This window comes from Eleutherodactylus coqui, chromosome 10 (genome assembly GCF_035609145.1).
Source record: "Eleutherodactylus coqui strain aEleCoq1 chromosome 10, aEleCoq1.hap1, whole genome shotgun sequence".
Taxonomy (NCBI): domain Eukaryota; kingdom Metazoa; phylum Chordata; class Amphibia; order Anura; family Eleutherodactylidae; genus Eleutherodactylus; species Eleutherodactylus coqui.
In genome coordinates, this window is record NC_089846.1 from 134,269,625 (window position 1) to 134,341,713 (window position 72,089).

General features: G+C 42.6%; 1 protein-coding gene across 1 annotated transcript; it reads left to right on the forward strand.

Moving 5' to 3' along the window:
- Window positions 1–29,603: 29,603 nt before the first annotated feature.
- IL13RA2 (interleukin 13 receptor subunit alpha 2) lies at window positions 29,604–55,679 on the forward strand. The gene is made up of 10 exons (XM_066581882.1): window positions 29,604–29,659; window positions 37,255–37,407; window positions 38,539–38,690; window positions 41,464–41,617; window positions 43,643–43,760; window positions 45,980–46,164; window positions 47,760–47,905; window positions 48,760–48,895; window positions 53,756–53,852; window positions 54,321–55,679. Exons 2-10 carry the CDS (start codon window positions 37,284–37,286, stop codon window positions 54,397–54,399), a joined length of 1,191 nt encoding a protein of 396 aa, XP_066437979.1. The 5' UTR covers window positions 29,604–29,659; window positions 37,255–37,283; the 3' UTR covers window positions 54,400–55,679.
- Window positions 55,680–72,089: the final 16,410 nt, after the last annotated feature.

Sequence of the window (72,089 nt, forward strand, 5' to 3'; positions counted from 1 at the left end):
ACTTGAATATATCAAAATAGAGTTCAAAGGGTATCTCTAACCTTGTACATTTATTGCTTTTTCTCCCCTTCGAAGAATGAAGATCTCAATAGTCTTTGACTGCAGGAGATTACTACAAGTACAATATTCTCTACATGCACATAAACTTCTATTATTGAGGGGTAACCCAACTATATAAAAAATATTCTCTAAAGGAATTAATGGGTTAAAGCCTTTATCATAAGAGTAGAGAGATTATGGATCTCAATGCCTGAGGACGCGGTGATAAAAGAGTTCAAGAAGTGCCTGGACGCTTTTCTTGAGCGATACGATAGTACATGTTATAATCATTAATAACTTCAGAAGGGTCGGTGATCCGGGGATTATTCTGAATGCCAGATTGGAGTCAGGAAGGAATTTTCCCCTTAAATTGGGAAAATTGGCTTCTACCTCATTGGGATTTCTGGCCTTCCTCTGGATCAACATTGGGAGGTAATAGGCTGAACTGGATGAACATATGGCTTTTTTTGGCCTTACACTCTGTTACTATATGCTTTATGATATGATTGTACTAGCTTTAAAAAACGTTTCTGTTAAGAGAGGAGGAAAGAGAGTTGGACTAAAAAAAGAGTGGAGCAAGCTGAGTCATTGACCTACAAAGCGCTTAAATGTAGCGCGCATGTCGAGATATTAATGAAGGTATCACTCCGATGGTGTTATACATTGGTATGTTTAGCTGTAATGCACTATAATTGCTCAGCTGACTGCTGGAGCAATCGTGGCTACAGGGGAAGTCTACTACATATATTGTGGAGATGCCCTTTTCTTCAGCAGTACTGGCACTCTGTTTAGGTTATTGTCGTCTCTGGTTGATTATACAATCCAGCTCTGACATTAACGAACATTGGTTGTCAGAAACGCTACCTTTTCTCCTTAGGGAGAGCAACTGTACTATAAACTAAGTGAGGAGACTCAAATGACCATGCACGCTCCTCTGAGTAATATGCAAATAAGGGAGATGGAATAAATCCTTGAAAGGCAGCATTCCTTCAAGCCAAAGTCAGACTTTTTATACAAGCCTCATTACAATGCCTGGGAATTAATTTTAATTTCCAGTCATTGTAAGAAGGCTTGTATAAAAAGTCTGACTTTGGCTTGAAGGAATGCTGCCTGCCAATAGGTGGCACTGTGGAGGATTTATTCCACTCCCTTATTCGAACATTGGTTCACATCTAATTCTACCACAATGCTGAATATGGGTAGTAAAGCACTTACTTTGGAAAAGTGTTGATATCCCGAGGATAGCAGAAACTACCACATTGATCAATCAACCAGAATGCTTGTGGGTAATATCTGTATACTCTTCACATTTCACAATATCTGGACATCGTGGTCATCCTGTATCCGCTGTATAGCAGGCTGTTAACAAAGCTTTCCTTTGTAGGTTCTTGCGATATCACTATTTGGTCAGTAAGTATTAGGAGCCATAAATGTAATATCTTTGCCTGGTAATTATTTACTTACCTATCTACTCTTGTATCTTTATTATTAGTTCATATGTAAAAGCTTTCTCTTTATAACATAATCCAGATAATGTACGATATCTGTTATACAATGTTTGGATTTCCCTAATCGGCACCTATTTCATACTTGGTAAACCGCTACTTAGATGCTGTATATTGTTCTGAAAATGAAAAATGTAAATAAAGATTAGTGCAACAAAAAGAAAGTGAATGGAGCGCTAGTGCACTTCAATGACCAGCGCTCTATTCAGTGTCCTCCTCACTACGGGGGGGGGGGGGGGGGGGGGGGGAGGCAGTAACCACACAGTGGAGGCACGGGACCCCTGTTCATGAGATCAGCAGGGTTCTCAGTGGTGACATCCCCACTGATCAGCAAGTTATCCTGTTTATAGGGGATAAGTCTAAATTCTGCTACAACCCCTTTAATCAATAAGTCCTATGTACCCTACAATGACACTAATGAAAACCACAGCTCTTTCCATAAAAAAAAAACCCTCATGAAGCTCCCTCCATTGACCAAAAAATATTAAAATTATGGCACTCAGAATATGAGGATACAAAAACTTTTAAAAGTGTCTTCATTGTGCAAAAGTAGTGAATAATTGTAAGCTTGGCATTGTCATAGTCATACTGACCCACAGAATAAAGTTGTGTCATTTATATTGCAAAATTAATCCATAAAAATGAAACCCAAAAATAAATGGTGTTTTTTTCACTCCCCCTCCCCCACCTTATATAACTGATACAAGTTCTCATTACATTATATGTTACCCAGTATAGTGCCATTAAAAATATGACTCCTCCCGCAAGAACCATTTTTCATATAGCTACACCAATGTGTGTAATTAAAAGGTTATGGTTCTCAGAATAGCTGTGTCCTTAGGGGTTAATTCTAGGTTTCACGAAGCAGTGTACTGTAACGCACAGCCGGTTACTAGATGTTCCGAATATCTAAGGCTGGATAAGACTAAAAGCTAGTAAATGTGCAACAGACCTGCTGATGTTAAACAGATTTAGGGAGAAATCTTAAATTAAATTACTTGACAAAGGAAAAAAACAAAAATTCCGTTTTAGTAAGAAATGTAGGAAATTAAATAAATACTATTATGTAGAAGCCGAAAAAATAAACTGAGATCAAGGATATAGCTAAGCAGTTTAACAAGAAATGATAAGACGTCTGACAGCGGAAATACATTTCTGCACTCGAGGCTACATGATTGCTGACACAAATGTTTCAATATGGAATAACAATCTTAAAGGACACTTCTTATTTCGAGGGGTCAGTTCTAGGTGCCCCACCGCTCACTAAAAGTATGGGGCAGAAGTACTCAGCTGAGTGCCATACCTCCTCAGTTGTAACCAACCTCCTGGCGGAGAGGAACAAGTAGTGTCAGCTCTCCAGGTAGATTTGATTGGTCTAATGCCCCTTCATTATAAAATCACAGTTACGTTAATGTACAGTTCTCATTCACCTATCTAAGGCAATCTATTGCAGGAGGGAAAGGGAAGGAATATACACACACAATCAGACACCGTTGACACCACACATAAACCGAACCTGCAAGAAACAAAGGGAAAAGAGGGACATAAACCCTACACCAACACCAGATGGCCAAATACTTACCAAATGTTCCAACACACCAAGACAGATGGGAATATAAATCAGTACGAGGTATTAGTTAGTATTTTGGCCAAAATATGTAAGCTCAAGGCCGCGTAAACGGTCTTCATTGTCTTGTGAGTCCCTACACCCTTAACAAGACAACTAAGCCACAAAAAGGGAACCCTGCCTACTAGCGGGGTTTTTAAAAACTCTTCGAGTACATTGTATGGTGCTTTAAATGGCACAGTTGAAACATACAACTTGTCCCACAAAAGCAATCCCTCATACATATAGGTCACCTGAGAAATTTGAAAAAGTTATTTTATTTATTTTTTTTAAGCGGGAATACCGGACCTGCAAAATGTGACCTGGAAGCAAGATCACAAATGACCCTTGGTCATAAAAGGGTTAACATAAGATTTCAAAACTGTAGTTTTTAAAGCCTTATGGGAATTTTAAAGATATTGCATCATCACAGACAGGCATTTTAAAAGAGGGCTACCGGGATATCACGGCCAGCCAGATATTTTCCCTTTAGCTACTGTTACTGGGGAAATGTACTACTACACGCCAAGCATTCCGATAAAGGACCCTTCAGTATAACAGATTATTGGTCCAAGTCCTCCAGTAACAGCCATATTTGTTAGTGCTTTGTACTGTATCTCATAGAGGTAGAGAACAGGGACTTCCCTCGATAGCATCCATATGCCCTAATAGATCATGTGGACAGGATTTGCCCTGAATTGACAATCCCTTTAAGAAAGGAGCGAATGCCAAGTTTCTTCAATGCCAAAATACCAAGTTCTATCTTTGAAATTTGTAACCTAAACTTTTTATACATTGACTAAAAAATTACAGTTTCTTCTTTATTATTTACCGTATTTTTCACATTATTGGACGCACCGGATGATAAGACGCACCCCTGTTATAGAGCGGGAAAATAGGGAAAAAATATTTTGAACTCACCCAGGGACAGTGCAAGGGATAGTGGTGGGTGACAGGGCAGAAGGAGCAGCAGAGGTCCGAATCAGCGGAGCTCCGTGTCACAGCGGCGCTTCGGCAGGAAGAATGGAAAAATCTGATTGGTAGAGGCGATAAGAAGCAGCAGTTCCCGCTGGCGCTCACCACCAATTAGCAGCACATGTGGGCGGAGAGAAAACCGGTAAGTGATCGCACATTTGTTTGCGTGATCGTGAGTTTCGTTGTGCAACCGCAATTTAGTAAGCGCAATTGTGTGTTTAAACTGGCGATCACGCAAACAAATGCTGATTCAATGAATTTGGGCAAAGTTGCTTTATAAGACGCAGCGACCTTTCCCCCCTGCTTTGGGAGGAAGAGACGTGCCTCTCATAAAGCAAAAAATATGTTAGTTTCCATTATTTTTGTTCGCTGATTGTATTTATTTTATGGACATTGTATTCATTACCTATTTGGTAAACATTTTCCAGTTTTAATGGATAAGTAAAACAAATTCACATGTGCAACAATTAGCCTGTCATTAGACCAGTGAAGATAATGTCACGGCTCCATCCTTTTCTGGCAATGATGACTATTGTCTTCTTTTAAAATTTCTCTTCAAAGATTTGAAAAGTCAATATATTATTTTTCCAAAACATTTCAGAACACAAATCTGCATCAAATTACTCCACTGACAGAGCCCTAGTGACAGTCTCTGGTCCATGCTTCACAACCATAAGCAGGGTGGATACAAAGTAAACAAATAATAAAAAAAAAAAGTTTGGACAGTACCCAGTGTTTAATTATGGAAATATAGTTTTCAAAGTAATACGGATGGGGGCTCACCTGGTGTTCGTGTGGTACCCACTTGGGGTTTGCTGTCACACCTGAGGGTCCTATGGAGCTTTAAATGAATACCATAGGTGGCTACCACTAGGAAAGCGTCAGTAATCCCAAAGACCTATGCTGATTTTGATATGTAACATCATAAATCCAAACAAAATAAGAAAAAGAACCAGCGCTCAGTGGCTTGTAGCGCAATATCAAAAATATGTGGTGTAGATGCCAATGTGACCCAGTCAACTACCGCCTTCCAGGTTCTCTGCTTAACACCAATTATTGTACATCAGTACTTCAGGACCATCTAGTATCCAACCACCATAGATAGGTAAATATGAAGTCAATGTCAGCCACACAAGTGCAATGCAATGCTTTCCGGAGGTGTTACATTCCTTCAATGCATGACCAGCGCCATTTTTAAGTAATATGTTTATTATATAAACATGTAATATATCATGATCTGATGTATGTGTCAGAGCAGAGAATGTAATACCTGTGAAACATGTTGCATTACACTTCTGTGGCTAGAATAAATATCATATTCACCCATCTATGCCATCTGGATTAGTGATCATTGATGAGCGATTAGTGTAACAATCAGTTATCGTTGGGATTAGGCCAAAAGTCATCATTATTCGGGCCTCCCGATTCTGTCTTCCATTAAAGTCAATGAAGTAAAAATCGGTTTCACTAATTGGCCTACCAGAAGGTCCCCAATGTAGCCAACCACCTCTCACATCCATGGGAATACAGCCACACATCTGGGGAACACTGCGCTCCTCCTACAAATTGGTCAAAAGATTGTATATTGGTGTAGGGGTCAATTCAAGAACAGGATTATCACTGAAAATAAAAGAAGGCCCACATAAGTGCTTATTTTAAATGCAATGTCATAAATTTTACAAGGACAAATTCTGCCAGGTGAGCAGAACACTCGAGCATGGACCTGCTCCAAGGAACAGCTGGAGAGATACCATAAATTGCACCAATGGAGACAGCAGGGGTGTTACTTGATTTAAATGCAATGTCATAAAGTTTACAAGAGACAAATTCTACTAGGTGAACAGAACAGCCAAGCATGGGCCTCCTCCAAGGAAAAGGTGTAGAGCTATTTCTTGCGCTTTTTTAGAAAATTTTTATTTTGGGAGATAGAGGAAACACATTAGAAGCAGGAGAAGGAGAGCAGCAGTTGTTCCACCACCACCAACACCTTGAGGGCAGAGTGTGCTCCTTGTGTATCAAGGAGGGTGGCTATCCAGTAATGAGCTGATGTTTTGATATGGGCTATATTGAGGGCGCGACTAACAGAATGATATTTAACAAGGATGAATGCAAAGTCCTACATCTGGGCAAGAAAAATGAAAAAAGCACATACAGAATGGGAGGAATTGGGCTAAGCAGCAGCACATGTGAAAAAGACTTGGGTATACTAATAGACTATAGACTGAACATGAGTCAACAATGTGATGCAGCAGCCAAAAAGGCAAACACAGTTCTGGGATGTATTAAGAGAAGCATAGAGTCTAGATCATGTGAGGTCATTATCCCCCTCTACTCTTCCTTAGTCAGACCCCATCTGGAATACTGGGTCCAGTTCTGGGTCCCCCACTTTAAAAAAGACATTGACAAACTGCAGCAAGTTCAGAAAAGAGTTTCCAAGATGGTAAGTGGTCTGCAAATCATGTCCTATGAGCAACGGTTAAAGGATCTGGGAATGTTTAGCTTGCAAAAAAGAAGGCTGAGAAGAGACTTAATAGCTGTCTACAAATATCTGAAGGGCTGTCACAGTGCAGAGGGATCAGCCCTACTCTCATCTGCACAAGGAAAGACTAGAAGCAATGGGATGAAACTGAAAGGGAGGAGACACAAATTAGATATTAGACAGTGAGGGGGATCAATGAGTGGAACAGGTTACCACATGAGGTGGGGAGTTCTCCTTCAATGGAAGTGTTCAAACAAAGGCTGGACAGACATCTGTCTGGGATGATTTAGTGATCCTGCACTGAGCAGGGGGTCGGACCCGATGACCCTGGAGGTCCCTTTCAACTCTACCATTCTATAAGCTTCTTTATGTTCTTGCTGCTTTTTAAATGCTTGCCACAGATCTTACAGCGGAATTGGCGCTTCAACATTTGGTTTTCAGTTCATCCACTGCAAAATAACGAATACAATCACACATATATATCTTGTTATGTTGCTTATTATGGTATGTAGGCTCTGTGCACCATAGCAGTGCGGCTTACAATGTCTCTTTTGTTTTGGTTGCATGTTGAAAAAGTTTGCCTTTTCCCAAATAAGTCTATAGGTTGTAACAACACAGAAAGGTTTCCGTTTCTTTGAACACGGCAAATAGCGCAGCATAGCGCAATATTGTTCTGGTAAAGAAAAGATAACAGAAGCAAAGCAGAGGTAAACTTTTCTGATATTTCCAAAGCTATTGAAATTTAAATAGTATCATGATACAATAATATCAAAATGTTTTCCACTTTTCTTTCCTTATCTCTGCTCCAACAAAACCCACAGACAAAAAGATACCTGTAGCAATAGTGTGAAGACAGCCGGCGCACAAAATAAAGAATTATCACACAAAAAATAGGAAATCAATACTCCCATAAATCCTTTCTCTGGAGGTGGAAGTAGACATCCACTGCTCATGGTACATCTGGGATCAGGGGCGTAACTAAAGGCTCAGGGGCCCTGATGCAAAACGTGATCCAGGGCCCCCCCTCTATCTGTATCTGTACCCGTACCCGTACCTAAACCATGCTGCACAGGGACATAACTTGAAGCTTCTGGGCCCCAACGCAAAACCTGTAACAGGGCCCCCAACTATAATGCTTTATTCATAGTACTAGGCTCCCTATATGAAGAAGAGAGGCCTTATGGGCCCCTAAGGCTCCAGGGCCCAGGTGCAATCGCATCCCCTGCACCCTCTATAGCTACGCCCCTGTCTGGGATGCCAGCTCATCCCAAGCCCTATTCTTCGCATTTCTCTTCTGGTATCGGGACGATTTGTACCCCAAACCACAGGAAAGTCCTGCAACAGGGCAGTCGGTTTTCCCATATCGAATGTAGACATGTTGGGCTTCCGAATATCTGCACAGAAGAGCTTGGATGGGTGTGGCGGTCCCTACTCACCATCCTGTAACATGCATACAAAGCCCCGGACGTACACCTAGTTATTGCGTATGCACTGTGTTCGGTACACGCCCATAGACAACAATACGGAACTTACGTGGTGGAATAGAACATGCTGCGATCTTTTTTATGGGTGTTACATACACATTAACTATACAGATGTGAGCGGAACAATGAAAAACGATGCACTTCATTGCTGCCCATTACTACGTAATTACCCGCACGTACATTGGCGCATAATACACCATAAAATTATGCTTGTATGAGCCAGAACTAACTCTTATAGAAGTGAATGGGTCACTGAAAAGGGGAACAGAAAAAGGCCTTTCTTTCTTTATAGAGCAATGCTGTATTTCATAGGAAAAAAAAAAGAGATACGATGTACCCACTGAGGCCGTATTTACAGCTCAAGCTACCCTAGGCACGGAGCCTGAATATACTCCCTATTAAAGGCTCATTTACACTCAGCAATAGTTGTCAATATTTGTTTCTGAGCAACAGTATTGACATTTGGCGAGTGTTAGCGAAGGAGATCAGAGGAGAATGATCTTTGTAGTATATGTTCTCAATGGGGTCGGCGCTGCTGCCGCCGGCCCCATTGAGCGCATATATAGAGCACAAGGAATCACAGAACGCAGATAGGCGCGTTCTGCGAATCGTTGTGTCCTATAATTTATCACATGAAGGCCGCCTGCACACGAGCGGGTCAGATCCGGCAGCGAGAATTCTCGCCGCGCGATCCGACCCGAGCGCCTGCAGGGACGAGCGCGTACTCACCCGCGCCTGGCGGCCCCGGCACTTTCATGTGCCGGCTGCCGCGCAGCCGGCGCATGCGCAGACCGGAGCTGGCGGCCGGGTGAGTGCGTGCCCCGCAGAAAATTAGGACATGCCGCGGTTTGTTTGCCGCGCGAGATTTCGCGCGGCCAAACCGCGGCCGTCTGCATAGGAGTGCGTATTGTAATGCACTCCTATGCAAACTTTCAGCGGTGGAAATTTCCGCTCGTGTGCAGGCGGCCATACGCATAAAAAGGACATGCGACCGATCCCATTGGGTTGCATTGGGTCTATATATGCGCGGATCACATGCACAAATCGCGCGGAAAAACACCCGTCTGACCGAGGCCTAACTCACAAACCCCTCCTCCCTGAGGATTGTGCTGTGTGATCTGTAGTCTCCTCTTTTCCCCAAGACTGTGCCACACAGCCTGTGGGCATAAGAAAAGAAATCCAGTTAAAAACCATTTTTTATACCTTTCAGTTTCGTACTATGACGAGTCTCGCTGCCTTGGATTTACAAAAAAAGAAAAGAAACATTTTCCACCACAGGCATTAAAAGTTCATTAAATTCCAATAATATTAGAATTATAGTCCAGGAATTCAATGTGTTTTGACCGCTATATGCTTTCTAAGTGCCAATTCAATAAGCTGTATTTTTGGGCAGTGTGCCTTCTGTGCATTCCAAACACAACCACACCGTCCCATTATATGCTATGAGAGAGTATGCATGATCTATCATACTCTACCACAAGAACTCAAAACTTCAGCTCTCTTTCCTGAGAAATGCCCTGCCTTACTCATTTTCTCTCCCGATTCATGCTGACTTCATTTTTATCTGTCCCCTACCCACTGCTACAGCCTCATGCCACACAATGGCACAAGGCTCACTATTGCTAACTACATGGGTTCATAAAGTACATTCTCTCTTTCCCAATTGTGGCTGACGTTACAGTATACAAGGGAGTCTAACAACTCCTATGAGCCTGATAAGGTAACCTCCTGAGCTCATAGGAGATGACATACTGAGTCTGGCAATGCAAGTCTTATACTTACATTCCCCACCACTTCCCATTGTGCTCTGTCAAAGTCATTGCTGAATGCACTTGGCGAACTACTTGGCACATGCATAGAACAAGAGGGCTAGTTCACCCATTCTATGCACATGCCCATTTAGACTGCCAGGTGTATTCAGCAGTGACTTTCAAGGACCATAGCTGGGGATCGGCGGGGAAGGTAAGTGTAAGACTCATATGGCCGAATTCAATGTATCATAGTAAAATAGTAAACTAGGATGTAAGGCCGAAAACAAGACATACGTCCATCCACTTCAGCCTATTACCCACACACCCCCACACCCTCAATAGTGATCCAGAAGAAGGAAAATAAAACACAATGAGGTAGAAGCCAATTTTTTTTGGGTAGAAGCCAAAAAAATTCCTTCCCGACTCCAATCTGGCATTTGGAATAATCCCCGGATCAACAACCCTACTGAAATTATTAGTGATTATGTAACGTAATATTGTATCACTTCATAAAGGTGTCCGGGCCCCTCTTGAACTCTTCTATTGAATTTGCCATCACCACGTCCTCAGGCATAGAGTTCCATAGTCTCAGTGCTCTAACAGTAAAGAACCCCCTTCTATATCGGTGTATAAACCTTCTTTCCTCTGGATGTAGAGGGCATCCCCTTGTTACAGCCACAGTCCTGGGTATAATAGATGATGGGAGAGATCTCTGTATTGTCCCCTGATATATTTATACATAGTTATTACGTCTCTCAGCCATCTTTTTTCTAAACAGAATAATCCCAATTTTAAAACCTCCCTGGGTATTGTAGTCCGCCCATTCTATTTATTACTTTAGTTGCTCGCCTTTGAACCTGCTCAAGCTCTGATATGTCCTTCTTGGGTAACGGTGCCCAAAACTGTACACAAAAGGTGGTATGACCAGTGACTTGTAAAGAGAGAGAACAATGTTCTCGTTATGCGCCCTTAGTCCTCTTTTGATGCACCCCATGATCTTATTTGCCTTGGCAGCAGCTGCCTGACACTGGTTGCTCCAGTTAAGCTTACAGTTAACCAAAATCCCCCAGTCCTTTTCCATGTTAGTGTAACCCAGTGGATTCCCATTTAGTGTGTAATGGTGACATGTATTTCCTCTGCCCATGTGCATAGCCTTACATTTATCAGTGTTACACCTCATTTGCCACTTTTCTGTCCAAGCCCCCAACTTATCCAGATCCTCTTGCAACTGCCTTGCATCCTCTCTAGTGTTAACATAGTTTTGAGTAATCTGCAAATATTGATATTTTACTGTACAATCATTCTACTAGGTCATTAATAAATATATTAAAAAGAATAAGGCCCCAAACCAACCCATGTGCTACCCCATTAGTAACGGTGACCCAATAAGAGTATGTAACATAAACATAGTAACATAGTTTGTAAGGCCGAATGCAGACAATGTCCATCTAGTCCAGCCTGTTTATCCTCCTTTGTTGTTGATCCAGAGGAAGGCAAAAAAAACCCCAAGAGCAGAAGCCAATTAGCCCTTTCGGGGGAAAAATTCCTTCCCGACTCCCTAATGGCAATCAGACTGTTCCCTGGATCAACCCCTAATAGTTCCTACCTGCCTGTATACCCGGATTAACAATTAACCTAAGATTTATATCCTGTAATATCCTTCCCCTCTAGAAAGACATCAAGTCCCCTTTTAAACTTCTCTATGGATGTTGCCATCACCACTTCCTCAGGCAGAGAGTTCCACATTCTCACTGCTCTTACAGTAAAGAACCCTTTTCTGCGTTGGTGATGAAACCTGCTTTCCTCTAAACGTAACGGATGCCCTCTTGTTACCATCGCAGTCCTGGGTATAAACAGATCCTGGGAGAGATCCTTGTATCGTCCCCTCATGTACTTATACATGGTTATTTGATCACCCCTTAGCCGTCTTTTTTCCGGGGTAAATAATCCCAGTTTTGGTGCCTCTCTGGGTATTCCAGTCCCGTCATTCCATGTATTAGTTTAGTTGCCCTTCTTTGAATCCCCTCCAGCACTGTAACATCTTTCCTGAGCGCCGGTGACCAGAACTGTACGCAGTATTCCATGTGAGGCCTGACAAGTGCCTTATATAGTGGGAGCATAATGTTCTCGTCCCTCGCCCCTATACCTCTTTTAATGCACCCCAAGATTTTATTTGCTTTTGCAGCAGCTGACTGGCATTGGTTACTCCCGTTTAGTCTACAATCCACTAGTACCCCCAGGTCTTTTTCCATATCACTTATCCCTAGCAGTTCCCCATTTAGTGTATATTGGTGACATCCGTTTCTCCTGTCCATGTGCATAACCTTACATTTATCCACATTGAACTTCATTTGCCATTTTTCTGCCCAATGTACCATTTATAACTATGGTTGTGCTTTTTATCACTGACCCAGTGACATACATTCTCCCCGGACCAAGCATCCTCATGTTATAGACCAACCTTTTATGCGGCACAATATCAAACGCCTTGGAAAAGTCTTGGTACACAAGATCCAATTACACTCACTGGTCCAGTCTATAACTTACCTTCTCATAGAAGCTGATCAGATTGGTTTGATAGGAGCGATCTCTCCTAAACCCATGCTGATATGGAGTTATACAGCTATTTTCCTTTAGGTATTCCAGGATAGCATCCCCTAGAAACCCTTCAAACGTTTTACCCACAATGGAAGTAAGACTTACCGGGTTACTTTTTGATCCCTTTTTGAATATCAGCACCACATTGGCTATGTGCCAATCCAGTGGAACAGACCCTGTCACTATAGAGTCTTTGAATATAAGAAACAAGGGTATGTCTGTCACATTACTTAATTTCCTTAAAACCCAAGAGTGTATGCCTTTGGGACCCAGGGATTTGTCTATTTTAATCTTTTTAAGACGGCTCTGCACCTCTTCCTGGGTTATATTAGTGACATTTAATGGAGAGTTTACTTTATCACTCTGCATCTCATCTGACATTTCATTTTCCTCTGTGAATACACTGAAGAAAAAAAGTATTTAATAGATTTGCTTTCTCCTCATCACCCTCTACAATTTTTCCTACATTTTTATTAAAGGGACAACGCTTTCAGTACTAATATTTTTACTATCTATATAATTGAAGAAGAGTTTAGGGACAATAAGTCCCCCTGTCTCCGTCTTTGCTGCTTTTATCTGCTTTTTACATTTTTTTTTCTTTATAGGTTTTTAGTGCTTCTTTGTAGCTTTCTTGTTTTAGCAGTTTAAACTCTTTATTTTTGCTGTTTATTGCCCCTTTACATCTTTATTGAGCCACATTGGTTTTCTGCTTTTGCTACCTTCTTTTATTTCTGTAAGGTATGAACCTTTATTATATTATGCTCACTATTTCCCAGGTGCCCCCCTACCTGCACCAACAACCAATAAGCAACAGTCAGGACAGCTTATGGAAACATGGATTGGTTTGAAATCGAGAAAGGCGTACGACAAGGCTGGATTCTGTCACCAGTCCTTTTCAATCTGTACGCAGAAACGATCATGAGGCAATCTGGATTAATTAGAAATTGGAGTCAAAATCGGTGACAGAAATGTCAAAAACCTTCGATATGCAGATGACACCACCCTGCTTGCGGAAAGTGAAAGGGACCTGGAATACCTTATCCAACGAGTGCAAAAGGAAGGCGAACACATTGGACTGTATCTCAACAGCAAGAAAACGAAAGTCATGACTGCGGTAAGCAGCGGTACAGGGAACATAAAAATGACAAAAAAAAAAGTTGAGTCAGTCCAAGATTTCACCTTCCTTGGATCCTGTACCGTCACCGGGCTCTCACGATATAATCGCGTCCTGTAGTGCCATAGCCTATGATCGCTGTATAACCGATAAGGCATGGCAGGGCAGTAGTAATGTGATAGACATACCCTTGTTTGTTATATTCAAAGACTCTATAGTGACAGGGTCTGTTCCACTGGATTGGCACATAGCCAATGTGGTGCTGATATTCAAAAAGGGATCAAAAAGTAACCCGGTAAGTCTTACTTCCATTGTGGGTAAAACGTTTGAAGGGTTTCTAGGAGATGCTATCCTGGAGTACCTAAAGGGTTTTTTTTTTTTTACATTTTTCTTTTTTATTCATTTTTTAAATCTTTTTTTACACAATGTGAGTCCTTGTGAGGGACTTGCAGCACAACACTCATGATCACTGTTTCCAATGATGGAGGTGCTGCCAACCAGATGACGCTCCAACAGGGTGAGCACTTCTTTCTCCCCTGTCCCCCTGCCACATACAGGACCTCTGGCAAACCCAAAACACCTTTGGGATTGTGTCACCCCCAGGCATCCTGTTGTGTCCAATCCAGCTGAACTGACGAAGGGCTGCATCTCCCGAAACGCATTTTCAATTGCTGGTTTTTATCTTGGGAAATAATGAAAAAGAAGTGCCTTCACCATCACGTATTGGATCTTTTATCTTCTAGTAGCTTAGAGGGTTGCGCCCCCACACCAGTTTTTTTTCCACATTCTTTTTGATAAATATTTAGTAGAGCACCTTTTGCTGTTACGATCTGCTGCAAACATGATGCAGAGCCAGACCCCGGCTTCTGACTGCGTTTCTGGGGAATCTCAGCCCATTCACTAATATTCTTCAGTTTGCTTGCTGCAACCATCATCTTCAAATCCTACCAAAAATTTATGATGGGTTCAAGTCAGGTGAGTATGACAGCTGCTTCAGAATCTTGAAGTCTTGGTGGACTTTGAGGTATGCTTGGTCATTGACCTGTTGGGTGGTCCAATGACACCCAAGCTTTGGCTCCCTCACAGAAGGCATGACATTTTCTTCTAGGAATTCCTGATACTTGATTGAATCCATCTTGCTCTCCACATGCTGCAGGTTTCTAGTGCCAGAGGAAGCAAGAACAGCCCCAGAACATTACGAGCCAATGGCAGGGTGATATCTTTAGTGTATGCCTCATTCTTACTCCTGCAGACATACCGTTGATCTATAGTTCCTGTTTTGTTACATTGCTCCAAAGAACAGAATCCCAAAGCTTCTGTGGCTTATTTATATGGTTTTCAGCACATTGAAGCTGATTTTACTTGTGGTTTTGAGTCAGAAGAGGTGAACATATTAGAGTTTAAGCATGAAGATCTTCAATGTTTAGTATGCGCCTTACTGAGAAAATGAAAACATTTCTGCCTTCTGCCACCAAACCTTGCTGAAGGTGTTTTGCTATCGCTCAAGGGTTCTGATCAGCGGGCTTGTCCAGAATCTGGTGGCAACCAGTGATACCTTCCTCTTTCTGCCATTTCTGGGTTTGTTATTTCATTCATTATGTAACTAGCCCCCCAGTATATATACGTTGACTCTCATTACCGTATTTAATTATTTCTTTCTACCTAAAACTTCCCGGACTCCTTCCCAGGTGGATTCTGCTCATCATTTTGACCACCTGAGATTTTCTTGACTTTATACTCTTTGAAAAAGTCCTTTTTTGAGTCAGCATTATTCCTGTTTGATGGACTCTACCACACAAGCTCTTTAGAGAGGGCCAGTAACTCCCATCATAGTTAGTGCTAATGATTAGAGGCTTCTGTCACACAGTTATAATGAAGGGGATGAGAGTTCAGCCTTCTGACTGCATACTTATTTTTAGAGCCTATTTAGGGCCGGTTGCACCAAAGTTTTGATCTAAGATCAAGTAGAAAAGCGTTGCACTAACACAGTTTAGCTCATGATCTTCAATCTAGATTTAAATATAGATTCAATTTGTTACCCTGATTTTGGTGAATCAAACTAGTTGAATTTAGTTTAGCAGCCGGAATCCAAGATGGCGAGTCAGACTGATAGCCTGCCAGACTGTTCTTGGGTGGTAAGGTTGAAGCTACTCCCACATTTGCTGCTGGTAGTGGCCATGGTTATACTATGCTACTCTGCTCTGCTTTGCTAGTAATACTGGGAAGATTGTTATGAATTCTAGGAAAATCACATGACTATATCCTCCAATCATCGCAGATCAAATGAACTTGGTTTTGCAAATCTCCCATCAAAAAGTCTTGGTGCAACACTTTCCTTAAACCAAGTTCAACAACTAAGCTCAGTTTAACTAATTCTGGATCAACAGCATGATCCATGCAACCAGCTTTTAGTTGAATATACAGAGTAATGATTAGCAAACTGTCCTCCCAGCAGGCAGAGATGGTACAGTCTCTAGCAGGTCATGTGATGCTGTGCTGATGCATCATGGGATTAATAGCACAGAATAGTGAAAGAGAAAGCAGAGACAAATCTCAACATCAAGATGGTGCCTGATAAGCATCAGATTGTAGGCTGCACTGCATAGAAGTAACTGCAATATACACAGGAGACATCCAGAGTGTGACAGGCAATCGGGGGAGGGGTACAGTGATGGAATGATGTGTTTTTGCCTGAGTGGCCTGTTAACTTTGAACTTGCGAACTATTTTGCGAAAATTCAAAGTATGATTCCAATATAAGAACAGTAAGCGCTCGCTAATCAGGCGTCATCAGATTAATTGTCATTTTCATTTTACGATGTCTTCCCCAGATCAGGGACGTGAAGTTTGCGTGAACTTTTTAAAATCCCTTTCGGAATGTCTTCTGGCAAAAACCTAAAAGTTGTTCATATTCCTGGAAAATGTGGTAAATGTTTGGCTGAGCCGCTCATTAACCAAAGTCTGGAAGTCTTTAAGAGCTGGCACATAGATAATGCACAAACCAGGCCAAGGCTGAAGAACCAGACACACTTTCAGGATTGTTCTCATAGCATTCCAAATTGTCAAACCTTTTCATGTTTGCGTTGCTTTATTGTGGGGCATGTGGTGCTTTCTATTTTAACCATTTTAGGGCATGCAAACACCAAATTTTAATTTTAGTTAATTTACATTTTGGGGTACAAGCACAATATACCCACAATTTCTCCATGTTTTCCTTTATCATGTTCATCACGGTGAAGTGCATATATTTAAAATATGGGTTGTTACTTACATGGGGAAGCCAATTATATGGGGATAGAGGATAACCTGCTGATCGGTGGGGATTTTCCCACTCGCAAAAATGCGCTACAACACGACCGTCTGAAATAGCCCATTCATATCGGTGCCGGAGACATCTGTACTGGTTTTAAACGGCTCAGCATTCTAATTAGTCACCAGTAGAGATGAGTGAGTATACCCGCTAAGGCACATTACTCGAGCGAGTAGTGCCTTAGCCGAGTATCTCCCCGCTCGTCTCTAAAGATTCGGGGGCCGGCGCGGCTGACAGGTGAGTTGCGGCGGGGAGTGGGCGGGAGAGAGGGAGAGAGAGATCTCCCCTCCGTTCCTCTCCGCTCTCCCCCACCGCTCCCCACCTCCCGACGGCCCCCGAATCTTTAGAGACGAGCGGGGAGATACTCGGCTAAGGCACTACTCGCTCGAGTAATGTGCCTTAGCGAGTATACTCGCTCAACTCTAGTCACCAGTGTTAGCAATAAACACTGCAGAATTGTGCAGTTCCGCATGCAAATTTGTGCTGTCGGAGTGCTCCTATTGAGCCTCGGATGCGCAAAAATAAAGCACAGCGCATATTTTTTCGCCAGACAGAAATGAGGGTGCAAGAACGCTCCAGGTGAGGGAACCTATTGAAACTAATAGGTTCTTTGGGATGCAAGCAAAATGTCCCGTGTGAAGAAACCCTTAGCCAATGTATGACATGGCCTCAGTGGAAAAACATTTTCTGGGCAGTGTCCACCGATTAGCTGCCTGAAGTGATTGCGGCCCTTGGGTGAACACTACTGTTAATTCACTGCATTCCAGCCATAGTGCCACTTGGTGCGATTTTTGGTGCAGATTTTAGTGTAATTGAATTAAAGCGGTGGAATCTGCTCTGGATACAGACCAAATGGTGCAGATTGGGAAGAACATCTTGGTGCAAAAAATCTGTAGCAAATCGGCCAAATGGGAGAAAACCTAAGTGCAACTAGAATACTAAGAGAAGGAGATCAAAACGACATCACATAGAGCCCATACTTACCGATAGAAGGGAAGGTTAAAGCACCAGTTCTAGCAGAGTTCCAAGTACTAGTAGGAATAATATCAGATCAATACCTGCCGTATAAGTATGATTATGTTTCCACGACTGAGCAGCCATACACGGGTCTGATGCCAACATGTGCAGCGTCAGCTGGAGCGGGTAAAACCCCAATATCACATGGTCTTTGGAGACATGAATATTTGCTCATCAGAGTGATGAATCATTCTTCACCATCTAATAGAGCAATCAGGGTTTTGTTGATGCCAAGAAATCACTTCCTCCTCAAGTCTGTAGAATGAACTGAAAAGCCTAATAAAAGAGGAATAGTGCCAGTTGTGTGCCACTTATTGCCTCATAGTTTCGTCTGCAACTTTAATAGAAACCCATTAAAAAGAAAAACAGCAAAGAGACCCCACTCATTTTCCAGGCGCTGAAAGCGCCAATACATAAGATACCCAAAACATATTTAAACCACTGAGACCTTGTTGAAGTGCCAGAGCAATAGTGGCCCCAGTAGGGGCCCCAATAGTATTAGTGACCACCTTAATAACCCTACATGTAATAGTGACCCCATAAGTTGCCGCAGTAATAATAACGACATCATTAGAGGCCCCCGTAGTAATAATATACCCAATAGTGCCTCCAGTATTCTCAGTGTCCCCATAGTAGTGCCCTAATAGTGCTGCAGTAGTGACCCTGATAGTGGCCTCAGTAGTAATAGTTACCCCTATAGTAGTTGCAGGAATAATTGTGTCCTGCATAGTGGCCCCGGTAATAGTAGTATCACTCATAGTGGCCCCAATAATAATAGTGGCCCCCATTGGTAGTTCCAGTAGTAATAGTGACCTCCAGCTGGGTAGCAACGCAACAAGCATTTATTTACTTGCTTTGTGGTTGCGGTATGATGGCAGGGCTACCAGTGATAAAAGTTTCATCCCTGACCTCTCCCATGGTGTTTGCACTGTGTACAGACCAGTGTCTTTGTGCAGGAAGGCAGACACAATGGAAGTGGTCAGGGGTCACACTTTGATCACAGCAGTGAGGTAAATGCTTGCTGCCTGGTTGGCTCATAGGTGGCAATTATTTTTTACCAGCTATTAATCAGTCCTGCCACCCCTCTGAGGTCCTGACGACCACCGCCTGATGCAGCAGTCTCAGGTCAACTCATGGTAGGGCCACTCTTCATTTAGCAAGAGGTTTAGGCTGTCCATACACGTTAGCTGTTGGCTAATTACTCATTCAGCCAAGATCTATGTTGCCTGCCACCCCCATACCCATGCACGCTTGGCAGAATTAAGCATGCATGTTATCTGAATGCGGAGAAGGAAAAAAAGCCACTTCCAGAGCTGCGTAGGGAGGCCACCATATACATTAAATGATCAACCAGACCTGTTCAGTCTGGTGGATTCGGCATTTACATTACTCAATGACTGTGAACCTGATCACTGCCCCATGTAGACAGGGTAACGATCCCCTGATGAACATGCCAATGTTGGCTCATCAGCTGATTGGGTGTTTAGGGCTTCTTTAAGCGTGTTTGCCCGCACAATATGCAGAGAATAGAATCCCTTGTTTTACATCGCTTTATCCTCACTTTCACTGTTGCACACAAAAAAAACCCGCAACATGCCCTATTTTGTTGTGTTCCTGCGCCCCACGCAATGAACTGCGCAATTTCATGGGGAAAACAACACACTGGGGACTAATTAAGGCTGCACAGCCTTTTAAATTACAGCGTGGTTGTGTCTCGAGCCGATGTGAACGGTCGCCGGCAGTGCAAGAAATACAGTAAAAGGAGAAGGCGTGCGCAGATGAACCGGCAGCTGGGATCAGAGCCAGTACCAGGTTCACTAAAAAGTCACTGCTAGCATTGTATTCAGCTTATTTTTGCAGGACCTGCCTAACAAAAGGGATTGTCCATTGTAAACAATCCCTTTAAATGAAGTCTGTCACCCAAAAAGGCCCCCAAACCACTACTAACACTAGAGTGGCTCTGGGCTGATATGCAGGATCATACTCCATGTTTTCATGAAAGGGCAGCCATCAAGGCTTTCCAACAGGAGGGATAATTTAAATACTCAAAATTATGAGCAGTACCCAAATGTATTCCACAATATATCCATTCACTTCAGTAATGCCAAATGGAGAGAATAAGAGGATAACTCCTGCGCTCAGGGTGATCTGTGTAGTACCTAATGTGACTGCCTATGAGGAATACGTGTAGGTGTGACGACTAGTGTAGTCCGTAGGACGTGGTAGAGAGTAACGGAGCCCTCCATGATGTCCCCCAGCTCTTCTCCGCCTGATGTTCCTCCATTGGGACACAGTCTCCCCATTTCTGTGACTACAATCTCTCTGCGCCCTCTTATGTGCTTTCCGCTGTAAACTATCCCAGGTTTAAGATACACCGATCACCAACAGGAGGCGCTGTCCAGTTCTTTCATTCGTGTTCGTTCACTTTAATAATGCAAATAGAGTAAATAAGAGCACACTTTGGACTTGTGTCAGGAATAGCAGATGTGGACCCGCTGTACCACACACTGATTTGATTTTGGGCCATATCCAGATGTGACAATAGAGGAACTCGGGGCCTTCACCCTTTCACCCCACCAGTTGAGATCTCGGCTTCGCTGCAGGGTCCTCAGGTCGTTACAGTAGGCTTTGGTCAGTTTAGAATTGCTGATAACTTCTCAGGATCCATGTGAGCTGAAATTATACAACCCAAAATTCACATTAGACTGCTTAAAAACACATTTTTCAAGTTTATCATTGAGGCCATTAATATCGAATGTCTGCAGAACCTCTCTGACATGTCTGCGCTGAGAAATAAAATAATCTAAATATTGTCCAGGTATATGACCAGTAATACAGAAGGTCTCAGAAAATATAATTAATGAAGTTTTGGAATACTGCAGGTGCATTACAATGACCGAACAGCATAACCAGGTACTCATAGCGACCATCACTGGTATTGAATATCATCTTCCATTTGGCTTCTTCCCGAATTCAGATTACATGGTAGGCACCATGTAAGTCCAGATCTTGGCTCCTCATATTCTATCAATGAATTCTAAAATCAGTTGTAACAGCTATTTATTTTTAATAGTAATGGCAATCAGGCCTCGGTAGTCTATACAGTCGTGCAGGGATCCATCTTTTTTCCCTGCCCTTGCAGGAGAAGTGGATTTTCCTGAATATACATAGACACGCTTCCACATCAGGCAGAGAGTGGATAAATTTGACCCCAAGGTTGTGTAGATCTTAGTATTAACTCAATCAGGCAATTTTAGGATCTGTGAGGCAGAAGGAGTATAAGTAGATGGAAAGCCAAATAGTTCCTTGGGGACAAGAGTAATATGTAGTGGAATAACCAGAAGTAGAAAGTGTGAGTGCCAATGAGTTCCCCAGTGGTATATTTGTCTGGAGATTCAATCCACCACTGGCAAATGGAGACAAAGCCAATGAAGACCAAGAAGAACAGATTTGGGTTAAACTCTTGAGTGCTAAAGGCCCATTAAGACCCAACAATTATCGCTCGAAATTCGCTCAAAATCTGTCTTTTGAGTGATAATCGTTGTGTGTCGCTGCACTGACATCCAGTTTTCGTTAAGCCGTCACTCATCGTTGTCTTTCAGCGTGCTGACAATGAACCTTATCAGGGATTTACTGCAGGATACAGCTGATACTATTGTTACAGCTGTATCCCGCTCCCTGATAACAGGCTGGGTAAGAAGAACAGAGCGGCCCAGCTCTGTTCTCTATACCTGGCACAGAGCGCTCGGCTGTATAACAGCCAGGCGCTCGGTGCAGAAAACATCTGAATGCAGAAGACAAGCACGGACAACCCGCTTGTCTTCTGCATCCTTCGCTCGGAGCGCTCGGCTGTATTACAGCCGTGCGCTCCATGCAGAAAACGGCTGGATGCAGATCGCAAGCGGAACACCCTGCTTGTCTTCCGCATCCTCCGCTCCAAGCGCTCGGCTGTATAACAGCCGGGCGCTCGGAACGGGGAACAGCTGGATACAGAAGACAGGCGGGGACATCCCGCTTGTCTTCTGCATCCTCCGCTAGTAGCACAAGGTAGTGGCTCATCTTGAGCGATCATCTTGCTCTGTGAATGACACAACGATTATCGCTCAAAAGTTTCTTGAGCGACATCTTTTGAGCGATAATCGTTGTGTCTAAATGGGCCTTCAGAGACATCAGATCAGATGTTGTCACTCGTGAGGATTAAAGGCAATATCCAGGCTTTAAAAATTGATGGCCTGTACTTAGGAAAGGCCATCAATATCTGATGACTGTCTGGAACAGCTGAACAAGGGGACGTGGTGCTCAGGTGAGTGCTGCAGCCTCTTTAGTGTTTACATCAGAATACTGAAAAAAGTTTGGTCACCTGAGAGCCAGTAGGGCAAAATGTGATTTTTCTCAGCAAGAGAAACAAAGTGATCTTGTAGATATGATAACTTTTAATGGCTAACAAAAATACTGGATGTTATAGCGAGCTTTCAACCCCATGCAGGGTTATTCTCCAGGCATAATGAAATAGATCCGAAGAGGCATGCATATATATATATATATATATATACATATACATACATGTTGACCATTATAGGCATGTCTAGTGGTCAACAAGCTCCAGACAATACTGGCAGTCTCTAAGACTCTTTTTATAGGTCAAGAGTGAAACCACTTTTAGGGCTTCAAGTGGCAAGGCCATTTATCTAATCACGCCACAACTCTTATCATTTACATATTTGCCTCAGATACATCTGCATGCTGAGTTTTGAAGCAAAATGACAATTCCTTCTAGGAGTTTGATTTTTTTTGTGACAAAGATTGTATATAAAGATTCCATCATCTCCCACTCTCCCTTCTTTTTACCACGCTATTCAAATTAAGTTTTTTAAGTTTTGTCTTTGAGATCTTCCACCATTTTTGTAGCCTGTCTTTGGATTCTATTTCATCAATGTTCTTCTGTAGGTAAGGCCTCCAGAACTGATCACAGTATTTCAGATGTGTTCTAACCAGAGCTCTACACATCGGGATAACATTCTTCACCCTCACGCGGTGCTTTTTTTTTCTGCGCGGATCGCCACTCGTCTGACTGAGCCCTCATACTGGTTATACCTCTATCTATGCAGCCGAGCATCCTACTTACTGACTTTGCTTCCTAACCACACTGTTGACTCATTTGAGAGAAATCAGAAGCCATGCTCTTCAAACCATTCCTGTACAAATTTAGCAGTATAGCAGGGTGCATTATGCTGATGAACGAGGTTGCTACCATTGGGAAGTATTGTTTTCATGAAGGGGTGCACTTGGTCTGCAGCAATATTTAAGAAGGTGGTAAGTGGCAAAGTAACTTCCACATGAATGCCAAGACCCTTGAGTTTCTCAACCGATCATCACCCTGAGCATCACACTGCTTACATGAAGGTGTTTTATTTCCCCCATAGTGCTTTCTGGCTTCATCTTTTCCCCAGGTAAGCAATGTATCAAAATTATGTAAAAGAATACATGATTCATAAACTCCAAGCTACCTTCTTCCATTGCTTCATGGTTCAATTCTAATGCCCATTGTAGACACTTTTGGAGTGGGCAGGGCCAGCATTGGAACTCTTACTGGTCTGCGGCTATGTAGCCCCATACACAGCAAGCTGCAATACTCTGTGTGTTCTGACACGTTTGTATTATAGTTAGCATTAACTGTTTTCAGCTTCAGAGTAGCCCTTCTGTGAGATCAGACCATACAGACAAAGCCTTTACACTCCACAGGTGCAACAAGCCTTGGATGCCAATGAACCTGATGCCAGTTAAACAGTTCTCGTTCTGTGGCTATTTTTGGTATGTACTAACCACTGCACACCCAACAAGACCAAGAATTAGACTTGAAAATGATCCAAACAACTCTATTTGTCTTAACAATAAAGCCAAAGAAGAACCAGCATACTTTACATAAGGCGATTTTCTTAGAGATGGACGTCTATTCACCTAAATGACCGCCATGTTGGTCATTGCTCTGTTCCTGCATCACGCCACTCTACTTGTAGGTCACACACATGCATGGGCTTCCAGCCTCTGAAAAGTCCAGTGCACGCCTCTGACCTCAGCCAATGTTAATGTGCCCCAGGTCCTCCCCATGCTGCTTGGTGCCTAAGCAATAAAGTCCTTATGTTATTGAGTCTGCAAGGTGTTTCTTCCTGTTCTGTCTGGTAGCATTCTGGCTTGTATTCTTGATATCTTCATCTTGTCTACCACCTGTGCTGCCCTCTGCCAGTGTGCCGCCTAGGATTGACCTTTTTTGTATTAAGACTGAACTTTGTTTGCCTCGACCCATGCATAATCAGTGATTCCTGTTTGCTAACTTGCTACCATGACTTGGTGATTATTGTCAGGGTAACGATCTGAGGATTCCTTGTTGAAAGGTTCATGCCTCCTCATGGAGGTTAAGAATTAAGAATGTACAATCCCTTAGACTTCACTCCCTGGTTTAGCCTCAAGTAAAATTCCCTAATGATCCACAAAGTTGTTGACTATGCTATTCTGTCCTCCCAGAATTATGGAAATAAACAGAAAAAATGTGAAATAGAGACTATAGTTTACAACTTTTGTATCTGTTTGACTAATAAAAATCTGTGGTTCCATCTGAATACCGCTTTTTTTGATTTCCATGGAACTCCATGATGGGAAGTCAAAGGGAACACAAAAACACAGTGTGACTCCAGCGTAAAAGCTGCACATTTTCCAAGAATTACGACCCCCCCACCCTATTTTACCGAAAACATGAAAAATGGTAAAACGTTTCAATTTTGAAGGATTATGTGACACTAAAACTATGACCTCAGCTTGTTCATTGTATGAAATGTGAACCCCGGTGGTTTTATCAGATACATTTATAATCTGTGCATATACAATAGACTATTCTTAAAAGTAAATGAACCGGAGTAAACTATCTGTTCTGTAATGAAGAAATGGCTCCAGACGTTGGAGGACAAGTTGGAACATATTTCAGCTTAAAATCTGTTAAAGATAAAACGCAGAGTCATAACATGGGGACCCGTGCCTGGAATATCTGACTGCACTTAATATTACATGGGTGAAGTATATTGAATCACAGGCTGTATTATCAGTAATGCAAAAAAAATATTTTATTTGTTCAATTCCAGAAAATTCTTTTTTTGGAGTTGCATAATTTTAAATACTTGTTTGCATTGCTATTTGTGGGCGCTGCGGAATAAGTTGGCGCTATACAAATAAAGATTATTATTCTATTGTCTAGCAATATAAAGCCACTGACAGAGTAGCTTCTAGCTGAGCACCACAATCACACTTTATCTGGGGTTGTGCTACCTTAGGGTGGCTTTACACCAGCGTGTTTTACGCATACGTTGGTGGGTACATAGATGCGCACCTACGTACGAGCAAAAACACGTGTGTATGCAGCTGCGTGCATTGTTTTCAATAGAGCCGCGGCTGCTACCGGCGGCTCCATTGAAAACAATGCTCTGCCGGCACACCTGAATTGTCTTTCATGGAAGGGCTTTACATATAAGCCCTTCCCTGAAAAACAATCATTTTAGTGTAAAAAAAAAACAAAGCAAAACTTACCCTCCACCGCTGCTGTGACCCCCCCGGGAATGAAGAACACATCTGCCGCATCTTTCCTTCACCCCCGCTAGTTAAAAGAATTCCCTGCTGCTACAGAGGAATTCTTCAATTCTCTACCGCAGCTGTCTCACATGACAGCTGCGGTAGAGAATCCTGCTGACGGCATCCTTGTCATTGGATTTCAAGGAAGGGCTTTAAACATAAGCCCTTCCCTGAGAATCAAATAAAAGTAGTTTAAAAAATAAAAAAAAACAGGAGCATACTCACCTCCCTTCAGCTGCCGGGGCTCAGCTGCGACTTCTGGCGCTGTCCCCGACTCTGTAGTTCTGAGCTATCAGCAGCCGGGGATTTAAAATCCCTGCCTGCTGGTAGCTCTGATTGTGATTGGCTGAGCGGTTCAGCCAATCACAATCAGAGCTACCAGCAGGCGAAGATTTTAAATCCCCGGCTGCTGGTAGCTCACCAGCGTTACAAAGCCGGGGACAGCGCTGCTGAGCTATCATTGGTACAGGCTGCAGAGGAGGCAAACAGGGGTGTGTCCTAGACTACAGTACTTCAGATTAGGCACTGTAGCTAAACTGCAGGCACAGATCATAGCAGTAGCTATAGCCAATTATGCCTGTGAAAAAAAATAAAAGTAGTACAGCAAAAAAAAACCTATACAAGTTTGGTATCGTAGTAATCGTACCGACCCGTGGAATAAAGTTGTCATGTCATTTTTGTTGCAGTTTGTGCACCGTAGAAGCAAGACGCATTGAAAGATGGTGGAATGTCATTTTTGTTTTTATTTTACTACACTTTTTAAAAAAAGTTTTTCAGTGCATTTGATGGTACATTAAATAGCACCATTGAAAAATACAACTTGTCCCGCAAAAAATAGGTCCCCATACAGCGACGTCGATGGATAAATAAAGGAGTTACGATTTTTTAAAAGGGGGGAGGAAAAAACAAAAATTGGAAAAAAGGGCCATGTCATTAAAGGGTTAAAGGACATGTTTGTTCATAGTTATTTTTCAGGGTTTCCCAAGTCTCGTAATCTGGGAAGGATAAGACAGACAGTGGGTTGCTGACCATGTGGGAATTTTTCCTCTTGCTCTGTTGTGATGAATACAACATCTTTTAGAAATCCCATTGATAAGACATATGCAATAGAAAAACTCCATAAACTGCAGAAGTAAAGCTGTAGCGTACGTGACGATCTGCCCATGTCCGAAAATATACAGTGCGTTGGTAAGACTATTCAGGAGTTCAGACACAGGATTTCCAAGCATCAGAGCTGTATTAGAACCACAAGCGCCAGTATCTAGGCATATGAGCAAATCATGTGCAATGCAACTTTGACAGTAGGAAATCCTACAGTCAAAGCCCTAAACTAAGCCCTAACTGCAGAAAAAAAACTGAAAAAACACATACATCACCTTTTAGGTGCTGTCATCTCCCCGCATGTCTCCCCTGAAGTTTCCCGTTACTTGCTTGAAGTCTCCTGCAGAACTTCCTGCTCGGAACTTTGAAAATCCCCACCCCCAGGAAGCTCTGCCTCTGATTGGTTCCTTGAGCGCTGGCTCTGATTGGCTGAGGCACGTGCTCGGGAACCAATCACGGGGCTTCTCTAGTGGGGAGATGATAGCACAGGAGAGGTGATGTATTCTTTTTTTTTTTACATTTTTTTAATGCAGTTAGAGCTTATTTTCGGGGGAGGCCTTATATTTCAAGACCCACCACAAAAATCCTCGCATGTAGTGCTATAAAATCAGGCGGCTTTGTAGTGCCACAAAATCGCTGTATCACCGTGAGAAAACGCATTGATATCGCACGGACCACCGATGCGATATAGCTGCGATTTTCTCATGACGAAAGCATGTCCCCTGTGTGAAACAGGTCTAAAGTAGTCAAATGAGTGTGAACGCTCTGTGACATCACACTAGTATTGATTGCTCGGCTATCATAGTGCAAACTATACTTACGTCTAGACGATACTGATCCCGCCTCTTAGGGTGGCTTCACACGAGCATGCTTTTGTGTGTACATAGGTGCGCACCCATGTACGTGCAAAAACTCGCGTGAATGCAGGTCCATGCATTGTTTTCAATGGAGCAGCCCTTCCCTGAAATCAATTTCCAGCAGCAGAGTCCTCTACTGCAGCTGCGGTAGAGAATTGAAGAATTCCTCTGCTGCATCTGCCACAGATGTGGCAGATGTAGCAGCAGGGAATTCTTTTAACTAGTGGGGATAAAGGATACATCTGCCCCGCGGGGGGTCACAGCAGCAGTGGAGGGTAAGTATATAGTTTTTATTCATTTATTTTTTTACACTAAAATATTCCTTTTTCAGGGAAGGGCTTATATGTAAAGCCCTTTCCTGAAAAAAGAATGCAGGGAGCCGGCAGAGCATTGTTTTCAATGGAGCCGCCAGCAGCAGCCGCGGCTCCATTGAAAACAATGCGTGCATTCCCTATGGTGCACACATGTCCTATCTTTGCAGGCACAAGCCCTGTAAAGCACGGACATGTGAACACACCATATTGAATGCATTGTTGCAGATAGAAGCGTGTGAAGACACCCTTACTGATATATGTGGCAACAGCATGCAAAATACATTTGCTATCAGAGGTATACATACCTATAATAAATGCTCTAACCACAAAAAATAATGCAAGGTTCTTGGTATATAATTTGATCAAATCATATTGGCCCATCTACCAACGCCCAGGTGACCGACCTCAGATGGGTCCTAATTAGGGATGAGCGAGTATACTCGCTAAGGCACTACTCGCTCCAGTAATGTGCCTTAGCCGAGTATCTCCCCTCGTCCCTAAAGATTCGGGGGCCGCTGCGGCTGACAGGTGAGTTGCGGCGGGGAGCGGGGCAGAGCAGGCGGGAGAGAGAGATCTCCCCTCCGTTCCTCCCTGCTCTCCCCCGCAGCTCCCCGCCCCGCGGCAGCACCCGAATCTTTCGGGACGAGCGGGGAGATACTTGACTAAGGCACATTACTCGAGCGAGTAGTGCCTTAGCGAGTATACTCGCTCATCCCTAGTCCTAATGCTAATACCAGGGTGTTTAATCTTAACCTGGGAAAGATGGGTACCTACCTCTCAGAATGTTCATCCCTTGGGACTAAGCCTACAAATAAAACCAGGGAAGGTAGGATACCATTTATATGGCCCAATAGGAGGGACAGGAGGTAAACGGGCGGTGGGTGTGCACGACCAGGTGGAGGCAGCCACAACTCCCCTGAGGACACCAGTTGTGTGGTAAACCACGTCAGGGGGAGGTCTAGTGCTATTAGTTTCAGATCTATGCTGTAGACCTTTATCTCCTCACTACTGATTGTGGTGCTTTCAGTATATTAGTACCACTGATACCAGCCAGTGACTAGAGTTATATAAGCACTAGTCCAGATGGATTTATTGGTGTCCATGACTCACTGTGCATAAGCCATGGTGCTGGAGTCGGTGGAGTGAGCGCTAGCTCCACTGTGCCTAATAAAGTATATATACACTTAATGTATTTAGTGAGGCAGGTAGTTCATATGTTCAGACCCTTTGAGTCTGCATAATCATTTTTCTTGCTGCTACAGCATATCTGTGTTTTTTGGGTTTTTTTTATATTTCTTTAAGGTGAGGTTCATGTATGATTAATCAAAGTTTACTTCTAAGGGGATCCGATCAGGGTTGTTGCTTTTCACAAATATATTGATTTTGGTATGGTTGGCTGGATGTTGGTCCTCGATCATACCATTCTCTACATGATCTGGACACTGTTGCATGAGAATATGCACAAGGCTGGCTGTTCTTGGAATACCGGCTTTGGCTAGTCTAGCACCGATGACCAATCCTTATTGGCAGTTGCTCAGAGTCTAAATCTGGGTCCTTCCTATAAACAAGTGTGTCTTATAGATTGAGAAATATGATAAATGTCAGAAACCCCTTTTATTACACAACATACATGTGTAATACACTTTGGGTGAGATCTAGCTAACTTGAAGACATCATGTGACGGTCACATCACTAGCAGATTTTGGGTGAGAAATGCTGTCAGACCAAGTGAATAGCGAATGAATCAAACAATCTGAGAGTCTTCTCGGCATGACTCAGGCACGTGCTGCCCTCCTCTGTCTGACCACTCCTTCTCCTTCCCAGTATTTATTCGGCTTTGTAGTATGCCTCAGCAAGAACACTAAGTGCTGCTGATTCAGGATAAACCATTTGGTAAGTACACAATCTAATGGAATGGTGCTTCATGGTCGCATCTCAGTTACTGTCAGGTTATGTTATTGGATGCAGGAGAATCATTCCCCGTGTGAAGAGTTTAATTATTTAGATCTGACTTTTTCAATTTTGTATCTTTTTTGCTTTACAATTTTGGAAAAAGAAACAAACATTTTTGCTAAATACAATGTTGCTGTTAGTTGTGGGGAATGTGTATTATAGAGTAGATGGCTGCATAGTATTAGGTGTTTTTCTGTTGTGTTTTTGATGTGTTTTGTTTTCAGTGGTTTTTTGTTCTTGTTGACATTCTTGCCTTTTGCTTATTCTTTTCTTTGTATCTTACATACATGTAGACTATATCTGGATACAATTCTCCAGCTGTTATTGCTTTGTACTCAGCATCTACGGGGTTCATTTACTGCTCCCACCTCCCTGGAGTGATCCTCTTTTGTTATTGAATTTTAGGGCTTATTCACATGACTGTATTTAGCTGCGTGAAAGAAATCGCCCAAAAATTGTATCATGCGAAGCGTTGGATTCCAATGTATTCTTTCAGATTAACGATTTTTGGATGCGTAAAAAAAAAAATCACATAGGCCGCCTGCACATGAGCGGAAATTCCACGGCGGGATTTCTGCCGCTGCAAGCCTGCATAGGATTGCGTTAACAAACGCAATCCTATGCAGACGGCCGCGCAAAATCTCACACGGCAAACAAACCGCGGCATGTCCTATTTCTGTGTGGGGCTCACAGAGCCCCACACAGAAATGTCACTCATCCGCTGCCGGCTCTGGTCTGCGCATGCCCTGGCTGCCCGGCAAGCCGGCACATCAAACAGCCGGAGCCGCGGAGGCGGGTGAGTACGCGCTGGTCCCTGCAGGCGCTCGGGTCGGGTCCCACGGCGACCCGCCCATCTGCAGGCGGCCATAGGGGTAGAATAGCACGTATGCGACCGTTTTTGGTCGCCAATTTTATGCGCTGCGTAAAAAGGTAGGTCTTGCCATATCTTTTGCCAAAATACGCAGCAAACTCCCATGGATTTCAGAGGAAACTGGAAAAAAGGGAGGGGAGGGGAAGTTTCCCTGGGAAAAGAAGACATTACTAGTAATTCTTAGGAATTATAGTACCAGTGTTTCTGGTGGTGCGATTCGCCACACAGCTTTGCTACATGAACGTCACACATCCATAGCACTGCTACATACATTCTTCATCCCATACAACAGGGATCACCAGCAGCACCACCCCGGAAATGGGTGAAATGATCAAGATCGATGTTTAATATACAAATGTTAATTTAAAGCCTGCTAAAGGAGGATGCGCTAAGTGTATTATGACGCTCCCTTTCCTAACACATACTGCATATTGGCTGTCCGTGCGCTACAAACTGAAATCTACGCCAGCTATGGGGCGATGTGGATTTCTGTTATAATTCACGCCAGATTCTGATATTAATTATGCTAAATCTGTCTTTTTCAGTTCAATGGGAGTTGGATGTAGTGTGCTGCTAAGATCCACTAGTGACGGCTGTAGGCCGCCAGAAATTTCAAATGGAACTTAGATAAGGAATTTGAAGCTCTGCATCAGCTAAAAAAACCTCTGGCCTCAGAACAGATGTACTGAATCATGAAATAAATAATCAGCACAGAACTTTGGACAAAACCCGAAAATTAGTGCTACTTAATCTCCAACATTTCAGCTTCAGGCCTGAGCTGTGTTATCTATGGATACACAACTGCAATATACTGCAACGCCTATGTGCTTCCAGTTTTAGGGCATACAGTACCTCTATACAGACAGGTTATGCATACAAGTACAGTGTAATGCTGCTACCATGTCCCGCTGTGTTAATAATTAAGTAGTGGGATTTCCCTGTGTAACTATTTTTATAGACTTGCTAATAATTAATAGCTTTCTGGATGCTATTCTTGTCAGTCGGTGCTGAAATTGGTTTGGACTACTGCATAGCAATAATTGGCATAGGAAGCGGCTGACACTGCTGAATCAGCACAATCCTGCAGATAGCGGTCACTCAGTCCTTATTATTATTAATCATGTAAGCATGCAGCTGGTATTGGCAGTCAGGTACATAGAAATATTTTAGTTTTTTTTTCACCTTCTATCCCCCTTCATTTTCCTCTGAAAGATGCTGGAGGGGTCAGGGGCGTAAGGCTTAGCATGCCTGGTCTGCTATTGTAGAGGGTACAGAGAAGACGGGTCCCTGCTGCACTTAGCTGCTGTACAGCCAGAGTCAAATCTGAGTTTTTTGAGAATCTCGGCAGACTTTTTCATGTATGAGGACATAAGGGAGTTCCTTTTATTATATTGTATAACTTTTAATGAGCTTTGGTATACAGTAGCATATTTGTTTCAAAATTTAGCACTATGTGACATTATTTATTTTTTGATCATTTTAATGTGGTCATCGGAATTTCCATTAGTGTAAAAAATAAAAATTTACATGTCAGTCCTTGTCCCCAATGGGAGTTAGAAGCTAATATCCCTACAATTCAGAATCTCAAGTTTTTATGTGCACAATATGGTGAGTTTTTTTTAGCAAACTAATTGACCCATATGCGTGATTTTGGAGCTTAAAATGGTTAAACACCGCTGGATGTGAGCCAGATGATGAGAGCTGATCAATGATTTTGGTGCTTGTTTCAATGGCCTTTACACAGGCCAGTTCAGACATGATGGGGGATGAACAGTTGTTCATACAATCCCTCATTCCTCATACGCTTTCACTGCTATTGCTTACTGTTGAGATAACTTTTGAAAAGTTTGTCTCAGATGGTTCACTGAATTTCGGCAAAAAGTTTTGTTTGGTCCAAATTAGTTTGAAACTAGAGATGAGCGAGCACCAAAATGCTCGGGTGCTCGTTACTCGGGACGAAATTTTCGCGATGCTCAAGGGTTCGTTTCGAGTAACGAACCCCATTGAAGTCAATGGGCGACCGGAGCATTTTTGTATATCGCCGATGCTCGCTAAAGTTTTCATTTGTGAAAATCGGGGCAATTCAAGAAAGTGATGGGAACGACACAGCAATGGATAGGGCAGGCGAGGGGCTACATGTTGGGCTGCATCTCAAGTTCACAGGTCCCACTATTAAGCCACAATAGCGGCAAGAGTGCCCCCCCCCCCGCACTGTCAGCATAAAGATCGTTCTTCTCTGCCGCAGCAGTAACAGCTGTGGCAGAGAAGAACGATGTTAGCCCATTGAATTCAATGGAGCCAGCAATACAGCCGACTCCATTGAATTCAATGGGCTAACATCGTTCTTCTCTGCCACAGCTGTTACAGCGCTGTGCCAATCAGGGGGCAGGTCTGACTCACACCCCCTTCACACCCACTGCAGGACGGTCGCGCGGAACTCCGGCTGCCGGTAGCAGGTCAGTATATATATATTTTTTAGTTTAACACTTTTCTGGATGAATTGCAGGGAAGGGCTTATATATTTAACCCCTTTCCGACAATTTATCCCGCGATCGTCGGCAGCCCATTGATTTCAATGGAGTCGGCTGTATTGCCGGCTCCATTGAATTCAATGGGCAAACATCGTTCTTCTCTGCCACAGCTGTTACGGCTATGGCAGAGAAGAATGATTTGTCTTCTATATGTTCTCAATGGGGTCGGCGCTGCTGCCGCCGGCCCCATTGAGCGCATATAGAGAAGAAGGACCGTTGGGGTTCTTGAAGCCTAAAATCACTCCTAACACTCTCCCTATAGCAGCCCCGGCATCAACAGCACTTTCCCTCAGCTAAGTGAGAACGCATCTGTGGCGAGCCGCGGGAGGGGCCGATTTTTATACTCGGGTGACACCTGATCTCGCCAGCCACTCACAGCAGGGGGGTGGTATAGGGCTTGAACGTTGCAGGGGGAAGTTGTAATGCCTTCCCTGTCTTTCTATTGGCCAGAAAAGCGCGCAAATTTCTCAGGGAAGAAAATGAAAGTAACTCGAACATCACGTGGTACTCATTACGAGTAACGAGCATCTCGAACACCCTAATACTCGAACGAGTATCAAGCTCGGACAAGTATGCTCGCTCATCTCTATTTGAAACCAAACTGGAACTTCACTAATATCCCTAAAACTGGTGTATAGCACTGTCTAAGAGAAGGTGCTGGTGAGGGTAGCCCTCCAGTGCTAGGGTCCTAGATTCAAATCTGACCAAGGTCAACATCTACATGTAGTTTGTATGTTCTCCTTGTGTCTCTTCTCCTTTTCCTCCTACTCTGGAGGAGGAAGAATGACGAAGCATGATGACACAGTGGTTAGCACTGTTGCTTTGTAGCACTGAGGTTCTAGGTTCAAATTTGACCAAGGTCAACATCTGCATGGACTTTGTATGTTCTTCTGGGTTTCTTCATAATAATAGTCATCTTATAAGGTGCAAACCTATGTTAAGAAGAATAAATACAAACACAGCAAGAACATATAAACTCTACACAGATGTTGTCCTTGATCGGATTTGAACCTAGGACCCCAGCACTGCAGAATAACAGTACTAGCCACTAAGCCACATTGGACCGCCTGCTCTAGTAAGTTCAGGAAAGATCAACTATCAAGCTGAATTTTTAGCAAGTTTTGACTGTTTTGGCTCGCTCAACACTACTGTTGGCATTACAGTACCTCCCCAATCACACAGGGAGATATGTTGCCTACAATGATGATCCCTCCAGCAGCACGAATGAACTGATTATCCAACAAATAAACACTTTCTTGATTATTGTCTGATTGCAATGATCAAGGAAAACGATCAAACGATCAAGGGCAATGTTCTCACAAACATTTGTTCATGATTATTGGTAAAAGGCAAAACTTGGCCACTGCTAGTTATTGACAATTGATATTGCTGTAGAAATAATGTAGGGTTGTGAGGATGTTGGAGCCTACATATTGGAAATGCTTACTGCTAACTGCCCTTTATGTGGTAAGTAGGGATTTGCTTGGTATACTCTTCTTAAAAACTCTGGCTACATCCATAACATTTTCCATTCTATTGCCTATCTGTGCTATGTTCTCCACAGCCAGACATAAAGCAATTGGTAGAGGGAACTTGGTGCCTATCAGTTCTCTGGATCAGCATTATATGTGACATGGTTGTGTTATCAGGAAAGATGTCTTTAGTATGGTTCACAAATCCCCTATGGTGCTATCCATATGGAAAATACTCTCATTATAGAAATTCTATGGCCCATAATTTTGAGGATCCTGACATGAAAGTAGAAAATAACAGAATATCCCTAAGCGTGATGTACTGAAAAAATCCTAAAGTTGTGTGCATTAAATTGAAGTTTCATGAAGGTACAGTAGGAATGTGAAAGTCACATTTTCCTGGTTTTTGAAAATTAAAACCACCTAAAATGTAGGCAAGTGTTTCTCAATTCCAATTTTCAACTAGCCCAACAAGCCATGTTCTCAGGATTTCCATAGTGTAACAGACAATGTAATTATTGAGAGTGCAGCATGAATTGCCATGCAAATGTATTCTATAAGATATCCTCAAATCAAGATCTTTGGGGGCTGGGGTTCAGAAAGTAATATAGGGAGTGCATTGAAATAAAAAGGAGCAATAGATCGTACGGAAAGACGCTCCAAATGCAATGAAAACTCAGAAGTCAATTGGATTCCATCCAAGACAACATTTTCATCAGACAGAAACATGTCCCCCAGCGCTCATACACACTTAATATCCAATAAATTTACACAACTGTTGTTTATACTAACAGCATAAAAGTGCAAGATTCTTAGCACATATTTTGATCAAAGCATGTGGACCCATCCTCCTTTTTAGGAAGATATCCCATATAACATGTTTCTGGGTGACTCTACTCCTTCCTCAGATAATGAGATAATTATGATATATAGCCGTATGTTAGTGATTTAAAATAAGAAAGTGGTGCTAGATACGACCACATGGGATGCTAGAGAGATGACCGTTATAAGAAGGAAAGAAAATTACTATAGATGAGCGAGTATACTCGCTAAAGGCAATTGCTCGAGCGAGCATTGTCTTTAGCGAGTATCTCCCCCGCTCGAGACAGATGGTTCGGGTGCCGGCGGCGGGCAGGGAGCTGCGGGGGAGAGCGGGGCGGAACGGAGGGGAGATCTCTCTCTCCCTCTCTCCCCCCCGCTCCACCCTGCTGACAGCCGCTACTCACCGCTCCCCCGCGCCGGCACCCGAACCTTCTGTCTCGAGCGGGGGAGATACTCGCTAAAGGCAATGCTCGCTCGAGCAATTGCCTTTAGCGAGTATACACGCTCATCTCTAAAAATTACCCATGAAATGTTATTGTCCTTTATCCACAGGAAAAATGTACCGTATATACCGGCGTATAAGACGACTTTTGAACCCCGGAAAATCTGCTCTGAAGTCGTTCGTCGTCTTATACGCCGGTAATACAAAAAAAAAGTGTCAAAAAAAAAAAATCAGTACTCACCTCCCCCGGCGTTCTGTCGCGCTCCGGCAGGCTGTCGCTCCCTCCTGGTCCCCGGCAGAGCATTGCTTTCTGAATGCGGGGCTTGAAATCCCCGCCTCCAGAAAGCTAATACACACGCCGTCAGCCAGTTACAGCCATTCAATGGCATCATTGAATGGCTGTGATTGGCTGAAGGCGCACGTGTGTTAGCAATCACACCCATTCAATGATGTCATTGAATAGTGTGATTGGCTGAAGCCACGTGTGTTTTAGCCAATCACAGCCATTCAATGATGCCATTGAATGGCTGTAACTGGCTGCCGGCGTGTGTATTAGCTTTCTGGAGGCGGGGATTTCAAGCCCCGCATTCAGAAAGCAATGCTCTGCCGGGGACCACAAGGGAGCGACAGCCTGCAGCTGCGCCGCAGAACGCTGGGGGAGGTGAGTAATGATTTTTTTTTCTCCACTGTATTACCGGCGTATAAGGTGAAAGTTGGGGGGTCGTCTTATACGCCGGTATATACGGTATACTCTTAATGTATTCCGTGCATGACCGGCAGCTCCATGTGCCTAGACAGAAATGTGCGCCTTGTCCAACCTGGTGTACCTTTCTGGTATAATTTACAGCAGTTTATGGTTTAAATTATATATAAATCTGTCAGTCTGGGGATGCCATGCCCACCAGCACAGGAAGGAGAAAAGATGCACATTTTATGCAGAAATACATGTTTGCGCAAAAATGTGCACTTTTTACTGCGGTAAAAAGAGTCATAAATGTTCCCCGCTGTCCTAGGAAGCACTCGGCTTCTTTTGTTTCAGGTTTATTTGCATCATTTAAATAAAAAGAAATGTTAAAAAACTATTGCTTTACCGGATATTTGTAGTCCTTCAGAGCCGCAAGCAGTACCGGCCATCATCTTCTTTCATCAAGCAGATGATGGCCATCACCGAAATAGCTGCCGAAGTGTATCTGATGAAGGCAACTCCCTTGCATGTCGTATGTCTACCATCCTTGGCTGGGCTTTGATCTGTGATCTGAGGCAACCTCATACTCCGAACAAAAGCATCATCATAATAACGACCCGGACGGCAAGAAATGTTTTATTCATAAGCAGTCACTTTGAGGTATTCAACATTTTATGGTTTTTGTTTTTCATGGTTTTTTTTCTCTGTTCAGGTTTTTTTTGTTGTAAAGGGAAAAAAAAGATGTGGAACATAAATGATGCCTCCCTTAGTAATAGTATGAAAAGCCCAAGCCTTCAGTGGGTATCAAGAATTGTTATCTACTCAACCCTTTACCTTCAGTGCTCATCAACAGTACAGATGACTGGTAAGTATTATCTATATATGTAATGGGGTCACAACTCGAAAATTCAATGCTAATTGCAAAAGTATTGGCACCCCTATGTAATATAACTTCCAGGTGTCGTACAAACATGAAATGTGGCACAAGCATTCTATAGGTCCTAAATAGAAAAGGTATAGAATTCACAACTTGATTATTCAATTCTGGCACCCTTATGTAATATACCTAATCTAATGCTCTAACTTCCCAGTGTCATAAAGCAGGAAATTTGGCACTACCATTCTTTATGTCCTAAATAGGAAAAGTAAAGGGGTCACAACTTGAGAATTCAATGCTAAGTGCAAAAGTATTGGCAGCCCTATGTAATGTAACTTCCTGGGGTCGTACAAACGTGAAATTTGGCACAAGCATTCTTTAGTTTCTAAATAGGAAAAGTAAAGGTATTACAACTCGATTATTCAATGCTAATTGCAAAAGTAAGTGCACCCTTATGTAATGTAACTTCCCGCTGCTGCACAAGCATGAAATTTGGCACGAGCATTCTTTAGGTCCTAAGTCAGGAGAGTGGGAGGGGTGGCACATTCTGCAGAGGGACATCGGTACATGCAGCCTGAGGAGAATCTAATGCTTCTTTATGTGTATACATATTTTATTCCTCGGTTCCTCCAAAGTAACCTTGATTTCATAATATTTTCCGTGCGAACAACACGTAAACACCTGTATCAAATTAACTCAGGTGAAGCCGGGCATTCCAGCTAGTCCTTATATATGTGTATATTACATGTTACTTATATCATAGAATTACAAATCCATCAGTTTGTTCAGACCACCCAGGGGTACTCCACCTATGAAAAAATAAATTTGTCTTGAATGGTACCCTTTCCCAGACAATGGGAGGGGGGAAGGGTTGGGGCAATATTTCGGAAAAAATACAATGCTACAATCCAATCTTCAATTTGGAAATGGGAAGAAGGGGCAGCAGTCCATTTTTCACTTCTGACATCCCTTGGATTTAGAATTCAGAAATATGGGAAAACATTTTTGGTCACTAATCATTTTATGTGACAATTAGCAATCTTGAAATGAAATCTTTAAAAGTAACATTCATAAGACTGAAGTACTTACTGATAAAAATGTAATTACTCTTGGTTCCAGTTGGCCCGCCTTCTAATATACATATTAAGGACCTGGGGACTTTGGGACTTTTAGAAATAACGTGGCAGCCTCCAGCTTCTATGAATAACACAAGTGAATGCCCTCCACGATATGAATTAACCCATCAAGTTGTGAATGAAGAAAGATGGAAGGTACGGTAGCAATTATAGATCAACAAAACAGTGTAAAGATTTAATCACAGAGATAGATGTGGAATCCTTGTCAACACTTGAAACTCCAGGATATTTTGGGCCTTTAGGAACCCTAAAAACTGATGCGCACAAAAAATCGCGTGACCGAAGCCAGCGTCACGGCTGAAAAAAACGCTGCTAGCAGCGTTTATCAGCCCAAAGGGCTCAGTCACACGGGCACTGCCCACTATCCTTTGCCATAGCTGTGCCACAGCTGTGGCAGAGGAGAACGATGTTCGCCCACTGAAGTCAATGGAGCCGGCAATACAGCCAGCTCCATTGAAAGCAATGGGCTGCCGGCAAGCGCTGTATTAATTTTTGGGGAAGGGCTTTAAATATAAGCCCTTCCCTGAAAACCATCCAAAAAAAAAAGTGTAAAAAGTAAAAAAAATATATATACTCACCTGCTGAATGAGCTGCCTCTGATTGGTCAAAGCCCTCAGCCATTTAGAGGCAGCTCTCACTCACCCATTCATGAATTCATGAAGGGGTGAGTGAGTGCTGCCTCTGATTGGCTGAGCACTGTGACCAATCAGAGGCAGCTTTCAGCTATTGACTGACAGCTGAGAGCTGCCTCTGATTGGCTGAGAGCTGTGACCAATCAGAGGCAGCCCATTCAGCAGGCGGGGATTTTAAATCCCCGCCTGCTGAATACTACAGAAAGCAGTTCAGGAGAAGAGACGGCTGGACGCGGCTGATCTCCAGCAGCTTCAAAAAGGTGAGTGTATATATATATATATATATATATATATATATATATATATATATATATATATTTTTTTTTTTTTTACACTTTTTTGGATGGTTTTCAGGGAAGGACTTATATTTGAAGACCTTCCCCGAAAATTAATACAGTGCTTGCCGGCAGCCCATTGTTTTCAATGGAGCCGGCTGTATTGACTTCAATGGGAGAACATCGCTCTTCCCTGCCACAGCTGTTACAGCTGTGGCAGAGGAGAACGATCTTTAGTATATGTTCTCAATAGGGTCGGCGTTGCTGCCGCCGGCCCCACTGAGCGCATATACAAGAACAGCGATTTGCGCAGAATGCAGTTACATGCGTTCTGCGGATCGTTGTGTCATATAATTCTTGGCCCATCCGCCCATATGACCGATCCCATTGCAAAGCATTGGGTATATATATATGCAGATCGCAAGCACATCTGCAAATCGGGCAAAAAAACGCCCGTGTGACTGAGCCCTCACTCATTAAAAGAATATATTTTTTTAATTTTGTATTGTAACAGGATGAGAGACATAACTTTTTTTATTTTTACTTACATCCACACAGTAGCTGTATGGAGGCTTATTTTTTGGAGGATGTGTTGTACGGTAGTTATGATGGGTATAAAGTTAAAGTTAATATCATTTATGGATTAATATTAAAACGTTTTTCATGTCATGCAGTTTAAAGGGAAATCGTCACCAAGTTTTACCCCTAAAAACTATTCCCAGCCCCCTGTGGATGTTGCATATGTGCATCCCCACTCAATTCAATCGGACTAATGGAGAAGTTTCCACACTTGAACTCAGTTATCTCTAGCAATCCCACTGAAAAGGAAAACACTCTCCACAATCAGAGCAATGATGTGTATGTGCACCACAGTTTAAGGGATCGTCAGGGGTCTCGGGTGTTGGACCTACCACTTAATTTTGGGGCATGACCCCTTTAAGGCGAGGCAATACATGACAAACATGGCCAGGAGAGGTTCTTAACCACTAGAAATCCATAGAAAGGGTTTTTGGAGCATTAGTGTGTAATTTGGATCAATGCCCGAGTGCTAGACTTCATTCATGAGAATTAGTAGAGTCTTGGCAAGGAGTTATGGTAAGTAATGTATCTTGGCAGGACACAATCATTAACATTACATGGGATCCTGTTAACTACTAAAATCTTAGAAAACATTTCTGATATTCCACAGAAAAAAGAATAGAACTAAAGTAACTTGTATATACTGCCAATCTGATTACAGCATCCTTGGCACTGCTTCCAACAGTGTGTAGTGGTGCACTAAATGCAGCGGGGAGGAGCGGCAGGTGCGGTGTGAACGGGCAGGCATATAGGATAGGGATCTGTGACTATAGCAGCCTTGGCACTGATTAAGGCCAGGCTCACGCCTCCGAATAAGCCTATATACATTGTATTATGTGCGCATACGTCGCAAGTGTAATACGTTGTCAACACATGCCCGTGTGAAAGAGCCCTTTAACATTGAAGGAGGAGCGTCACGTGGTGAATGCTAGCATAGAAAGCAATGACCGGCAGCATAGACGGATGTGCAAAAGTACAAAGACTTCTTTATTACCCCATTACAAAAAGTAGCGGCGTTTCGGCCCTAATGGCCTTCCTCATGCCAAAACGCTGCTACTTTTTGTAATGGGGCAATAAAGAAGTCTTTGTACTTTTGCACACCCGTCTATGCTGCCGGTCATTGCTTTCTGTATATTTGGAACCTTTCTGGTTTTTGGCTCCGATCTGGCTTTTGCATTTATTGGCCTGACCCTGGTGAGGGGATACTTTGTGCTGTTGGTGGGACTCATCATATATCTGTGGTGAATGCTAGCAGGCTTGCAGATATAGTGACCGGGACTCGGATGCAGTTCCACTGTATTGGTAACACGGCAGGCAATAATAACTTCTCTTAGTATATTCTATGTGAGGTTTTATTATAGAAGAGCGCTTCCGAAGATGTTTTAATAAAATGTCAATTTGCTTTATTTCCTATTTACAAAGTCAGTCAGGGTGTGGCATAAAACATACAGAGACGCCTTTGATCTTGGAAAGAATGTGGTCATAAAAATGAGGACCTATTTGAAAGGCCCGTGTACAGAAGAAAAAGAAGTATGGAGTGAGTGGGTAGAAATGAACTACCCAGCGCCTTTACAAGGTGAGACACAATACAGCGCCATGTCATTACTAGTATGAAATATCATTCAGTCTGATATGATTATGAATGTGCTACTTTTGTGGGACTCCAGATAAATGTGCAATAGATACACCTGCAATGTTACTTATCTTAAAAGCCCTTTTACACGCAATGATTATCGCTTAAAGAATCGCACAACTAAATGAGCCGCTGACATTTTTGAAAAAAAATTACACATACAGATAATGGCTTTTATTCATCTGCATTTCCTCTGGGAGTTGTTTGCTCAGCTGGGTGTTTATGTGATGGTTATCTTGGTGGCAGGATTCCATTGTCTCCTCCTGGCACAGCACATAATGAGTAAACAGTGTACTCATTATGTATGCAAGGTAAACAATAGCCCATCATGCAGCCACTCAAAATCCCATTCTAACAGAACACATTTTGAGCGATTAAACTATGGCTTTTATGGCGGCTAAAAACCAGCACTGAATGACAATAATACGAATAGTGCGCGACTGCACTGCGTTTACACGTAACGATTATTGCTCACTTTTGGATATTTGAATGGATTCTGAGCGATAATCATTGTCCGTGATAGCGCCTTAACTTGATGAGTTTACTGTGTTGAAGAAAAACATTTAAATGACCAATTCAGCAGGGCTGCATCTGACAACTCGGAGTACTGCCTGTAGTGCTTTAATAACTGCCTTTATGTTTACAGACCTTTTATTTAATCATTCAACTTTTGGATCCAGTAGATTATATGCAGATGCAATCTATGGAAAAGTTGAGTCTCTATGTAAATATATTACACTACTTATCTTATACATACACTTCTAAGGCTTCTTTACATCTGAGGTTACCGTTGGGATGATCTATGACAAAAGTAGTAGACTCAGATGTTTAACAGATGCTACTTAGTGGCATCTGTCCCCCATAGGCTGCCATTGTTAAGAAAAAAAGCACAACTTATATTGCATGGTATGCTTTTTTCTCTACTGGATTCTTCTGCATAAAATAGTGCAGAGCTGTGCACTATTCTGTGCAGTTACACAACTGTAACCATGATAGAAGCCACCTGAATGGAGGCCAAAATGGTCTCCATTGAGTGATTAGGGGGTCTCATTTATCATATGTTCTGAGAGCTTTCCCCATACATATATTAAACATAGACTAAAAATGTAATATGAATGAAGTCGTAGAATGCAAATTTCCAGAGCTCTAAGTTCTAAGTAAATATTGAGTCAACAAGGAATGCTGGGAGGTTTCAGCTCTGAAGTGTAAAGAGTTGTGAATTCAGCGCTGTACTACAATACAGGCTTTAACATAAGCTCAGTGCAAGATAAATAATGCAATGTACTAAACCTTTTATGTAGATTAATTCTATGTATTACCATAAAAATTACTGTACTGTATAGGGATAATTACTGTAAAAAAGGTATTACTGGTCTTAGTAGTGATGCAAGTACATATGGCACATGACAGCTGGAAGCAGTGCTTGGCTGCAGGGATCACGTGCCAGTAGAGCGTGTCATCCCTGCCGGCATGGAAGCCAGGATCCTGGAGGCTGAATATAATATATATTTTATTATATATTCTGCTGCCAGATTTTTTTTAAACTCTTGTACCACCCCCTAAAGAAGGTCTGCCATGTCCTCATGTCAGCAGGACCAACTCTATTGCAGTCTTTCCTTTGTTCATACATGCCCTTGTTCAACCGTACAGGGGTTTTTTTAGATTCAGCTGATGGCGCTATGAGTGCGTCAAGTGGGCGATTTCTACCACTCACAGCCAATCAAGTCTGATATTTCCCAATGACAGTGAGTAGGTGTGGACCACCAGTTTGACGAATTGAAAGTGACAGGGGCTGAATCTAAGGAGGTCTGGTACGGGAGAATGGGGTGAGCATGAACAAAAGAAAGGTTCCGATAGAGTCAGCTATGCAGCCGGCCCCACTGATCCGAGAACATGACAAATCTCTATAAATAATAGTGGCTTTGCTCGATACTGCAAACACCTTGACATTCTCCTTATTGATTGCAGGAACTCCTGAATCTAAAGTTAAAGACTTTAAGTGTATCAATGAGAAATATGAAACTCTGAAATGTGAATGGAAAGCTGGAGAACTTGGCAGCCGCAGCAACTATGAGCTGCAGTTCTGGTACGCTTGTTACTTCTACACTTTGGGCACATTATTTTCATAAATTATTTTTCTTTATATAATGAAAAATTATACAATTTTTTTTGTACCAGTTCTTCATGTTTTTCAAGATCTAAGCTTGCTTTTACTCAGTTGGACCTCCAATGGATAAAAATCGATTCTAGTCATGTGATGGACACACAGGTGCGGCTTCTTAGAACATACAACTCAGGTAACTGCAGTGTTACAAACCAAACTGTGTGACCATCGAATAACTGGGACACATTTTTATCCACTTGGAAGTAAGGAAAAAATCTTGGATGCAGCACAGCATAAACCTGGATGTATATGAGAACGGAATGTCAAGGAAAGTCTCTTCAGCTGCACGGCCGGCCGCGAGTCAGCGGCTCCACATGAATACAAATATAGAAAAAGGGATTCTTTTTTATTTCATAACACATAAAAAGGTTAGTGCCAACACAATGCCCAGTAATGTTCTCCATGGCATATAGTAGAAATGTTAACCCTTTCCAATCCACTGTCTGACGTCCTCCTACATTCTAATTGAAGCTTGTACAGCTCCAATGTCAGAGGACATCCAACAGGGTATTCTTACCATCTATTGCCAGCCACTCCACTGTTGGAGCCTCTCTGGTGCGCACACACTGACTTTAGCCAGCAGATGGCACCGTTGTATAACAGCAAAAAGAGAAAGCCTTTTAGGAAACCCTGAAATCAAAATTGGATTGGAAAGGGTTAATACTAGAGATGAGCGAGCATGCTCGAATATGGCAGTTACTCGAGTGAGCATCACTCTTCTCGAGTAACTGCGTTCTCGTCCGAGCAGGCTCAGGGAGGGCGGCGGGGGGGGGGGGGGGGGGGAGAGCCAGGGGGACATGCATGTTGAAGAGTCTAATTAAAATCAGCGTCTCGAATGTACAAGTCTGTCTATAAGGTTGTCAATAAAAAGGAAGCTGTTCACTATCCAGTAGAGTTCGTCAATTCGTTGAATCCCCCACACTTGCCTATTTATCTGCTCCAACTGAAGATAAGAGCGCCAAACATAAATCCATCCAAATCATTCAATAGCAAACCAATCTTATAGAAGCAACTGATTTTACTGGTTGCAACATCGGAGAAAAGGTCTCTATACCAAAATACTGATTATCCCTAAAAATATTCCCTTCCACTTTATACTGTTGCAATTCCCCGTAAAGCTTTTTCCTACAATCACTATTAACAAAGCATGGTACAAACATTAAGGATAGAATGGTAGAGTTGGAAGGGACCTCCAGGGTCATCGGGTCCGACCCCCTGCTCAGTGCAGGATCACTAAGTCATCCCAGACAGATGTTTGTCCGGTGTCTGTTTGAAGATTTCCATTGAAGGAGAACCCACTACCTCCTGTGGCAACCTGATGGTAGGTGTAGATTTTGTGATAGGTGTGCTTATGGTCACTATTTGCGTGGTCAACTATGTGGCATACTAATAGGTAAGCTCTAAAAGTAACCTTTATCTCCTCACAACCAATGGGAAAACAAAAAATGTGATCTATAAAAGAAAATCAGCAACATGAGCAAAACTGTGGGCACAGCTAATGTCCATTACATTTTAACACGGGTGGAGCTTCATGTACAGCTAGTATATTATATACATATATACAGAATATATAATATATATCTTACCTGAGAGTCAACATTTTATGCATGGAGAGATAGATTTTCCACTTACAGTTGATGAGACCACCTTGAAGAAGAGTGATTATTATTATCTGCCATGCCGTTATGTTACATGTGTGTAGTCATGCCCCGGGGAATGAAACTGAATTCATGACACATACTGAATAACGAAATTAGTAGACATGACTCATCTATGCTTTACTAGTGAATAGAGATGAGTGAGTATACTCGGTAAGGCACATTACTCGAGTGAGTAGTGCCTTATCCGAGTATCTCCCCACTCGTCTCTAAAGATTCGGGGGCCGGCGGGGGGTGGGGAGCGGCGGGGGAGAGCGGGGAGGAACGGAGGGGAGATCTCTCCCCCCCGCTCCCCGCCGCAACTCACCTGTCACCCATGCCGACCCCCGAATCTTTAGAGACGAGCGGGGAGATACTCGGATAAGGCACTACTCGCTCGAGTAATGTGCCTTAGCGAGTATACTCGCTCATCTCTACTAGTGAACTCTTACTGTTGCAAAAACAAGTGATTTACAAAGTTCTTGGTGTCCTTCACTTTTAAAGGCAAGCTGAAATGTCTCAGAAGAAGACCTGTACCAACTACATAACACTAAATGAAATAAATATAGGATGTGATTTTCGAAGAGAGAAATTTGAGTTTTTCTCAGACCTGTTCATCTGTGTCAGCGGAACTCCAGGAACGGACCCAATACAACCATCATACTTCATTTTCCAGCTGCAGAATATAGGTAAGATAAAAATAAGCAGAAACGAAATGTTTCCCAATAACTTTCTATTGAGTAAGGCCAACAACATCAGCTGGACAATCACAATGATGATGGCTAGTGACTGGGTTAGACTGGTCTCCAAAATGACAGGTCTGGTAGGGTTACCAGCATGCACTGGTTAGTACCCAACAAAAATGGTCTAAGGAAGGGCAATCAGTGAACATCAACAGTTTTATGGATGTCCAACATTTGTTAATGTGTGTGGGAGTTAGAGGGGGGCTTAATCTGATTTTGTTAGAGGAGTGGAGGGCGTGAACACGTCTTTAACACCCACTATAGTTACAAATCTGGGTCAGAGCTGTTTTGGTGAAAAGATGAAAACCTACACAATTTTAGACAAGTAGTTTTGACCCCTTTTAATGATTTTTAAGTGGGGTGAAACTGAAAAAACTTCCCGCAATTTTGCTATTTTTTTCGAGGAGTACACGGTCTGCTAAAAATGACCTGCTAATAGAGATGAGCCAGCATGCTCGGTTAAGGACATTACTCGAGCGAGCATCGGCATTTTCGAGTAACTGCCTACTCATCTGAAAAGATTCAGGGGCGGTGAGGGGGAGCCGGATGGGGGGGGGGGGCAGGGGGAGCGGAGGGGAAGAGAAAGAGAGATCTCCACCCCGTTCTCCCCCCGAATCTTTTCGGACGAGTAGGCAGTTACTAGAAAATGCCGATGCTCGCTCGAGTAATTTCCTTAACCGAGCATGCTCGCTCATCTCTACCTGCTAACTTTATTTTGTGGGTCAGTATGATTACAGTAATGCTAAGTTTATGTCGTTTTTATAGTATGATGTACTAGTTTAAAAAATAGAACACCTTTAAAAAAATTACTTTGTCACTTTTTTTAATTTTCTATTTATGCAGCTGTGTGAGGGTTTGTTTTTTTGGGGGGGGGGACCTATAGTTTTTATTGGTACCATTTTGGGGAACAGATGACTTTTTGATCGCTTTTTATTCAGTATTTTCTTAGAGGAGGGGTACTCAATACAGTGTGATTCCGACACTATTTCTTTTTTTTGTTGGCTTTGACCATGAGAGATAAATGTGATATTTTATTACATTCAATTTTTACAGACTAGGTAATATTTTAAGCTATTTTATTTTTGATGTAACTGGGAAAAGGTGTGTTTTTTAGTTTTTTTAATACTTTTTGAATTTACCAATACTTAAACAAAAAACCTTTATGTATCTTATTTTTACTTTCTTTTTTAAAATTCTTAGTGGGGACTTGAACTAGTGATCATCTGATCGCTTATGCACTATAAAATATACTTTAGTATTGCAGTATATTCTATTTCTACAGGCAATCTATTAAGCCGTGCCACATGTACAGATTAATATCCGGAAATACATGGTAGCCCTAGCGACTTTCACAAGGCCCCAGGCTAGCATGGCACCCAAGTGGATGTCAGGAAGGGTTAATGTTGTGTCCGATTGGTGGAATTTTCCTACAAATATTATTTACAGATATGTCAGTGTAAAATTTCTATAAAAATGTTTCATTTTCAACAGTATAAGGTCCAGGAAATGCTATAATTTCAGCTTGTGATGTATTTTGATAGGCAAACCGGGCATCCCAGAAAATCTGACTATGACCAGGGGCACATCTGATGACATTGTCGTGGAATGGACAAAGCCCATGGGCAGGCTTCCTGCACATTGTATGGAATACGAGATCCAGTCAAAAAACCGAATGAATACATGGCAGGTTCGCAACATAAGTTATTTCTGATAATTCATTCTTGGCCCCAATACCCAATCCTATTCCCCTCCCCAAATTACTATGGTCTTTATAGTACTGGTATTCCAATGTATATTAGAGAAGTCAATGGGTCTTCTTGGGCACTATGAGGCAGGTCTGACAGCAACCTCCCCACCCCTATAGTTGCATCTGTTCATATATATGGGTTATATGATAACATAATACTTGAGTCACTGACACAGCTTCTACAGCCAAACCCCTACAAAACTGAAATTCTTAACTATCTCAATGTGCTTATCTAGAATATATAGTGTTATATACAGTACTTTTATTAGTCATTGTATGCAAGACCTCATATAGCCATGCTATCCCATGTCACCAGTGAATTTCAATGCCCTAAAAGACTCTCTGGGTTTAAAAAATAGTCTTGACTGCTTTAAAGAGTTATCCAGGGTTAGAAAACAGAGTCAGCTTTTTTCCCCAAGCAATAGCGCCACACTTGCCCACTGGCTGTATCTGGTATTGCACCCCAGCTCCATAGGTTTTGCTATTAACAAGGTACCAAATGCAGTATAAGGTCAGTTTAAGATGGTAGCATTACAACTAGAGCTCTCAGATGTTCAACTATATAAAACTTTTATAACCTTTTGGTGACTCTAGTGACTTACGTTATGTTTAGTAGAACTATAGAGGGTGCAACCTTTACATCTATAATGCTGACACTCAAATACAATAATCCCATATACTGTATATAATGTTATTTACTTTTACCTATTCTAGTCGCCCATGGAAGTTATGTTTGGCTATTATATTGTATGTTAGTAATGTTGGTTATAACTTTGTGTTCTTTATCCTTCTAGACTGTCGCCATGCGGGAAGAAAATAAATACAGTTTTAACACATCTAAACTTTGTGTTCGTGTACGAGGAAGAGCAAGCATGTATTGTGCGAATGACGGATACTGGAGCGAGTGGAGCACAGAAGTCTGTTGGTCAGGTAATATATGAACACAGGATTAACCCTTTCCAATCCAATTTGTATCCTGGTTTTCCTAGGGGGCTTACTCTTTTTCTGCCGTTATACAACGGCGCTATATGCTGGCTAAAGCCAGTACTGCATGAGGTGACACGTTGGATAGGCTCTGACAGCAGAGAGGCTGGCAATATACAGTAAGAGAACCCCGACGGACGTCATACAACCATCCAGCTCAGCAGGGTGTTGGATGTTATGTATACGACCACCTACAATTGTTACACTGCACAGTATGGACAATTCCATATGGCAACCTGTCCTCAAACTGCCTTTGACAAATCTGTATTTTCTTTGTCTCTATTTAGCACTTTACGCACTGATTTACATATGAACCTCTGTGTAGCCTAGTTAAAGCAACCCTCCAGTTTCAAAATAAAATTCTGTCCCAGGGCCAGAGGGGTAGCTATATTACCTGCAGTTGTTCTTCTATGCCTTCCCTCCAATCTGACAGTTGAGGGTCCTGTTTTTGGACATCCAATAGGGCCGACTCAGTCTTCAGACTACCTAATCCTTAATTTTTAGTAGATAAAAATATTAACAAAAAGAACCATAATTGATGTTATTGTGTCTGTAAAAGCCCGAACTATCAAACTATTGCACTATTTATTCTGCACTGTGAATAACATAGGAAAAATACATACAAAATCAGAAATGAAGTCTTTTTGGGCATCCCATTTCTTCAAAATATTTTTAAAAAGTTATGGCTGTTGGAAGGCAGAGAAGAAAAAACAAAAATGAAAGGACAAAAAAATTTCTGGTTTTGAAAGGGTTAAGATTAGAGATGAGTGAGCGTACTTGTTAAGGCAAATTACTTGAGCGAGTATCGCCATTTTCGAGTACATGCCTGCTTGCCCGAAAATATTCGGGGGAGAGCGGGGGGGGGGGGAACAGGGGGGAGTTCTCTCTCTCTCCCCCCTGCTCACTCCCGCAACTCAACACTCACCCCCGACGGCCCCCAATCTTCTCGGACGAGCAGGCATGTACTCGAAAATGGCGATACTCCCTTGAGTAATTTGCTTTAACGAGTACGCTCGCTCATCTCTAGTTAAGATGCTATAAAAAAAATAGAATTTTGTGCACTGAAAGGACTAAATTAAAATGAATAATAGTTTCCAGTTTCGAGGCTGCAATAGGTTTAGTTTTTCCACATTACGGTTGCATCAAAGCTGGATGCAAAAACACCATGTGGGGATTAGACATAATTTAGTATCCTAAAAAGACGGATATACACACAATATGCTAATGTGGAAAACATAAATATTAATAATGGAACTTAAAGTGGAGGAACAGAGAAATCTGATCCTAATCTACTAATGCAGAGAAACCCTACCCAAAAGCAGAGCACCTGCCCTGATGAGGGTGATTCCACGTGAAGACTCTGGGGGAACCCTGACTCTTCCTAGCTGGAAAGAGGGATAATGCTTGCTACAATAAAGGTCATTACATAGATTATAAATATAAAACAACATGCAATGAACCAGATGAAATATTAATGCTGATATGACAATAAGTCAAGAGAAAGATGTTACAACAACCTAAAAATCCTAAAAATCAAGCAGACTTATCTGACAGTTGAATCAGGACAGGAGCTCAAGAGAAAACCAGAAACACCTTCAGACTAGAAGTATAACTGGTGTTCATCGTAAGGAGGAGCCAGAATAAATGCGTACAGCCATTGGCTGGGCCAGCCAGCCAATGACACAAAGCATGTGCTGGCATGTGGGTCATGTGGGCTGACGCTGACACAGTGACATCACCCCGATCCTGATCCAACTGATCTGCAGTGAAAACAGAAAATTAAAAAAGTCTCCATCCATACTGCCATTCGGAATGCAGAATTGTCCTATGACACAAATTAACTTGACTATATTGGGACCCTTGCAGTTTTCATCATGCCCTTCAGCATTTTCCAAGACAAAGTAGTGCAGCATGCACAATGTACATCAAATGTTTGCTTTAGCAGCTTCCATAAGTGTAACGGTAACCGTACATGTTGCAGTTCAACTGCAGTAACCACATGCAAACTACCAATAAAGGACTGAGTTAAACAAATCTGGATTAACAGGAGGAATGGATAATTAGTGTCCTGGTTGGTGTTTGATGTTGGATAGCGATTAGAGATGAGCGAGCACCAAAATGCTCGGGTGCTCGTTACACGAGTTGAACTTTTCGCGATGCTCGAGGGTTCGTTTCGAGTAACGAACCCCATTGAAGTCAATGGGCGACCAGAGCATTTTTGTATATCGCCGATGCTCGCTAAGGTTTTCATGTGTGAAAATCTGGGCAATTCTACAAAGTGATGGGAACGACACAGCAACGGATAGGGCAGGCGAGGGGCTACATGGTGGGCTGCATCTCAAGTTCCCAGGTCCTACTATTAAGCCACAATAGCGGCAAGAGTGGGCCCCCCCCCCACTGTCAGCATAAAGATCGTTCTCCTCTGCCATAGCTGTAACAGCTGTGGCAGAGAAGAACGATGTTTGCCCATTGAATTCAATGGAGCGGCAATACAGCCGCTCCATTGAAAGCAATGGGCTGCCGGCGTGCGTGGGGTGAATTGTCGGTAAGGGGTTAAATATATAACCCCTTCCCTGCAATTCATCCAGAAATGTGTAAAAATTAAAATATATACCGGCGTATAAGGCGACGGGGCGTATAAGACGACCCCCCAACTGTCACCTTATACGCCGACAATACAGTGTAGCAAAGAATAAAAAGCATTACTCACTTCTTCAGACGATCTGCGGCGCTCCTGCAGGCTGTCGCTCCCTCCTGGTGTTTGCAGACTCTCGCTCCCTCCTGGTTCCCGGCAGACTATTGCTTTCTCTACGAAAGGCTTTAAATCCCTGCCTCCAGAAACACATGTGCCTTCAGCCAATCACAGCCAATGACAATGATGTCATTGAATGGCTGTGATTGGCTGTGGTTCTGGAGGCGGGGATTTCAAGCTGCCCATTGAGCGCATATAGAGAAGATTTATGGCCTTTAGAAGGACCGTTGGGGTTCTTGAAGCCTATAATAACTCCTAACACTCTCCCTATAGCAGCTCCAACACGATACCACTTTCCCTGAACTAATGTCAGAATGCATCCGTAGCGAGCCGCGGGAGGGGCAGATTTCAATACTCGGGTGACACCTGATCTCGCCAGCCACTCACTGCAGGGGGGTGGTATAGGGCTTGAACGTCGCAGGGGGAAGTTGTAATGCCTTCCCTGTCTTTCAATTGGCTAGAAAAGCGCGCTAACGTCTCAGAGATGAAAGTGAAAGTAACCCGAACACCGCGTGGTACTCGTTACGAGTAACGAGCATCCCGAACACGCTAATATTCGCCCGAGCATCAAGCTCAGACGAGTACGTTCGCTCATCTCTAATAGCGATCTATCTAAGATTCTTCCAAGCACTTTGATGTCAAGTTAGGTTGTAATAGAAAAGGAATTTGTGGCTCTTTAAACTCTTGAACGGAATCAAAATCCATCTTTTTTGGATTGAGCCCAATAAACACGCTCCATCAGAACCAGCCCTGGGCTTATACTGAGTGATAGTTCATCCAACACAATTAAGATGAAGTATTTGGGTGTTTTCTTAATAATGGCAGATCTTGAGATTCTAGTAGTATTCTGAAGCATTTCTTAATTTCTGTGAAATGACAGCATTACTTCATGACTTGGCCTATTGCTGTTTCCAATTTTTGTAAATGTAGAAAAGCTGCAGAAACAAAAAATAAATAAACTTAAAGTTTAGTTGTATAGATCACAAACTATGAGGCTCTTTAGAGCAATGAAATTGATTCCAGTATACAGATATTTGATATGATTTTGACTAGAACCCTTTGCACAACCTTTGCTAGTTCCTTCTAAAAGCTACACTGGATTGGTATTTTCATTGCCTCTATAGAAGACATATTTTATATTTAGCACTTAAAGGGGTTGTGCAGTTGTAAACTATTAATGGCCTGTCCTTAGGATAGGCCATCAATAGTAAATCAGCATGAGACTACCACCCAGGACCCCCCACCAATCAGCTGTTTGCCGGGCAGGTGTACTTGGGCACTGAGCTGAGTTCTGTAGGAAGCAGACAGCTACGTTCCAACGGCAGTGGCCAGACTTAGTATTGCAGGCATGGAAGTGAATGGAAACTTTGTTTGTAATACCAAGCTTTGCCACTACAATAAGAATGGAGCTGTATGCTTCTTGCAAAAATCAGCTCAGTGCACAAACACATAAGACCGGAGAACAGTTGATCAGCGGGGGTCCCAGGTGGTGGACTCTCGACGAACTACTGTTGATGGCCTATCCTAAGGATAGCCCATCAATAGTTTATAGAGATGAGCGAACGTACTCGGATAAGCACTACTCGTCCGAGTAATGTGCTTTATCCGAGTACCTCCCCGCTCGTCCTGAAAGATTCGGGGAGCGCCGCGGAGCGGGGAGCTGCAGGGGAGAGCGGGGAGGAACGGAGGGGAGATCTCTCTCTCCTTCTCTCCCGCCCGCTCTCCCCTGCTCCCCGCCGCAACTCACCTGTCAGCAGCGGCGCTCCCCGAATCTTTCAGGACGAGCGGGGAGGTACTCGGATAAAGCACATTACTCGGACGAGTAGTGCTTTACCGAGTACGTTCGCTCATCTCTAATAGTTTACAATTTGACAACCCCTTTAAGTACCAGAACCAGTTTTACTCCCTGTCATATAATCTTTAGCAATTTTTCCATTATAGGAATAATTGGAAATATCACAAACACTAAATAAAATCTTTTTGGAGCCCTCCTGGTCTCTTTGCAAAGGATCGCTCTTACCAATAATTGTGTTTGGTTTTGTTTTCTATTTCAGAGCCTTCTTTTAGACTCCCATGGCTATACTGTGTTGTAGCTGTGATCATGGCAGGTTTATGTGTCGCTGTATGTATGTACACAGTTAAAAAGAAAAGGTAAGTTCATAAACATCACCCTTACTTCTATTTGTTTATTCTATAGGTTCAGTCGGCTGCAGGGGAATCGTAGCATTACTTGGTGAGCAATCAGAGTAGTGGCCGTACATTTAATATAGATGGCCTGAGTTTACTACACTGGAAGCTACTCTTGCAGAGCGGCTCTCCATTATAGCCTATTGAGGGGGGTCCTGAGTGAGCATATGATCCGGGTTGTCTTTATGAGACCCTCAACCTCTCCGAGAAGAAATACTGTTAATTCAGTAATCGTTCTCTAAACCAGAGACCGTACCAAGAAAAATCACTTGTATAATGGACCGCTGCTCATTATGGCTGCCATTGTTTGTTCTATATATGCATGTATTATACAATGTGACAGAAGGGTTAATAGGTGATCTTACTTATGTTGTGTATAAACTCCACAATTAAAGTGAAATGTGTTTCTAATATGCAATTGTTTCCTTTTAGGCAATGGTCGAAGAAATTACAGTACAAGGCAAAGGAGCTGGTGTATGACATTGATCCGGGACATAACCCTAAATGCTGATTATAATAAACCTGTATTGCTGCTACAGAACATGTATAATAAAGTACCTGTTCAAGACCGTATTAGAGAATGGAGGTGGAGCAATACCAAGGAGGTGGAGCAATACCAAGGATGTGAAAAGCAGCCTACTAATCCAAGATGGCGCCAACAAGCATCTCACTGCCTATCTAGCCTTTCCTCTATGATTTCAATCTGTGTAGGAAGAGGCTGAATGTATATACATTCTGGATATATACTGGATACATAAGAATTGCAACATAGTAGTAGACCACATTTTTTTAAAATGTCTCTTTGTCCTAGCTCATCGAGGATGTCCTGAGAGCGCCCCCTCCCAATATCTATACGCTCTAACAGAGCAGGGGTTGTTTTCATGAAAAACCTTTTAATTGTCTACATTGCACTGAAAATATGAATGTGATTTGGTTTCTGTAAGCACTGAGAACTCTTTTTCAAGGAGACACAGTAGTGTTTGAAAGTTTGTGAACCCTTCAGAATTTTCCATATGTCTGCTTGCATTTTACCTAAAATGCCATCAGAGTTTCACACAAGTCCTAAAAGTATATAAAGAGAACCAAATCAAACAAATGGAGCAAAAATATCAGACTTGGCTATTTATTGATTGATAAAAATGATCCAATATCACGTCTCTGAGTGGTAAAAGTATGTGAACCTTTGCTGTCAGTATTTGGTGAGACCCCCTTATGGAGAAGTAACTGCATGTAAATGCTTCTAGTAATTGTTGATGAGTCCTGCACATCAACTTGGAGGAATTTTAGCCCATTCTGCCATACAATATAGCTTCAAAGTCGTTATGTTGGTGGGTTTCCTCCCATGATCTGCTCTCTTCAGGTCCTTCCCCAATATTTCCATAGGATTAAGGCCAGGACTTTGACTTGGCCATTTGAAAACTTTACGTTTATTTTTCTTTAAGCATTCTTATGTAGACGGAAGGACCTCCATTTTTGCACAGTCTGTCTGACTGTGGATTGGTGGAGTCTAAACTCTTTATAGATGGTTTTGTAACCTTTTCCAGTCTGATGAGCATCAAGCACTCTTCGTCTGAAGTCCTCAGAAATCTCCTTTGCTCATTCCATGATACACTTCCACAAACGTGTTGTGAAGATCAGATTTTGATAGATACCTATTAATTCTTTATATAAAACAGGTCGCCCACTCGCACCTCATTGTCATCGCATTGACTGAAAACACCTGACTATAAATTCACATTTTGATTACCTGCTAATACTAAAAGTTCACATACTCACAGACATGTGATATTGGATCATGATCCTCAATAAATTCATGACTGAGGGCTTAGTCACACGGGCGTTTATTGCCGCGATTTGCGCATGCGCATGCGTCCGGCGACTTTTTAAAACCATTGCTTTGCAATGGTATCGGACACATGAGCGCTTTTTATGCGCTCGTCCGATAAATTAGAGAACAGAAATCGCAGATCGCACCTATCTGCGATCTGCGATTCCTGTTCTCTTCTCTATATGCGCTCAACGGGGCCGGCGGCAGCAGCGCCGACCCCATTGAGAACATATAGAAGACAAATCATTCTTCTCTGCCACAGCTGGAACAGCTGTGGCAGAGAAGAACGATGTTTGCCCATTGAATTCAATGGAGCGGCAATACAGCCGCTCCATTGAAAGCAATGGGCTGCCGGCGTGCGCGGGGTTAATTGTCGGGAAGGGGTTAAATATATAACCCCTTACCTGCAATGCATCCTTAAATGTGAAAAAATAAAAAAAAAGGATGTTCTCACCTGCTCCCGGCAGCTGGAGATCCCGGCGGTCGGCCTGCAGTGGGTGTGAAGGAGGTGTGACTCAGGCTTGCCCCTGATTGGCTCAGCCTGAGCCAATCAGAGGCTGAGCTCAGTCACACCCATTCATGAATTCATGAATGGGTGTGACTGAGACTTGCTTCTGATTGGCTCAGCGCTGAGCCAATCAGGGGCAAGCCTGAGTCACACCTCCTTCACACCCACTGCAGGCCGACCGCCGGGATCTCCAGCTGCCGGGAGCAGGTGAGAACATCCTTTTTTTTTATTTTTTCACATTTAAGGATGCATTGCAGGTAAGGGGTTATATATTTAACCCCTTCCCGACAATTAACCCCGCGCACGCCCGCAGCGCTTGCATTCAATGGAGCCGCTGTATTGCCGGCTCCATTGAATGCAATGCGCTGGACAGCTCCGGCCCGTTTCTAATGAAACGCGGCTAGGAGCAGATTTTCGGGCGATTTTTGGGCCGATTTTTCGGCGCCGGTCACGCGATTTGCGCATGCGCATCCGTCATGCGATGCGCAAATCGCGTGAAAAAACGCCCGTGTGACTAAGGCCTAAGTCTAATATTTTTGACTCTCTTTGTTTTCTTTATCTAATTGTAGGATTTGTGGGGAAATATGATGTAATTATAGTTCAAAAATAAGCAGAAATATAGAACATTTTGAAGGGTTCACAAACTTTCAAGCACCACTATATGTGAGAAGCATACAATACTGTTCAGGCTTAATAGAATCATGACATTAAATTAAAATTGTGACATTGCTGTCTATAGTACATAGATACAGTATATGATAGATAGAATGTGCGTTTTTCCACCTAGGAATATATTTTGCAGTCTATTTTATAAAGTTTTTTTGTACATTTGTTGTATTTTGTAAATAAAGGAATCTTATAACCCAACAGGAATGCCTCCAAATTTGATGTTTTTTTATTGAACTATCCTCAAGATCTAGGACTTTTCAATATAGACAGGTGACCTCTTCTTCCAAGACTCCTTGTGTGTTCACTAATTTGATGAGGGCAGTGGAAAATTCCCCCATTTTTTATTCGACATGAGTTGTACATGTAGCAAAATGATCAATATTAGGTTGTCGTTGAGGGGAAATCTTTTGCAAATCTTGAGAAATGTCTTTCTGAAGAGACAAAAGCAGCTCTTTCAATATATTGGTGGTTAAGGGGCTATCAATGACCCTTGGCCATGAAAGGGTTAATGTTGTTTTCACAGTTTATTGAACATCATTGTCATATTCCATGATAATTTTAGCAGTGAAGAAACGTTCATGCGCGTTTTTTTTCACGCGATATCGCTGCGGTTTTTTACGCGATTGTCAATGGGACTTTCTAATGTTAAAAACGCGTCGCACAAAAATTGCAAGGCAGAAACTTGTGATGCGTTTTTACCATTAAAAAAGTCCAATTGACAATCGCGTGAAAAAAACGCGCAAGAAAAACGTAAATGTGCAGGAGCCCTAACACAGATCTGTGACTAAAAAGCTGTTTGATTATTTTCAACTCATTTCCAAGTATTTTGGGGTGCTGAAAACGAAAAAAAATAATTGAAAAAAATCCTAGACGTCAGGATTTACCACACAATGCAAAATTCTCTTCAAGTTTAGCAAATGTTTCTCAATTTTTGGTATTTTTTCCATCTTAACTAAATTTAAAGTCAAAATGACTATTAATTAATTCACATCAGTGCATTTAAGATATACAATGCCAAAAAAACATAACTTTCAAAGGAAAGAACTTCCAGAGTGAGCTAATGGGAACCAGCATCAACATGTTGCAAGCTGACTGCGTAGGCTCTGACATGCACAGGCTTGATTCAATTTTTTTTCTTGGTTCTCGCCTGTGGTACTATTGTATCTTGACGCCACCAGAAGTATGGGTGAAGACAAGATACAGGGTGCTTGACAGGGCAGTGACGCCCCCAAGAGCTGATTGGTTGCGATAAGCAAGGTCCTAGCACACTGCAGCAATCACTCTGCCCGAAACAGCCGTCCCCCTTCCTTCTCCCCGTGGTGAACGGCAAGGCGGCACCTGCGCTGACAGTGTGATACTGCAGCTGCTCTAGGAATCCCCCTGCTGTGAGGCTGTGCCCTCCCATCTCCCCTAGCAAAGCCCTTGTGCTGTGACTTACAAAGCTGCAAAGCATCTACCCTGGTCAGCTGCTCCCTCACAGCTGCCTCCGCTGTCTGTGCCGCCTCTCAGCTCTGTCCCAGATGCCGGCTCTCTGCTGCTGTGGCCACTGACAGCTCGCTCCCCCGCTCAGTGTCTGCCTCTGCTGCCAGTGACGCTCTCTGCTGCTATGGCCGCTGACAAACGGAAAGAGAGGGAGTAACTCCCACAATTTCTTCATGTTAGCTCGTCATTCTTAAATCGTATTTCCCCCAGTTATTGTATTAATTCGCCCGACAGTTTCTGTTTCATTCGTGGTGAATTTACAGTATTGACGAGCTGAATATTACAGACTTTGTGAAAAAAGTATACTTCGTATACTTCGGACTAAAACTTGGAGATCAAGATAAAGTTTAGGCGCCTCATAAAGTGTGCAAACAGTGTGTTGAGGACCTCCGAAATTGGTTCAAGGGTAAGAAAAAAGCTTTCCGTTATGGGATTCCTCTGGTATGGCGAGAGCAAAAGAACCATAGTGACGACTGTTACTTTTGTTCATACAATGTGAAAGGGTAGAATTCCAAATGGAAGCATTTGATTTCATACCCCAATCTTCACTCAGCAATTCGTCCCATCCCCCATGGCACAGATATACCAGTACCCAAGCCCCCTGCTACTTGGAAGAGATACCTAGCTCCAATGAAGGTGGAGTCATACCTGAACCAGATGACGAATCAAGTTCTGTTTTTTTCCCAGGAGGAGATGAATGATTTGGTAAGAGACTTGAATCTTCCCAAAGATGCCGCTGAGTCCACCCATGACAAGTAGGGGTGACTTTTATCAGAATGCACTTATGTGAACGCTTTAGGGCTTATAAAGGACACTATGACTATGGAATAATTGGAGGGTGATATTTTGGTTTAGGGGTCTGATTTTTTTTTTTTTGCTAAGGATGTAGCCTGAATCTCCGGAGCTTCAGTGCAAAATCTGTAATAAGACCCCTTCCTACTATCTACTAGAGAGACTCAGTTGAAAGAAATATATAGCAAACACCAGTTGTTCCTTACACTTTACTACCTTCAGATGATTCATGAGATAAAATCTTTCCTGTTGCCTGTCATTCAGTGATTAGTATTCTTCACCAATTCCCGCCCGTTAACCAATATTATCTTCATCTCCATTGAGTTGGACGTTTCAATGTTCTTCCTGCAAAGAAAACTCTTTGCTGTTTTTGTGAAGGCAGACTGCTATTACCGAGAAACTCCAAACATGATGATATCCATCCAGTCGTCCCCGAGTCAGAGACCAGCAGTGAGAACCACGTCCAAGCAATCAATACAGTATTTGGAAACAGCCACCCTGGAGTCAGCCCGGATGTTCCATCAAACAAAGATTTTTTAACTAATTGAGATTTCAGACATGAATGTTTTTTAATAGGCATTCAATGTGGTATCAGAAACAGTAGTAAAGTAGGAACATCTGCTTCCACTCTATGGTCCATGGTTATTTCCATAGGTCCAGTTTCTTCTGCAGTGAATCTCTAGTACCTTGGCCTCAGTGACCGCACTGTATGATGATATTCAACATGCCAATGGACTAGACATGCATACAAAGAGCTCCACCTGTCTAAATTACCCTCGATGTATTGAATACCAGTAAACAGTCCTACAGGTTTTAACCTACTCTATCTCCGCCTAGAACTAGGCTACCGCTGCATCACAGAGCCAGAAGAATACCTAAACTGGAAAGTCCTTTTCTGCAAGCCCAAGCACCATTTGGGTAAAACTGTTAGATGGTTAATCCCTTGAGAATGCAGCTATTCTGGGCCTTGAGAGCGAAATGATTTGTTTTATTTTTTGGAGCACTGTGTACCGAGAGCCAAAATATTTTAATCTTTCCAACATTGTAACCATTTGAGAGTTTCTTTCTTCCAGGATAAATTGTATTTTTTGTAAGATTATGATTTCGGAATACATAAAGTGTATTGCAAAAATTGTACATTTTTTAAGGGGGGGGGGGGATGTAATAAAATAGCTACTACGCAGCTGTTTTTGGATTTTATGTTACAATATTCCCTGTTACTTGTGTAACCCTACTGAATGTATTGACACTAGAGATGAGCGAGTATTAAGGCCCATTACTCGAGTGAGTAGTGTCTTAGCGAGTATCTCCCCGCTCGTCTCTAAAGATTCGGGGGACAGCGCGGGTGACAGGTGAGTTGCGGCGGGGAGTGGGGGGAGAGAGGGAGAGAGAGATCTGCCCTCCGTTCCTCCCCGCTCTCCCCCCCCGCTCTCCCCCGCCGGCCCCCGAATCTTTAGAGACGAGCAGGGAGATACTCGGCTAAGGCACTACTCGCTCGAGTAACGTGCCTTAGCGAGTATACTCGCTCATCTCTAATTGACACCCATCTGAATAAGCCCTGAGTGTGTGATCCTTGCTCGACAGGTAGCTCCTAGCTTGTACTACTTGCTACTTGAACATTCTTAGTTATTGTAGGCTCCTTTTGTCACCTTGTCCCGGTTGTTGGCAGCGATTCACTCAATTACGCAGAAGTATAATCCTGTTTTAGATTGTATCACTGTAAAGACAAAGCCCATAACATGATAAATCCAATTACTCCGCACTTTGAGATCAACCAGCAACAAATTTACAGAATGGAAAGCACAAACAGCCGAGAAATTGGGCATAGCCATAGACGGGACAACAGAGCTGAGCGAACGGGCGGGCACCAAGTGCTGAACTGGGTTAGATGGATCAATAATATCTTGCTTTGCTTGCAAACAGGTGGGAAAGGAGTCCATTGTCCCTGGGGTCTTCGTCTTATGGGCTCCATAGCAGCTGCATTGTCTGCCTCACTTTGAGGTTTACAACTGGACATGTGCATTATATTAAAGGGGAATTCTATCCTTAATACCTATTTTATTAATTTGTTATATAGAATAGGAACTCATGTCCCCACTATGTGGTGGTAATATGTCCTCATGGTCAAACATGTTTGTTGGACAGGAACTCGGGTAGCCGTGACCTCAACCCTATCAAACACATTTGGAAGGAATTGGAAAGCTACTTGCAAGTCAGACCCTGACCTGATAAATCCTCTTTGTAAATTAGCGTTAAAGTAGCACTAGACTAAATAAAATATATCACAATGGATTTTGTTACCCCCAACTTTTGTTCCCTCCCCCCTCTTACAGCAAACAGCTTCAAATAAACAAAAAGAAATAAAGAAGGTGCAGCTCCATCCTGCTTTATCATTCTACTACTGTTTACTATTTACTGTTACTGTATACCCATGTCTTGTGCTACTGGATCCAGGTGTACATAGATTTCTGTGGACATAGGAGGTTGCTGAGCATTTCTATACTTTTTATTTTAGACTGTGTATTTATTACTACTCCTTGAACTTTAGGTTTTTGTTTCTTATTTTGTACATCATCACTCATTTTTTCACAGAATATGGTATTTGGGACATCCCGCCTCAGACATGAAATGTCAGCTTTATCTCGTCAGATTCTATTTCTCAGCCTTGCATTCCTTGGCCTTCCTTGCCTATATAAACTACCTCTATTTCTTGTAGAAATATCTTTGAAAGTGGAAAACAATTCAATGTATGGATGCCTAGCGCAATAGTGATGACTGAATTTACTGTAGGCTTACATGTCATTTAGAACATATTGGCGCCTAAGACAACAGCAATACCACAATAAGTGGAAAAAGTTGGGGACATGTGGAAGGGCTTACATAGAGATAATCAGCCCCCATATCGCCATCAAAAATAATGTCTTCACTCAGCCTTGTCAAGCTTGACAAAGACCATAGTTGGATGATTGAAACGTCGTCTGTAAACATGTTAGATGTTTTGAAATAAAGCATGGGATTCTTTTGACTTTTGCTTGGTCACTCCGCTGATTCCCTAGTGCTGCCAGAGGATAAAGGTGCCAGACATTTGAGACTGGTCTCATAAGACTAAGTGTGTGCACACTTTATGGTCTTTGTGGACTATGATGGAGAGATGTGACTAGTTGATATGGATTGAGGTGTAGACTGGTCATGCAGGGGTAAATGATGGCTATGTACCAGGATGGTAGGGAACTTCACAGATGCGCTATGTGTGTAGAGAAGTTATGTCTTAAAGCATTTAGTGTGGCTTTATTTGATGTATCTTATGCACCTACTGTCCGTTGAGTCCATTAGTAAGTGCTCTGAGATTATGTATAAATGAGAGTTATGGTCTGTATGATGTACAGGCGGCAACTACGGCGCACAGAGACCGTGATGTTAGTGTGTGCTGTGCAATTCTGCCCAGCCACAGCCACCAATGGAAGCACGATCTTGCTGATTAGGTAAGGAAGATCGTGTGCCTATTGGCAGCCATAGCTAAGTGGAGTCTCACTGCAATCTGGTACCTGTACGTGGGAACGCAGCCTTAGACTACATATGTGTACTAATGCACAGTTTGTATCAGGTAGTCATAGAAGCAATGTGGCCAGGAACAGAGAGTCACTTTAAGCCATTCCCTTGGGAATTTTATGTTCTAATTGTGGCCTCCTTACCACAATAGCATGTAATGCAGGCACAGAAGCTGCACCATTACCACCGGAGCCCAGCTATGACTGACAGCCGGACTTCTACTTTAGCAGTTTAGATTTAAAGGGGTTGTCCCGCAGCCAAAACGAAAAAAATTTCACACCCCAGTTCCCCATGTTAAGCAAGCATTACAAACTACCCATGTAAATCGGTTTTTTAGAGTGTTTCTACTCACCATGAAGCTGTTTCATGAAGTTATAAAAATCTTCTTCCAAGATGGCCGCCATCATTTCCCAAGGTGCACCGCTGGTCTTCTTCCATGGTGCACCGTGGATGTTCTTCTCCAGTCTGAGCTCCACTGCCGATTGCAGCCACCTCATTGGCTGATCGGCACCACGTGACAGGGGCGGAGCTACGCGATGGGGAGGAGCCAGGATGCAGCTCGTGAGCCCGGACCCTCCAGAAGAGGGTTCTTCTCTGCGCAAGCGCGACTGTTGCGGCGACCAGAGGAGAAGTTTGATCGTCGCCATGGAGACGGAGACGCCAGCACCGGAGGGGGTAAGTGTATAACTTCTGTATGGCCAATATTTAATGCACGATGTATATTACAAAGTGCATTAATGTGGCCATACAGAAGTGTATAACTGCACTTGCTTCTGCGGGACAACCCCTTAACTCCTTAGGTGTTGCAGTCAAAACTGATAGTGATATCTAAGGAGTCTGAAAGAAGAGAGTTAGCATCTCAGCCTAGGGCTTAATAAAGACCCAATGGTTTTCCATACTATAGTTAACTGTCTGTTAAAGGGAACCTGTCACTAGGTTCATGCTGCCTGAGCCATAGGCAACATGAGGCCGAGACAGGTATGCCCACTGCCCCCTGTAAGAATAAACATGCTTTGAAGTTTGACTCAGAGTGGAGCTCCGAATCAAAGAGAAAGGCCGTGCCGGTCTCTCCTGGCTTGCAGCATGCTGACTGACAGCTCTCTCACTGCTGGTATATAGGGAGAGAGCTGTCAGTCTTCATGTTGCAGGTAGGGAAAGGTCGAAGTCAAAATTCAAAGTGTGTTTATTCTGAAATGCTGCAGTATTTCAGAATAACACCGATGACACAGGAAAAGTGTAGAAGGTAGGCCCAGGTCTACTGGATGGGTCGGGGAACTAGCTGTTGAGTAACATAAATGCATGGTAAGAGAATATTGACTCCAAGATGCCCATATTTCTTCATATAACGTTTTGCAGTCCATGAGGATAGCTGCCAACTTCTCATTGACCGTGATCCAAGAAAGTTAAGTTTTCCCAAAATCAATGTCAACCGAAGTCTTCCTCCAGGACTAAGCAATTTCTATTCATGCTGATAGAAAGCAATAAGATATCCATTTATGTATATGTCTGGGGTTGTCGGGGATCCTTCTGCCCAAGAGAGCTTTCCATGGTGATTTTTGTAGTAATAAGTTTGTGATAGAGAACATTAGGGTATATCATAGAATGGTAGAGTTGTAAGGGACCTCCAGGGTCATCGGGTCCAACCCCCTGCTCAGTGCAGGATTCACTAAATCATCCCAGACAGATATTTGTCCAGCCTTTGTTTGAACACTTCCATTGAAAGAGAAATCACCACCTCTCATGGTAACCTGTTCCACTCATTGATCACCCTCACTGTCAGAAAGTTTTTTCTAATATCTAATCTGTGTCTCCTCCCTTTCAGTTTCATCCCATTACTTCTAGTCTTTCCTTGTGTGAATGAGAATAGAGCTGATCCCTCTGCACTGTGGCAGTCCTTCAGATATTTGTAGACCGCTATTAAGTCTCTTCTCAGCCTTCTTTTTTGCAAGCTCAACATTCCCAGATCCTTTAACCCTTCCTCATAGGACATGATATGCAGACCGCTCACCATCTTGGTAACTCTTCTATGAACTTGCTCCGCTTTGTCTATGTATTTTTTAAAGTGGGGTGCCCAGAACTGGACACAGTATTCCAGATGAGGTCTGACTAAGGAAGAGTAGAGGGGGATAATGACCTCACGTGATCTAGACCCTATGCTTCTCTTAATACATCCCAGAATTGTGTTTGCCTTTTTGGCTGCTGCATCACATTGTTGACTCATGTTCAGTCTATGATCTATTAGTATACCCCAGTCTTTTTCACATGTGCTGCTGCTTAGCTCAATTTCTCCCATTCTGTATGCGCTTTCTTCATTTTTCTTGCGCAGATGTAGGACTTTGCATTTCTCCTTGTTAAATACCATTCTATTAATTGCTGCCCACTGTGCAAGCTTTTCTAGATCTTTTTGAATACTCTCTGTCTCTTCCCTAGTGTTAGCTATCCCTCCTAGCTTTGTGTCATCAGCAAATATGATCAATTTACCATCAATTCCCTCCTCCAGATCATTTATGAAATGTTGAACAACACTGGGTCCTGGACAGAGCCTTGTGGTCCCCACTTGATACCTTCTTCCACTTGGATGTGCAGCCATTTATGACCACTCTTTGAGTACGATCACTCAGCCAGTTCTGAATCCACCCAACAGTCACCTTGTCAATCCCATATTTGGTCATTTTTAAAAAAAGTATGGTATGAGATACTTTGTCAAATGCTTTACTAAGGTCAAGATAAACTATATCCACTGCATTTCCCTGATCAATCCAGTCAGTGATTCTGTCATAGAAGGAAATTAGATTAGTCTGGCATGACTTGTTGGTTACAAACCCATGATGGCTCTGGTTAATTACTCCATTTTTATCCAAGTCCTTGCATACATGCTGTTTAATAATTTGTTCAAAGATCTTTCCCAGGACAGAAGTCAGGCTCACAGGCCTGTAGTTTTCTTTATCCACCTTCTTTTTTTTGAAGATAGGGACAACATTTGCTCTTTTCCAATCTTCTGGGACTTCTCCTGTTTTCCAGGAATTTTCAAAGATTATGGCGAGTGGTTCAGCAATTACCTCTGCTACTTCCTTTAGTATCCTAGGATGTAATTCATCTGGACCTTGAGACTTGAATTCATTTAAGTTAGCTAAGTGTTCCCTCACCATCTCTCTGCTTACAGATAGCCTGCATTCTTTTATTCGCCCAATAGCACAGGGAAGATCAGTTGATGTTCCATCTACTTTCTGAGAGAAAACATACAAAATAGGAATTTAAAAGTTCGGCCTTCTCAACATCAGTCTTAACCAATTCATCATTTTCATCTTGTAAGCATCCTATAGCATCTTTGACTTTTCTTTTGCTTTTGACTTACCCTGGCGGGCCAGAACACCTATAGGACAAAGATAGAACAACACTGGGGAGTACAGAAACAAAGGAGGAACAAGCGTATAAGGATAAACAGAGAATCGGACAATGAGAATTACAGATCACAGAGTACACGGACAAAGAACACAAGCAGAATGCAAGGTAGCAAGGTAACTGCCAAAGCAGCGGCTGGACAGGACGTGATGGGAACAAAACTCTCAACAACACTGCAGCAGGGTCTGAAAGGTGCAGGGCAGCTATATAGGACAGTGATTAGTAAAGGAGCATCAGCTGAACAGGAGACCAGAAGCTATTAACCCTAGGAGTGCTGGAAGAGAGTGAATATAAGCTCAGGGAACAGAGAGAATGGGACGACACCCATATTTGCCGGACACAGAAGCAGAAGATTGTGTCTGAACAGTGCAGCTAACACTGACATTAATAGTTCTTCACCCAATTCCCCTGCCCATCCCTTCATGTAGGGAACCTTATCCATAGGTGTTGAGAAGTTAAAGTATAGTTTGGCAATTTCTCTGGGGCTACTTTTATTTGTGTTGCAGAGGCTTTCGAAAATGGTCCTAACGGCCAAATCTTGCCTGTTTTCAGAGAGAGATAATAAAAAGCAATATATTTTGAATGATTACAATAGTAATAACCAATAGTGTAATGATAAGTAGAATATAGTAATGCGACACGTCCCATAAAAAACTAGTCCTTAAAAAGTGACAGTTTTTAGAATAAAGCAATGAGAACACAAAAAAAGATCACTGGGTCCTGAAACGGGTCATATGGGCATATTGTTTGGAGATGCAATGCAAAAAAATCATTTCCATCTGTTTCTTTTTCAGACTATTTAATGTGCAGCACAAATAATGTTGCACTTGGCTTCACATATACAGCACTACATTATTTATATGCTGAACAATACAATTTACTGCAATAAGTCCTGATCATAATGGCTGAAATGATCCGCTGAATCCTAAGAACTGCTGTTACTGAAATCCAACAGGCTGTTATAGATAAACTTCATTACTAATTACACAAACTGTGGAATTCATCATTATGCTCTGGTAGTCATATAATTAGTGAATTCATTTCATATTAATGGGAAATAGGCACTCAAAGGGCAAAGGCATGCATAGAAGTGAGCGGGCCCAGGGGGCTTGTGCCTCTCCATACATTTGTCACTGGGCGCACGGTCTACTTACATCAGTGTATGAGACGCCACCTAAGTAAATATGCTGCATTGTACTAATGATACTTTTCTTGCTGTTTTATGTTTAAATTGCCGACTTTATTTGCTGGTTTGTCGTCTGTGATTTCAGGTTATGTTGAGAGGAAATAGAGGCACTATATTAAGGAAACCGAGTACAGCAGTCAACTTTCTGCTAGACTCTATGTAAAAAGTTTGTAAATCATGCTCTGGGGCATTCCATAAATTTATCCAGCTACTGAGCGTAATTTATGAAGACAAGGAGAAAACACCTTCCAGCTAATGTTGTTTTCAGATATAGTACACAAGGTTTCTTACAGATGAGAATTTTCTCAGGGTTCTCATCAATCCACTAATTGAAATAGATGTTCCACAATGGCGTACGATTGGCCATCTTTCCAAGGCATATTGACAGGAGGCATTTCTTATGTTCCTAATTCTTCTGAGCGATGAATCTTTGCAGATTCTGTAATGTTGAGAAACTCAATAAATAGCGATGAGTTTCCAGGAAGTATGCGGTGTGTAAATATGTGGTAATGAGCCACCATCTAATAATGTAATTATGTGTTTCAAGGTCAAACATGTCACTGTGACATGTCAGAAGTTATAATGTTTAATGAGTTGTGTTGTTAAAATGATGACTAATCTATTGGGAATCATCAAAACGTCAGCTATTTCCTGACGTTCTTGAGGGTCTGTGTTGCAACATTTGCGGAATCTAAATACTCGGGAATCAGAGAAAAATGTGAAGCTTTCCTCTGAATTCAAGCAATCTGGTAGAATCTGGTGTTAGTTGTTTTATTATGGACCATTGACTGAGTGTTAAATAATCTGGGGAGCCCAGATTATAGAGTCAGAAGCCTTGTACCCGTAGCCGGAGACGTCCGCACCGTGTTGGGAATTTCCCAGGGGTTCTCTGACATCGCTGGCGCTTCACCAATGGATAAGCAGACAGAGATGCTTGTAACAGTCCCTGGGGATGTGGAAGTAAGTACTTAACATTTGCTAGAAATTATTGCAAAAGTGTATGCGATATCACTTACTATATGATACTGTAGTACAGCTCATTCTATTAATACAGTTACAATAGATTTAACTTTGTCCTTCTTGAAAGGCACATCAGAACCTCAAACATAAAAACCATTCAGTCTTGAGATACATAGTAACATAGTAACATAGTATGTAAGGCCGAATGAAGACATTGTCCATCTAGTCCAGCCTGGAATTGTTCAGCCCGGGGATTCTCTTTCCTACACCCCGAATGGAGTAGGAAAGTGGAACCCCGGGTGCAGGTGTGAAACCTCCCTAAATCTTGAACTACAATAATAATATGACCATCAGTCACTATAGGAGCACCACAAAATACCGTGTTTCACTGATAGTAAGACCTCCCCTGATTTGCGGGGGAGAGTTGAAACATAAGCCCTCCCCCGAAAATAAGCCCTAGGTAGGTTACATGTTAAAAAAAGCAAAAACAATACTCACCTACCGCCAACGTTCTGGTCCTCGCGCTGGCCTCCGTCGCTGCTGCAGGCTGCCGCGTCCTCCTTCAAGCTGACAGACCAGTTCACAGTTCTCCTCAGCCAATCACATTCAGCTCTTTAGCAGGTGGGGATTTTAAATCCCTGCCTGCTGATGGATCAGCACCACAGTGCAGGGGACAGCAGGAGAAGACGCGACTAAGCCCCCGCAGCTGAAGCAAGGTGAGTATCTATTTTTTTAATTTTTAAACCACTTTTACTTACATTTCAGAGAAGGGCTTATATTTAAAGCCCTTCCCTGAAATCAATTGCTGGCAGCAGAATCCTCTACCGCAGCTGACATGTGTGACAGCTGTGGTAGAGAATTGAAGAATTCCTCTGCTTCATTTGTCACAGGTGTGGCAGCAGGGAATTCTTTTAACTAGTGGGGATGAAGGAAACATCTGCCGCATGCGACAGATGTGTTCTTCATCCCCGCGGGGATCACGGCAGCCGTGGAGAGGTAAGTATATATTTTTTATTGATTTATTTATTTTTTTTACACTAAAATGTTTCTTTTTCAGGGAAGGGCTTACATGTAAAGCCCTTCCCTGAAAAAGAATGCAGGGGGCCGGCAGAGCATTGTTTTCAATGGAGCCGCTGGCAGCAGCCGTGACTCCATTGAAAACACTGCACGCAGCTGCATACACGCGTGTTTTTGCTCGTACCTATGTACGCGCGAAAACACACTCATGTGAAGCCACCCTAAGGAAGGAGATGTCTTTAAACAGTATTGTGGAATAGCAATACCACCGCAATAAATGAGGATCTGTGCCATCTGTCTGTCCACAAAGAGAGATCTGTCATCTAACTATGAAAGATAAACTCTTATTAAAGTATAATGCACGTAGGTGCCCCATTGTTTCACAATTTTACTTCAAACTATCAGCCGCTCTGGTTCTTAGTAAGCAATGCTGCTTTTCACAGAATTTTCTAGTTCTTCATACGGTAGGATAGATATCAGGCTGTCTGTCAGCAGTACATGATGCCATCTAGTGGTTCATTGCAGATGCATCGGCAGCACTGATTTTATACAAATATATAAAGGGGGCATTGCTAGGTGCCCTCTGTGGAAAATCTTACAAAACACTTGAAGGCGGTAGGAACAAGAACTCTTCATTTCTTTCACAATGAGGCATGTGAATCATAGTGATTACTGTCACATTAAGTGGTACAAACTTTGCTCATGACCTGAAGGTTGCTGGTTCAATCCCCGTTTGGTTCAGGTAGCCGGCTGAAGGTTGACTCAGCCATCTATCCTTCTGAGGTCGGTAAAATGAGGACTGGGAAGGGCAATGGCAAACCACCCTGCTAAGACAGTCTGCCAAGAAAATGTCACGATGTGACATCAATCTAGGATAAGTCATGACTCGGTGCTTGCACCAGGAGACTTTACCTTTACCTAGGTGTTGCTCGTGCAATTGTAGGCACAGTCTCTAGATAGTAGAACAGAGAAATAGTTGCAGAAAAATTTCAGCATCCAACATGGCTGCCAACTATTGCCTGAACTTTCTGTGCTGCTCCCCACCCTACCACAGCTTGCCCTGACTGATGTTTTCACAAGTTTGCACCAGCCGCTTGTATGCATTGATCAGCACCTATATGTCTGGGATCACTATTTGATTGTTTCTAGAATACTCTTACTAATCGCAGCCAAGTGCACTTCGTTTGCATGCCATTAATACTTGCATTTGCTTCAAGAATATGGTCCAAGTCAATACTCAGTCCTTTAAGGGTTACCGCCTCTTAGTGTACCTAAAACACAGCAAAAAATACAGTTTGACAATAACTTCTCTACTTTTACTTCTTTGTCTCTTGATGCCACCTGCACCAAATATCACTTCCAGAAGGAGGGTATTTGCAGATAAGACGGATACCACTTCTTTCCGCTTATTGACGGAGTGTTTTATTGCATTTTCATTGTTCTTTTATTGAGTTTTCTCCTATTGAGTACTGTCACTTAAAATATGTTAAAGGTGAAGCAGAACTGGGATGTGGATTTTCCTGAGAATACAGAAGGGATACGATGTTGCAGCTCTTGCAGGTGGGAGAGCGTATGAGAGAATCTATCTATCTACAGATAGTCTGCCCCATCTGCTGCTCTACGGCAACTTAAGATCTGCTTCCTAGGGAGACATTGGTGGACTCAAGCTAAAGTGAACGCACAATCACAGCTCTGCTTTACAATTGGGTCATGCTAGAACCTTACGCTGTGCTTTATTGAAATGTTATTAAAGTTGCATTTTCAAGCATTAGACTGAGTCATATGGTCAAGACTATAGTTGAGTGAAGTGAAACTGTAGAAACACGCTTTGGGCTAAACAATTTTAATAATTGGGTTCAGTGAGAACTCAAACTTTAGATGGTGAATCTTAGCCAAAGCCACTAAAAAAGGAGGAAAAAGAAGGAAAAATAAACTCTTTTTCCTTCTTCTTCCTGTGGTGACCCTAGAGCATTCATATGCGGGGAACAAGATGGTTGTCTATGGTGGCTCTGCCGTCCCTCCCTGGCTGTGTACAGTGGTAAAAGTAATAACAGTAGTATTAAAGGTTATGACTTGAATGAGTTTGTGATGCCAGTACTTTTTAAATGAAGCATTCTGGTGGCGGCAAAATAAAGACCCTAAACCAGTGTTGATGAAGTAAACCGAAGGTACACAGTTTACTTAACGCTTGAAAGATTCAGTAAATGTTCACACTTTGCATTTCTCCAATGATTAGAGTTATGGTAAACTGTAGAATTACTCGTGCTGATGCCTTTCCTTGTTCTCTAGTTGGGAAGATAATCACACCAGTCTAAGTTACCTGAGGTTTCTTTCAGACAGTTATTTGTAGAGGAATGGAGGTTTTAAGCAGGGTTGACTGTACTTTTACTGACTCAACTACACAGGGGCACTGCCAATTAGATTTATACCTCTGTCCTTTAACAGAATAATCCAATTGCACACTGTTTGCCCGGGTTTGCTGTTCTTGTTTTGGACTCTGGTGTATGGTGAGTAGGATAGCGACCTTCGGGCTCTTCTGTAATGGTCATATGACTTTCCTTGATGGTGCATTTCCTGAAGGTGCCTGTGGTCTCATCATGCATAAGAATTAAAGTGTTATGCTTCCTGCTATCAACAAAAATGTTACTTTTTGCAACCTTGGAATTCTCCTTTGCTCTCGAGTAGTCCATAGCATGCTATTTGGCATAAAACACCTTCTTGCTATCACATATGAGGTGTTTCTTATCTTCGGCTAGATGGCCTGCACACAGGCAGAGGAATAATCACCGATAATAGTAAATGTTATGA

Bases quoted from the DNA above. Each gene is read 5' to 3' on its own strand.
- IL13RA2 (XM_066581882.1), top strand. From the start codon at position 37,284: ATGTGGAACATAAATGATGCCTCCCTTAGTAATAGTATGAAAAGCCCA. The intron at 47,906-48,759 runs GTTCGCAACATA...TTATCCTTCTAG, and splicing joins ACCGAATGAATACATGGCAG to ACTGTCGCCATGCGGGAAGA. The intron at 48,896-53,755 runs GTAATATATGAA...TTTCTATTTCAG, and splicing joins CACAGAAGTCTGTTGGTCAG to AGCCTTCTTTTAGACTCCCA.